The sequence below is a fragment of the Trematomus bernacchii genome, unplaced genomic scaffold (assembly GCF_902827165.1).
Source record: "Trematomus bernacchii unplaced genomic scaffold, fTreBer1.1, whole genome shotgun sequence".
Classification (NCBI taxonomy): Eukaryota; Metazoa; Chordata; class Actinopteri; order Perciformes; family Nototheniidae; genus Trematomus; species Trematomus bernacchii.
Window position 1 is genome coordinate 4,555,938 of NW_022987851.1, and position 60,094 is coordinate 4,616,031.

The following is a 60,094-nucleotide window of genomic DNA, read 5'->3' on the forward strand; positions in this document are numbered from 1 at the left end:
TTTTTTAAGTTTTTTCTTTCCCGTTATGTGTTATAGACGTTTTCGTGCATGTTAATGGTCTGCAAAGGCTCAAATCTGCGTGAGATGCCTCCATTGGACTCCTTTGTTTACTTATGTAACATAGTGGCATCACTACGTCACACTGCTTCTTTTGGCGAGCTCTACAACACAATATACGCGATAGGCTAAGTGACGGGACGTGTTTAAGTGGTTGAGCAATGGCAACAGAGCCAGCCAGCTAACCAATCAGAGCAGACTGGGCTCTAGTTTCAGACGTTGAAAAGAGGTGATGCAGTACAGGCAGTATGAATAAAGAGCTTTTTGAACATTAAAGCATGGAAGCATGTCACAGTAGGGGCACAAAATACAAATATGAACCTCAAAATGAGCATAACATGGTCCCTTTAAACTGTGGCTGTGTCCTTGTCTGTTCTTTGTTTGGTTCTAACATGAATAATTAAACGTAAAGTCCTCCCAGGTCCTTTGTGTGAATAAGGATGAGAGATAGAAGCTAGGATTGATAAAGGAAGACATGGTTAAAGAGAAGAAAGTGAAATGTGAGGAAAGGAAGATAGCGGAGGATAGAAAAGATGAGGAGAGGAAAGGAGGAAAAACTAGCATCAAACCTAATTACACATATTAATGTAGCTTGAAAAGGGCAGTTACCCAAATGCACTAAAAAAGAGAGTAGAGAGCATGATACTCAAAACTCTAAATGTTATAGAGGACTCTCTCTCTATCAGCCTCTCTCACTCATTATTCGATAGGATGTGTCAGCACAATATGTTTTCAATGTATTCAAGCCAATGATTTTTATTCAAATAAAGTATAGATCGGAAAAAATAACAACTCACAGGAAAATACTTTTAAACTCTTAAACAGCTCTGAGTAGGAAGGATAAGGGCAAATTAGTGGATGAAAAAATACCAATATACAAAACTACAAGGGCATTTAGAAGGTGCCCAATTCTGCCAAGCCTGTTTACCATGGGCATGATATATTGCTTGTATTATGTATTGTGCAATTCCCCCAACTTCAGTTTTATATGAATGAAATTCCCAAGTCTGGCATTACTTAAAAAAATAAATGTTCCTTGAAAATTGTGAATATAACTTTTGCCATTGTAAGTACAGTTGTATTAGCCCACTCTGCCACTGTTGTCTCTTTCAGCCATGTTGTGATTTACCTTTATGAGAAATATAAACAAGGATTGACAGTTCTGCTACGAGGGGTCTGATACTTTATTTTCTAATTTATAGTGTTAATAAATAGATTTACAAGGAGTGCATACAAAAACACCATATTAAACTAATAGAACTCAATTATAATTTATGTTTTTAAAGTGCCAGGGGAGTATCTTGCTCCTGGCAAAGCAAGTTCAGTATCCCCAGTGTATGATTTGCTGTAGCCGATGTGCGCTTCCTCTTGTCACGCTACAGTGGCTACATACTGTAGATACAACGTTAAAACTTCAACATTCATCAGGATGAATGTGACTTTGATGACAGTACCGATTGTTGAGAGAGTAGGCAACATTGAGAAGAATTAAGCAATATTACGTAGTCTACAGCTTTAAATTATCACATCTTCTCCGCAAAGCTTGTGCTCTATCACTGCTCCCTTTCCGTTTGCATACACTGTTTGTACTTATAGAGCTAAAAGTAAGGTTTCTAAATAACCAGCTCTATCGATTATATTACTAACAAAGCACTTATATATATACTTATATACTGTACCTGTTGACAGATGACGTATAAAAAGCAAAAGTCTGTGTAGGTAAGAAGTTGGCGTAAATAGGTGTCGCTGCTTGTGAAACATACCTTGTTAGTTGTGTAACTTCTATACTTACATATGAGTAACGCAACTTTCGTAGTTATTTAACCAAAACCACAACATTTATCTAAACATTACCATACATAGCCAAGTAGTTTTGTTGCCTGAACAAGTTCTGCACTACATGGACGTGAATTGTGGCACTGTTTGCTCGTATCGCTGGATATTCATCGGAAAACGCATAAAAAGAACAACAAAAGACTTTAAGTTAAATATAATATGAACCGTTTTTTTTATCTTTATCCAAGCAAATAGGACAATTGATAACCAATTCAAGTTCATGAGGACCTGGCCAGGAGGCAGCCACAGTGGACAATCGGTACAAAACAATTAAACTAAATACAACTAGTGCATCACATTATACACAAATAGAGATTGTTGTACTGTGTTCCTGAGTACCAACATCAAAAGCAGGTGCAGTGATCAGAAACAACGGCTTCTTTAGGGTAATTAAAGAATGGCAAAGGGATAGATATGTGGAATTTTTGTATATTTTGCAATTTGTTTTCACATCTCTAGAAGCGGAAACATTGAATGTTGGTGTATGTCTTTAGGAATGACCATATCGAGGGGTGAGAACCAGAGGGGCGTAAGTGACATTTGACCAACTTTACAGGAGAGCCAAAAAATGACCATACTTTGTCCTAACTTTATTTATCAAATTCAATCTTTAATATGCAAACTTTAACATGTGGATGACAATATACTTAATGAACGATATTTTGACATTCATTGAAAAAAATATACTTCTATCTTTTTTTTATTCTGAAGAAAGTCACATGCGCCTTTTTGGAACTAAGATTTTATCTCATATACACTAAGAAAAAGGGCGTATCTGATAAAAATAGGAAAAAGGCTTTACATTTATGAGTTGAAAAGTAACAGTAATCAATTGTTATATTAAAAATATCATATAAAAATATCCTTATATCATATTAGTTAATTGAATGTAATTATAAAAAAAAACATTAATAACCATTTTGCCAAATAGTTAATTGTTTAGCCATTTCCCCAAATAACCAATTGAAAATAGGCTACAGAGTCCATTGCGATAATATAAAATATCGATATCACATTAGTTTGCTGAATAACAATACATTACATTAAACCTGGCCTAATAACTGTTTGGCAAATCAAAAAAGACTTTAGAACATTGGGAATGTCAAATATAGCAATATAATTATATACGACAACAGCATATTTCATACAGATCATGTACGTTTCAGATTGATTTGAAACGACATACTAGCCTACTCTGCCTGAATGACTTGCAAAGACTGGTAGAAGTCCACATAGGAGTGAGGGATACTCCCATTTGTGTGAGTACGTCTTTCTTTTTCACAGCAGTGATTCCAGGTGGACCTGTGTGCATCTTCTTTGGTTCAATTGCATGAGCACCTCTGGTCTCCTGCTTTCCAACTTGCAGCTTGGTCGGACAGCTCATATTTGAACTGAATCCCTTTTGCATCCTCTTTTGTGTGGCGCAGCCATTTCATTTTCAAACAAACTGTTTGTCCCTCTGTGTCTTTGGTTCTGTTTCGGACCGTGTGAGAAGGACTTGAAATCCAGAAAGTCACTGTGCCCAAGCTCAATTACCTTGTATGGACTGTTCCTCCTTGCCATCCTCACTAGAGTGTAGTACCCCTCCGGACTGTACACAGGCACTTTTTTTCTGGCGGTGTCAATGGCTGCATGGACACTGTCATATTCCATCTGGCTGTGACCAGACTCCATGAATGTATGGTCAATCATGGAGATGGGCAAGGTTTTAACTGCATGGAGACACATGGCACTAAAACCAGCATTCCTGTTCTGCCCACCACATGTGTCAGAGTACAGCACCACATGCTCAGTACCTGAAAGAGTTGACAGATACTGGAACATGCATGTGCTGATCTCTGATGAGTTGAATTCTCTGTTGAAGAATCTCAATCTCTGTTGAAAATGGATCTGTAGAAACTAAGTTTCCTTTGTCATTGAATTTGAATCCTGGATTATTTAATTCTCTTCATCAAGCTCTTCTGCATCTTGAATAGAATAGATAGAATCGGAGGGATGAAACCCTCTTTAAATGGTCACACATGCAGAGCACACAGCACATACAGTGAGATGTGTTCTCTGCATTTAACCCATCCTAGTACAAGGAGCAGTGGGCAGCTATTGCACACCGGGGAGTAATGGGAGTGAGGGGGGAAGGGGGATGTCCGGTGCCTTGCTCAAGGGCACCACGGCAGGGCCCAGGAGGTGAACTGGGACCTCTCCAAGTAGCAGTCCAAACTCCTTATTTAGGTCTGTTCGCGGACTTGAACCATCGACCCTACGGCTCCCAGTCCAAGCCCCTACTGACTGAGCCACTGCCGGACAGTCTCTGCATTTGACCCACCCTAGTGTTAGGAGCAGTGGGCTACCATTATGTACGGCGCCCGGGGAGCAGTGTAGGGAACGGTACCTTGCTCAGGGACACCTCGGTAGCACTCTTTCCGGGACTTGAACTGGTGACCTTCCAGTTGCCAAGCCAAGTCCATAAGCATAGTAACACTTCTTCTGCAGTGAAATGCTTTCTTCTCATGGTTGACCTAACTCAAGTGCTATCCAAAGGCTTTACCATAATACATTTCTCAGGGCCAAATAGTTCAGTGTGTTCTCTGTTAGGTCTTTTGGTTTTTGATTAATAACTCTGGATTGGTTTAGAATTCACATGCAATGTTTTGGCAGTAGAAAACAGCTCATCGAGAGCTTTCATTTGCTATATATAACTCATTTTTGACCAAAATGTCACTTGCGCCCCTCTGGTTCTCACCCCTCGATATGTTGTAAGAAATGTCGCTTTATCACGGTAAACTTCTCTAAATCTCTTTAATGAAGGTGAAAAATAATGTTATTCCAGTTCTGTGAGTATTTGTGTGGCCCATTACTTCATATCACAAAGTCAGAAATGCAAACTCATAATCAAGGCGCGATAAAGAACAATAAAATATCTGGTGTTGCTGTGAGGCTATCAACATGTCAAATCCAACACTGAGAACCAAACGTATGCAGCTCGAATATTTGCAAGGCAAAGTATGAAAACCAGTATACATGTTTCAACTTTGTCACGAACATATAGAGTTACAATTTTCAAAATAAGTTTAATTAATGTAGTAACCAGAAAAGGCCAAAAGCTCTCAGTGTTCTGTTGCTGCCCAAGCTTCTAACTTATATAACTCTTCATTTATTTCCCTGTGTGTGTGTGTGTGTGTGTGTGTGTGTGTGTGTGTGTGTGTGTGTGTGTGTGTGTGTGTGTGTGTGTGTGTGTGTGTGTGTGTGTGTGTGTGTGAGTGAGAGCGTGTGTGCTTTTGTGTGTGTGTGTGTGTGTGTGTGTGTGTGTGTGAGTGAGAGCGTGTGTGTGTGTGTGTGTGTGTGTGTGTGTGTGTGTGTGTGTGTGTGTGTGTGGTGTGTGTGTGTGTGTGGTGTGTGTGTGTGTGTGTGTGTGTGTGTGTGTGTGTGTGTGTGTGTGTGTGTGTGTGTGTGTGTGTGCGTGTGTGTGAGTGAGAGCGTGTGTGCTTTTGTGTGTGTGGTTCAGTGTGTGGTTCAGTGTGTGGTTCAGTGTGTGGTTCAGTGTGTGTGTGTGTCATTACAATTATAATGTGACTATAACTAGCTCACAATCTAAAGTCCAAATGCAAAAATGTTCCCTGAAACCATTTGTGTGTGTGTGTTTGTGCGTGTGTGGGTGTGTCCTTTTGTGTGATTGTGTGCGTGTATGCGTCATTGTCAGCAGTCCATTCGCTGGAAGTAAAGAATGCCACAAAACAAAAGTATGACTCATCACACACACTCACACACACACACACACACACACACACACACACACACACACACACACAGCCTTTAATTCATGTGAATGATGGGGGGTTGGGGGTTGAATGGGGGGGTGGAGGACGCTGACATGCATGAGAGCACAGTCACTGAAAGACCTGCCCCTCCTCTTCACCCCCTTCCTCCCCCTTATCCCTCTTCTTTCCTTCCTCCACCTCCCGCTATTCCTTGATCTCATCCCTTCCTGTTTCTCCCCTCCACCTCTCCATACTCTTTTTTTACTTCCATTTTATTTTATTCTACACCTGCCCTTCTTTTTTATAATTCACTCTTTCTCTATTCTTACCTACGCTTACTCTTCAACCCCTTCATCTTCATTTTTATCACACAGTTCCTTTCCTGTCTTCTTTTCCTTGTTCTTTCTATGCTTTCTTCCTCCTCTCATCTCACTTCCTCTTTTCCCCTTTGCCTTCACTTTATAGTCTAGTTGCCAGCTCATGGGGTCCTATTGTGAGCCCGGAAATGTTGAGTACACCAACGTTTTATGATAGGAATGTATAGTACGGTTCCCCAGCACATAGAAACTTCCGGAAGCTGACTTGCATATGTTGGCAATTTGCACAATTAGCATAAGATGCGTTAATAAGCATGAATTACCATTATATATGTGGACAGTAAAAAAATGGCTCGATTTTGAAAATGTTAGAGTGATTATGGGGGTTATTTCGGATGCTGAGTCCAATTAAGGATCAAAATGGCAGATTTAACCAGAAAATGTCCATATTTGTACTCCCGGTGGGCGGATTTTGATACATTTTGGGTCGACATTTAGGGGACTCTGGATCATTTGGATTGAACAGATTGCCTATATATTTGAAGAAAAGTTGTCCAGAGTAAAGGATTATATTCATTTTAATCTTGTGCTCTATATATCCAATTGTCGCAACACTAATAATTGTAGGCAAAATCAGCCTGAATGGCCACTTTCTTAAAGCTGCCATTTTTGACCCTGTAAATGTCAAAAATGTATTCAGCATCCTCAATAACCCCAATAATCACTCCAACATTTTCCAAATCGGCCAAGTCATCTTTTAACTATTGTTCACATACAAATTGCCCAACATAAGTTAGCATCCAGCAGTTTCTATGTGCTGGGGACTCGCACTTTACATTTCTAACATTTTAACTTTGGGGTACTCACCATTTCCGGGTTCACAAAGCTGGCAACTGGACTACTATCTGCTCTCCTGCCATATGTCCAGCACTTGTCTTCCTCCTCTTCCCTTCCTCCTGTGCTTCCTCCTCCTCCTAAAACTTTGCTCCTTCTTTTCCTGTCTTTTCTCACTTCCTTCTCTTTTCATTTCGCTTCTTGTTCTGATTTACCTCCTGTTCCTGCTGTATCCTTCTCCTGCTAAGTCACATCACACCCCTCCACTTTGAACATAGTATGTATTTTTCATATTTTGTTGTATTGTACTGTACTTATTTATGCAGCCCAATATCACACATTTTCCTCGGGGGGGGGGGTCTCCAATCTGTACAGAAAACACCGCCCTTCTTTCTTTCAGTCCTCTTCCTTGCCACACACACATTTGTCCCACTCTTACACAATTTTACCTCCCTTACATCATTTTATTCCTTCTCTCTTCCCCATTACTCACTTCTTTGTTGCCTTTTCTTACCCTCAGCCCCCCTCTGTTATTCCACCAGTCAACATTGATTATAAAGCAAAGTTAATCCCAGCTAAACTCCTCCGTGTATAGTCCGCTCGCCTCAGCCAATCACAGAGAGGCTTGCTGCCAACAGGGGCTCTGAACCGCACGCTCATTGGCTGACGATCTCTGCATGGGCACCACATACGTCCAAAAATAAGCGTGGGGGATGGGTGAGCGGGAAATTAATTTGACAGGTAGCGCTGAGAGCTTGATAGACACAGACACACACACACACACACACTTACTCACCCATGCAGATTAGCATGAAAAGGCACATCAAGGGTATATTTTATGAATGTACACTCACACACACATATATGGATTCAAGGAAAATTGTGCATTCAGACATACAATTTTAACCAGTTATAGCCACATCATAATACTAGCCATAAACGATAAAAAAAATCAAGAGTTTACAAATGAAATCACGTGTGTGTGTGTGTGTGTGTGTGTGTGTGTGTGTGTGTGTGTGTGTGTGTGTGTGTGTGTGTGTGTGTGTGTGTGTGTGCGCGTGTGTGTGTACATGAATCCACGTCCTGCCAATCACATTACACCATTCACTCTCCATCTCCTTGACTCTTCCTCAGTGTCCTCATGTCGATTCTCCTCCTCTTTTGGTCTTAAATTCTTAGTATTTTATCTTTTATTTAAGAGAGAGTTTTTCCTTTTGCATTTGAACATATCCCTGAATTGGGTATTCAATCACTGTAAAAAGTAGTACGGTAGTAAAATGTTCAAAGGGTGCTAAATCTGGTCCATTTTCACAAACTACTCCAAAGGTTTGGTTACTTTTTCCCTTAACACCATTTACAGTACCAAACCAACTTGACAAACCTTACTACAACCATATACTGTACCAAGACATTGTAAATTGTAAATGTTTTGTCAGTATATTTGAAAAGACAAGGTTAGCTACGTTAGCTAGCTTACAGCAGATTTGCATTAACATTGTAAGGAATCATGCGATCACATTGTTATATAAATGCAATAAAACTTGCATTTTGGGTAAGTTTCCCTCCAACAACAGTGACCGTTGGCCAACTTTATAATCCCGAAACGTCAACAAACGCTCCGGTCCCAGCATAACTTTTTAGTGTCCCCGTTTTCCGTTTATGCTTCTTGCAGCGGTTTTTTATTTTGAGCTTTTTGCATTTGCAATGCTATGCTTATGAAGTGCTTTAAGTAATATGCTGAATATGTTTCTTCATTTGCATGTGATTTGGCACGTGTTATGTGTCATTGTAGCGTGTTTTCACCTGTCAGCCATCCTACTTTTACCGCTAACATCCATCTGTTTATCACTCTATCTGTGTGTATCTCCATCACTATTCCTCTGTCTGACATCCCAGTGAAGGTTATTTATTACCCAGACACACCAAGGCTGGTCGCTGTGTCCTCAGGCGAACTCTCTCTCTCCCGTTCATTACCCCCTCTCTCTCAGTCTATCCCTGCCTCACTTCCACTCTGGCTCTCTTTTAATGCCTCTGTCCCGCTGCTGTCTGACACTTTCTCACTTCCTCCTCTGTCTTGCCTTCCTGCCTGTAGTTATTTCTCCCTCATTCACCACCCTCTGTTTCATGCTCTGTCCGTGTTGCCGTTTACACACACACACACACACACACACACACACACACACACACACACACACACACACACACACACACACACACACACACACACACACACACACACACACACACACACACACACACACACACACACACACACACACACACACAGTTGTCACCAGAGGCGGAGGACTTTCTCTAGTCATCTCTCTGTCTGGTGACATCCAGACGACTTTGGACTGTGTGTGTTTCGATTTCTATTGTGTGCATGTCTCAGTTTGTGCATGTGTGTATACGAGGGTGTTTGTCCTTCTGTCTTCATTTGCTTGTATGTACGTGCGATGGATTGCTAGATAGATGGCTGTAGTATATGTTCACCTCGTTAGAGAGTAAAGAGATGGATTGATGGAGAGATAAAAAATGGAGGAGGTGGTCGAATAACGTAGAGATCGGATCAGAATGGGAATGAGATGAGAGATTTTATATAAGGGAGATGGAAGAAATAAATGTGGAGTTGTAGACAGAGGAAGGCAGGAGGAGTGAAGAATGAAGCTATGAGGTGAAAAGAGACTTGAGAGGGAATTCTAGATGAAACCATGTTGTCATGTTCGTCAACTTTGCCCTGAAGCTTTATCTTTGTGTGTGTGTCTGTGTATGTCTGCAAAAATAACAGCCGAATACCGTTGTGCATCCTTCATTAGATCACTCATTAATCTGTTTTGAACTACAAGCCTAGAGAGGAATATTCTGTCTTCCACTGCAGGGCCAAAACGGGATGACCCAGTTTATATTTAAAGGTCAAAGTGGGATAGACCATTCCCCAATGAGTGGTGTAGTCTACAGGAAGAAAGCTTGGATTATGGCTTTCACAATATTAGATTTTCACTACACTTGTTATTTTGGCCAACAATAAATACATGAAAATGACAATTACCCCTTTTCCACCAATGTAGTTTCCAGGTTGGTTTGAATCCGGTGCCCAATTGCACTAAAAGATTACAAATGTAATGTGATCGATTGATTGTTGTCATTTACGCTGTCATTGCTGAAAGACGTAAAAGGTGACGTCATGTCCTGACTTACAGGGCTCTGTTATTTATTTGACTGCTGTGCCTATTGTGCCTGTGTGTGTGTGTGTGTGTGTGTGTGTGTGTGTGTGTGTGTGTGTGTGTGTGTGTGTGTGTGTGTGTGTGTGTGTGTGTGTGTGTGTGTGGTGTGTGTGTGTGTGTGTGTGTGTGTGTGTGGTGTGTGTGTGTGTGTGTGTGTGTTGGAGGTCAGGGGGAGCATGTACAAAGGGTGAATGGAAAGAAACAGACATGATTTCAGAGGTGCTGGATTTCTTACATGTTATCATATGTGTTTTATTAACATGATGTCAATATTTCACTTCTTAAATATCACAGTTATTGTTGAACTCCTGGTTGTTAAGCCTCATTAGGTGAGCACATGGAGTGATCTGCAGACACTCCAATGGTGATGTAGAGCAGAAGGAGTCTGACTCAGCACTCCTCGATTACAGCTGGAGGTTTTTCTTTTCAGTACTTCTTAATAGGATGGAGTCAATGTAGAATGCTATAAAACTCGCCTGACTTACCCTCACATATCTGAGATTTTTTTAATAGCCAGCTCAGTATTTTATGTTCTCTTCATTTTTTTAACCGTTTTCTGCAAAGGAAGTGTCCTCTGAGCAGGAACAGCTGGGTCTATGGGTCACTTTGCAGCTCTGATGGAGCCGTTGAAGGTTTGATACTTTTCTCAAAGAAGCATCAACAGCGGTTAAATGACTGCAAGGGATTACAAAAATGCCTCTCACTACTATTGTGCTGTTTTAACAAATATGTTACACTTAATGGGACGATCATTTAAATGAACATCAAGCATATTGAATACAAATTGAAACTTACAATTTAGATTAAAATCATTTGGGAAAATGTTCAATGTGGTATTAAATAGGTTAAGAACTGTAATTTTCTCTCAGGGTTTTATGCAATTGGACTTCCTTTTGCCACCAGTCAATCGCCCCTTGTTGGTCAGTAAGAAAGCAGGATTAAGGAACCTAGCATTCGCTTGACTTTTAAGAATTGGAGGTTCCACTTCCTGTTTCCACACTTTCGTTTTCAGGTGTCTTTAGGGAAAGACCTCTGTCCACACTAAAACAGCTCAAAAGGAAAACAACTTCTTCTTTGCCCACTTTTGGTCTGCAGTCGACAACATGTGTGAGACAGAGAGTCTGGTCTGCAGAGCCTCAGCTGGTTGAATATCTTTTTTGTCCACTCTTGCTATCGCTGTGATCACTGAAAGTGTTGTTTAAAGTGCTTTACGTCAAACATCAAAAGCACTGAGACAAAATACAATAAAAAACTGTTGTAGAGAGCCAAGAGAACCGGAAATGGAAACAGGCTAAACAAAATTGACATTTATACAATAGGAGAATAAAATGACAGGGCAGTGTAAGAAATGTATAGTTATTTGATTTAGTAAAGGGCAGCCGCAAGCAAACAATGTTTCGTCCTTAATTTAAAACAAGTGAGTTGCAAAATGCAAACTAATTCAGCTGTAAAACCAGCAAGAACCTCACAGTGTGGTTATCAGATCAGTTTTAGATATATAAAGTTGGTAGATTTAACACATTTAGTTGCTAGCTATGTATACACGACTAGTTCAACCTACAGTCCCCTAACAGCAGGAAATTAAGAAGAGGGACTTCAGGGTGATGACCGCTCTCCTACCAACAAATGTGTCTCATTGCGAAGGAGAGTGAATCTTGGGGAGTGCTATCTATCTAATTAATGTCTCATTTGTTGTCTCATTGACAGTATAAATATCAGAAAGAGTGGAAGCAAACATGCAATCAGATACTATTTCAAAAAAAGGGAAGGTAAAACCGTTTTGAAAAAAATGTAGTTACTAGGGCTGTCAGTCGATTAAAATATTTAATCGCGATTAATCGCATGATTGTCCATAGTTAATCGCGATTAATCGCAAATTAATCGCACATTTTTTATCTGTTCTAAATGTACCTTAGAGGGATATTTTTCAAGTTTTTAATACTCTTATCAACATATGAGTGGACAACTATGCTTTATATGTTTGTTTATTATCATTTGAACAATGACAAATATTCTCATGAATATTAAACACAACAACCTCTGAACATTACAAATATTCGCCTCAATTCAACCTAGAACCTCTCTCATACAATAGTGTGTGTGTGTGTATGTGTGTGTGTGTGTGTGTGTGTGTGTGTGTGTGTGTGTGTGTGTGTGTGTGTGTGTGTGTGTGTGTGGTGTGTGTGTGTGGTGTGTGTGTGTGTGTGTGTGTGTGTGTGTGTGTGTGTGTGTGATCGTTGGAGCTATGTGCAGCTCAAGGCATATATGCCTGTGTGTATGAGCTGTGTTGCGGCACTATCCGTGCTGAGTGTGCTGTCTGGCTACCTACATAAAGTCAAGTGCTCGGCGCAGTTGTCGGCGAAATGTCGCTCCTCTGTTTTCATTGAAACAGCTCCTTATATCCGTTAGCTCAGCTAGCTAGCACCAGATGCTAACAACAACACGTAAGGTGTGCTTCGCTCGCGCCACACATACACACACCCTCCCGGTCCCCCCGATGGCCAGTCCGGGCCTGCCGGTGAGCGTGGAAGTGTGGTCTGCCACAAGCGGGCAGCAGGAGCGGGGCTGTCAGCATCAGCTTGTAGATGGTATTTTAAACTCGATGCGCTCTGAAACTACGGCGGCCGAGGACAAAAAATACACATGCGTTAATCGCGTTAAAATAATTAGTGGCGTTAATTTTTTTTTAACTTGACAGCCCTAGTAGTTACACATAAATGGAACATTTTCTTTGATTGGTTTGACTGGTTTTCACACCCAAAATTATCTGCTCAAGAGTTCACTTGACAAAACGATTCCTTTGTGGCGGCGAACCAGAGTGAGTAGTTTGATCTGCGCTACAGTTTGTCCGGTGTTAACATTCAATCAATCAATCAAAGTTTATTTATATAGCCGAATATCCCAAATTTCACATTTGTCTCAGGGGGCTTTACAGTTTGTACATAATACGACACCCTCTGACCTTAGACCTTCACAAGGACAAACTCCCAAATAAACCCCACAGTTAATGTGACAAAAGGGAGGAAACGCTCCAGGGTTCAATTCAACTACCCTTACCAGGACTGGTGTGAACGCGCCCTCGGTCTCAGTTGAAAATAAACTGTGGATTTTTCTATACGGGTCCACGCCATACTGCTTGGATGTCACTGAACTACCTGTGTAATGTGTGCTTTATATGTTCTCATCCTTACTGTTTGGATGCGAAGCGTCCTTCGGCAAAGGCAACCAATAACTTGACTTATTTCTAATTTGACATTTTTCACAGCCTTAACAGTTGTCTCCCCTCCCCGTCCCCATTCACACCAAGCTATGGTTTGTATGTTCTTCCTTTCATCGCAAGTGTGTATACAGTTTTTTACTGGTTTAGACCCCATTTACACGGGAACGTTTGCGTTTACGCACCAAATTCGTTTTCAAAAGGATTTAGCAACATGTAGTTCATGTAATTCTCCATGTCCACTTGTTGCTGATGGTTGTGGTAGAGGAGCTGTAGATTTTGCACTAACATCTGATCTGTAGCATGGTCGAGCTGTAGATTGTGCACTAACATCTGTAGCTACTGACAGTAGCTACTGACCATGCTACAGCAGTGAGCAGCAGAGGTGGGGAGAAGTGGGGCTATGGCTCATCGTTATCAGGAAATTATCGTATAGGGCGTACACACGGAGCCGTTTGGCCCCCCAGAGCGTTCCGGTTGCAGATCTATCCACCTTGGGACCCGTTATCGTTTGCGGGGTCCGTTTTCCGTGTTTAGGTTACGGCCTCGTGTGAACGAACGGGCTAAATGAAAGAGAAAAGTAACGGATACAACCGTTTGCGTTATTGTGTAAACAGCACATTAGTGTCAGTTCTGGTGTCCTTGAGTACAGCACCCATGTCACTATTGGACAATTCTGCCACACCATAGTTCAATGATATTTCTTTCAAAATGATAACTAAAGAGGATAGGTCAGGAATACAATTTTGGTCATAGCAAATAAGCCATAGTTCACAACTAGTTAAGTTTGGTGAAGGAGAATGTGGCTGATCTGTGACAGGAATCTCTGGTCTCCTGCATGAAAGTCAGACCCATCAACCTGAGTGTTGGTTCTGCATAGAAGATACTGGGCTGTGAAAAAAGCGACCAAAAAATGACATCATAGCAGCTCATAACAACCGCATGCATGAAGACGCTCTGCTGCTGAATCGCTTTCAGTGGGCGCTCGAAAGCAGATGGAACAATGCTGTAGTGCAAAGTGAGCGCAGCGCAGCGACGTGCAGGCAACATGTGCACTTTCAAATGTAGCCTGCTCAGTGTGAACGCAGTCCTTCTGTCTCCATCTTCTTCCAGTTCACTCTGAATGGTTGATTTTAAAAGAAGGGGGGGGGGCTCCTTACCCCTCCCCTCCCCATTGCCCCCCTCTTCTTGCTGCTTTGCCCCCATTGTTCTCCTCACACACACACACACACACACACACACACACACACACACACACACACACACACACACACACGCACACACACACACACACACACACACACACACACACACACACACACACTGGTACAATACAATGCCTGAAACGTGAATGGACCAGCCACCATGGGGAGAGTTGTAAGCTGTTGGCGCCCAGACTCTCTCTCTTTCTCCCTCTTTCTGTCTCTCGCAATCTATGAAAAGCTTGCGCGCATCATGTTCTAGCGGCTGGCGACCAAATTAACCCGCGACTAGATAATTTTTCCCTAAACCGTCCTTAACTGGGGGATGAAATGTAGGTTGGTGGGGGGTACAGCAAGGCAAGGGGCGGGGTCGCTCTTATAGTTGCTAGGGGCAACCATAGGGGGGTGATAGAAGGGGTCCTTGTGCGTCCGTGCATGTGATTACACGCGTGTGTGTGTGCGGCGCGCGCGTTCGGAACCTGCCAACGTCCTGCTACAAGACCTCTCGCGCCAATTCCATCCCTCACACTATTGGCTGAGAAGGAGAGAGAGAGAAAGAGAGTGAGACATTGAGAATGAAAGAAGGGGGGGAGAGAGACTGAGACGCGCTAGGGAGCGAGAGAGACAGACAGGGAGAGAGACATAGGCACAGACGGAGAGAGAGAGAGAGGCTGGTAGGATTGAGCCCGTGCAACACAACAAGCTTATTACCCTTTTCTCCACGCGCTTGGAAACGGATTTACGCGCACGGAAGGAGGTTTGTTTGGCTCATTTATTTACCTTTTCCCGGCTTTTATCATGTCCCTGCTGCTGTTTGCAATCATATCTGCCTCTGATTTATTTATTGTGCTTCTCACATCTTTCAATGAACAGCTGTGGGTGCAGTTTGAGGCTACAAGTCGCGGGAATGCGTCTAATGGCGATTAGCCGGCGGGTAATTAGCCTTTAACGGACACATTAACTCGGTAGTATTAGTAGTAGTAGTAGTAGGAGCGGTGTGGTTACACTGACCGGGGACGCACGAGGGGCTTATTTTGGCGTGGTCGGCGGGTCGAGGAGACGGAAAGTGGCGGAGGGGGACAATGAAGCTGCGCGCGGTGGCAAAAACTGTTCTCCAAAAATAAATTAGAAATATGTTCATTTTGTGATAAAGTCATTCACATGAAATCAAGCCCAGCAGATTAATCACACAGTCTGGCACCAATCTGGGTGTCTTGTTGGTGTGTTTTTGTGCGCCGGATTTTCCTTTTTATTGAGCAAAACACGCACAAATCTTCCTTATATTTTATAGTGTCCATGTGCGGCTCAACAGGGAGCGTTGGGGATGTAAAGCCGGTCTATATTTCTACCATATTTCAATTTATGGGGCGTTTGTTGTAGGCAGGCATATACAGTCCAATGTGAAATCTGTGCATCTGACATGCGAGCGTGTCATCTGTTCACGTGTGTGGGTGTCTACATGTGCATGTATGTGTTTCCAGCGTCTGGAGAAAAAAACTGCACAAAAATCCAAAGATGCATGTAACTGTGATTGAGTCTTTATGGTTTTGGTCATAAAAAATTACATAAACAGTGCAATAAAAACCTGAGAATATTACACAATGCGCGCGCAGAGAGAGACGGTGGTTGGGGGTGCGAGGGTCTCTACCATTTTGCGCGTATAAAGGCGCTCGCACATGGCGACAGACAGAATCACATCATAATCACTGCCTGGCGTCCATGTGTGTAAACGAGGTCAACGTGGAGAAAGCAGGGAAACGTGATTATTTTTAGACCCTTCGATACAATTAATGTTGTTTTTATTAACGGATATAGTTTATTCTCTCTGAGATTGTTTGAAGGCAGGAGTAGAGAAGCCTTTTTCTCTCCCCTTCTTCCCCCACAATAGACAAGGGGGCTGCTTGTTGGGAATTTGGCGCTTCACTTGTTTTGCTCAATGAGGAATTCGGTGTGAGCCCCTCTCCCTGTTGTTGTTGTTGTTGATGTCGAAGCCCTCCATGAACCCTTTCTGGCTACTCTTTTATCACCATTGATTATGAACATCCCTGTCGATTGGCTTATGAATTGACCATTTGGTGCTCTTTGCAATGCCCATATTGCATTCTTTCTCCCCATGGCGTCACACTCACTCTCTATTGTTCCCTGTGTAAATCTGTTGGGAAACACTTTACATCGGCCCATTAACCCGAATGTACCTCCTCACAAACATTTCCATATGAAAAGTCACTATTTTACTTAGTAACACATTGCTACAGTATCTAAAGTGTGGGTCCATCCTGTGAAGTCTGGTGACCTTCTTAATCTTTCATGTTTTTTATATTTGATTTTTTTTTAATGCTGTATTCTTAAAATACATTTTACCCAGGAATATATTTTTTCATGGCTTGTAGGAAGGGGGGAATAAAAACATGTCGCCATATTAGAAGCTTTTTTGTCCCCAAAATGGAGGGGGAGGAGGCTCCGAGGAGCCTATTAGCAATGCAAATTAGTTTTTTTTCCTTTTCTCTAACGGGGGCTCGGCACATCATTGGGGCTCGGGCACCTGCTGTCTCGAGCATGCGCGCGGCTGGATGGCTGACTAGCTTCCTCCCCTCCTCCCCCTCAGCCTCGTGAACGCGCCTCCCTCCCTCCTTCTCATCAGAATAGGTTTCTTGTCCACGTGAACACGCGCTATTGGGGCTTTTAACGGATAAACACACAGAAGAAGAAGAGCTCGTGGCTGTGATTGGTCTTGCGCTCTCTAGCAGCCTTCTTTTAGCATAACAAAAGAAGGAAATAAATGGGAAGAAATTACAGTAGAGGAAGAATGACGGGGGAGTTTTAAAGGGAGAACTGAAATAAATGGGAGGCGGTGAATTAAAAGTGAGACAAGTAAAAAAAAGTATACATCCAAGATGGATTGGAGGATGGTGAGCAAAGAAGACAAAAATGAAGGAAACTGGGTTTTTTTTAGCATTCAAAATCGCCCAATCAGAAATGTACTTGTAAACAGATATAAAGTCACTTAAATTGTCTTTTAATGGGAAACACCACAGAGGAAATTGGTATGAATCTTTCCTGCCCTAATTCAGTAGCATACTCTTAATTTTGTTGCCAATTAGTTGGATATTTTGGACATCCCTTCATCTACCAGTAAATGAAAAAACATGTTTTGGCTTTTAGTGTCTTGCCATCATCTATTATTTGTCAGGAAAATATTACTTTACTATCTGTTTATACAGCAGCCTTCACCTTTCGGTGTGCACAGGAGGAGTTATATACATTATTAAATCCTTATATATCTGTGCACAACTGTGTATGTAGTGCTAGAATAGGGGCGGCTAAAGTAGTGTTATTAAAAAGGGACCAGCAAACAGACCGAGAGGAGACAGGACAAATATATCCCTGTACACACATACACAACAAAATATAAATCAATTCAATCATTACATTAAAGATTTTGCAGTTCAAATAATTGTATAAAACAATGAGGACAAGCCAATTTAAAAAAAAATGGTTAAAGGGTGATAATTGAAGATGGACAGATTAAGGAGAGAAGAGTGTGATGTAAAAAGCAGAGGAGAAGAAGATAATATAAAGATGAACATGACCGTAGAGCAGAAAAGATGAGCAAAGGATGGATGGTACGACAAAGAAAGAAAGATTGAGAATGGGAGGAATGTAGGACAAACTAAAGGATAAAAGAAATGGAAAATGCCAATAGACAGTAATAAGGAGATATAATCAGGATATAAACAAAGAGGTTAAGGGTAGGAAAGGAGACAAATTAAAGGAAATGAGCAGGAGGATAATAGTGTAGTTGACAGGAAATAAAAACAGTAAAGGGGGAGGAAGGTTGATAAGTGAACGGAGGAAAGGGAGAAATTATTAGTTAAAACAAGAAGAGACATTGATGGAGAGTAAAATAAGGACTGATATAGAGGAGTAAGAATAGGACAGCAAGGGGAACATCTTGAGAAGGGGACATAAAACAAGAGTTTAAGAAGACAGGAAATAACACGAGCAGGAAGAAGAAAAATAATCAATAGGGGGTGGGTGGAGGAGAATACATTCAAACGGCAGATAAAAGAAGATAAGAACACGAGTGAAGAAAAGTATATAGGGACAGAGAAATGGGTTAAGACAGAGAAGGGACAGGAGAGATAAGGAAAGAGGAGAAGGGGGCTTAGGCCCCGGCTCCACGAGGACGAAAACGGGTTGAATCCGCATATTTCTCATGCGTATAGCCCTCTAAGCTCGACGACGCCGTAAGGGAAACGTAGAAACAGACCCGCAAACGACAACGGGTCCAAAGGTGGATAGATCTGGGAACGGAGCGCTCTGGGGGGTCCAACGGGGCCGTGGAGTCGCCTATACGGTCATTCGTTTTCATAGCCCCGCCTCTCCCCCGCAGGGTTGCTATCGTGCTCCAGTCGCTACTGACCATGCTACAGTTCTTTGTGCAACATCTACAGGAGCTCCTCCTTGAATTCAGATTATTTATCTTTATCTCGATATGGACATAAACGCGAGTGAAGTCTAATCTGACAGGACGGAGACACGCAGCTCCTGCCGCTGTGATGCAGCGGGAGCAAAACACACACTTCAAGTCAGATCATCACCCTTAGCTATTTTAATTACCTCTCAAACTACCTAAACTAGTTATAAATATGTTCATTTTTACTGTCGGGTCACTCATTACAGGATCAGCTGCTGCATGAGACAGACACTGACGCTGTCAGAAGAGAGGAAAAAGAGACAGGCTCCGTGTATTTGATGATTATATATCATTATATCGTCGTTATTCATTTGTTTTAAAGCTCAATGAAGACCTTTGACCGGCACTTTTATAATTTTGTCCGGAAGATTTAAACTTTAACACACGCTGACCGGAGAATACACAGAAGTGCAGCCATGACAACCATTCTTCTTCGCTGCTTTTGTGGAGGAAGTTGCTGCTTTTGTGGAGGAAGTTACAGCGCCACGTACAGGTTCGGCATATGTACTGCAGCTTTTCCAGCGTTTGGATGTAAACGGAGCCGTCTCGTGGAGCTTGACACAATCCGGTGTATATTGCGTGGGGACGGAAGGTTTTTTGCGGTTGCATTTGCGTTACTCCGATGCGTTTTGCCGTATTTGTCCTCGTGGAGCCGGGGCCTTAAAGAGAGTAAAGGGACATAGATGGAGCACTGAAAAAACTGAAATGTATTATGTCAAGAGATTCCCCATAACTCTATTATGTTAGTTGAAAGAAATAACATTAATATCAGTTATTTAAACTTAATATTATTGCTTTCAATTAACTTGATGCAATTATGTGAATTTTGTTGACATAGTCAATGTAATTAAAGTCATCGTCCAGTTTTTCAGTGGGGATTGGAGGCAGATTGGAAAAAGAGGAGAAACTGGAGGGAAAATATAGGAGACATGTTAGAGGTTAGTTGACAAACTAAAGGATCTGATAAGGTGGGTGAAATAGGGGGTGGGGGGCATTCACGGTCCGCCACGTGAACGCCAGCAAACAGCAAAAATCTGCCGAGCAGATGGAGGAAAAAACGGTTATTTAGAAAGCCAACATGGCAACCGCAGTGGCAAGACAAGGAGAAAATTGTTCAGTAATGTACAGCTGCATTTTCCCCTGGTCACATGCACATCATGAGGGTTTTTCAATTCGGTGCAGTATATAAAGGCAGCCTGCAGCAGACGATTCACTTCATTACCCGTGCAGGGTTTTACTGGAATGTAAAGGTTTCCTTCGCATGGCCTCTTTTGCCTTTTCCCCCGATCAATGAAGTTGCTAGAGGAGCCAAGTCACACTGATTTAAAGCTCCTTACACACCAAACTGACACCAAAGAACACGTCCCGAACGCCGGCTCACGTCGCCTCCTGCTTCTTGGCCATGTTTCGCACTGGAACACACCGCAAAGACTTCAGCCGACGGCCAAGTTGCACGTACGAACTGCGCATGCGTGAGTGGCAATAACTCTCCTTACCAGCAGGCGGCGGTAGTGTGTATTCGTCATTCAAAAGAGGCAACAACCGGAAGACAGACTGCGTGATACACCGAGAAAAGAAGAACAGACTGCGTGATATAAACAAACAACAAATAGCGTGTGCGTTCCATTTTCACTCTACAGCGAGAAGCTCATGGGGCTTTCCCGAACCTTTGTCGAGAGCTGGAGTTAAATGAAATCTCAGATTTGCCTTCTTAATAGTTTGTTTGGGTCCCTCACTTCCGTTTCGCTTCTCATGCACTGATTCGCTAAGCTGAACAGCCAATCAGAGTGATTTCTTTGGCCCGACATCTATCGACGCCGAAAATCGGCTCGGTGTGTAAGGACCTTAACACGCTGTTGCAGAGAGAAGTCGCACCTCTGGGTTTACCCCCAAGGTTAATGTTTTTCTTTCATTAAATGTAATAACAGTTTATAGTGTTAGCTGATGTGATCTTTGTTTGGCCTATTAACTCCGAATCACCCATGTTTGGATGGCTGACGATCATTCTGCACAGCATCTGTTACCCCTAGATTCCACCGGGTCCGCGGTGTTCACAGCGATCGCGGCCACTCTAGTCAATGGGTGCTATTCCACCAGACACGCCGCGTTACGGCTAGAAGCGCCCCAGAAGCGTCTTGGCGCTGGGCTCCGCTAAAAATAGGATGCAAGTCTATTTTTGACACGACGCGAGGCGTTGCATAGCGCCGGGCAGGAAGTGGACCGGTCAGAGCATCCAGTCAATCCCCAAAATAAACTAATTTTGCAGACCCTATCCCTCCGTAGTCTTTCAAGTAGGAGGAGAAATGCCAGCGTTCTCCTCCGGTTTACAGGCACTGTGTAAATTATATATATAGAATAATTATGATGATGAATGCATTTTTTTACCACTAAAATACAGCAACACATCTTTGATTCATGTCGTTTATAACTGGAATATTACAATTATTATTAACTTTGTCTGCACAAAGTATCCTGTCCAGGAAATATGCCCAAATCAACAAAAACTACGAGACGGCACGCAAGACGCTCCGCTTCTGAAACGCGCCCGGTGGGTTATGACGCTGGAGGAGGTTGGACCAAAACCGCGGCGCAGACGGACCCGGTGGAATCTAGGGGTTAGAGTTTTTTCATTAAGGGGGGAAATCAGCTTGAGTTATGTAAGCCATTGTCAAATGCATATGCCATGGTTGAGCGGTGAAGGCAGATACTGTGGTGTGAAGTCTTCAATACACTGTCACTGTTCATGCAGCTCCAGGAGCTCTTTTTGCAGGTTGGTTTTCATTCTGTAAGAAAATGGTAAGGGAAACCCATCAGATGCCTGAAAGGTGTAGAACATGTTTTAGAATGTTTGTAATTTTATAGGATTTGTAATGAATGGGCTGGAACAAAACACCTATAAATGTTAAGATTGTTCTATTACTCAATGAAGTCCTTTCCCGTGGCATTGAACTGATATGTCCAAAACGATTTTGGTACACATTTTTCTGTAATTCAGATTGACTTATTATTTCAATAACTGGCCTGCTGAAGCTTTTTTACAGGGTTGGAGAGATCATATTTTGGAAAAGCCTTAGGATTTTGGAACATCATGGAACAGCTGTTGTGGAGGGCGAACACCACTTTTTCTTTGGTTTTTGGAAAACTCTTTCCTTTCCATTGGCTTTTTCTGAGCTTGAGTTATACTGTCCTATGGAGATGCACTTGATTACTGTAGACACCATGAGTTCACCAATTGACTGATTTGTGTTTGAACTCTAACATCAATTGGTAGTCCAAACTTCAATTGAGCAGATTAGCCAACACCCATTGGTTGTAGTTTTTAGAATTGGAGAGTTTTCTGATTCTTTCTGTTTTACATGATTCTAAACTGAGTTTCTGGGTGTTTGTCGCACAAAACAAGTTATTTAATTATGTCCATTGGGACTTGGGAATATGGGATGGAGGTTTTCGGATGTTTTTTTTAGACCAGATGGTGAATGTCTTAACAAGTATAATAATGAACAGATTATTTGATATTGACAATAGTAGCTTGGTGCAGCTTCATTGTTGATTCAACTTCATAATGGTGGTTGTTTGCTTCGTTGGCTGATGTACAGTCCAACATCTAAACAGGGGATAAAAAAGACAGCAAGATGACATGGTGCACTGTTTAGATATTTCCCAGCAGATATGAAGAGATTATTTGATCAGAAAATAGAAAACCTCTGCTGGAAGGACTTAGGAGATAACATCAAATCGGTATTAAGCTACACAGACAGATAGCGTGGCCATGGATAAAATATTTAGCTGGCTTTCCAAATCAGCCTTTTCCCTCCCACTCTGCATGTGTGTGAGTCCCAGCCCCCCCCCCATCCCCAAATCCTAACCGGCATGCCTGTTCGCTGTGGAAAACAGGGTCAGGCTGGAGAAAAAAGAGAAAGAGAGAGCGAGCACATGATGGGCAGATAAAGGCTTGTCTGTGTCTGAGGGAGAAGAGAGTGAGGAGGATGAGAGGAGGAGGGGGAGGAGGGGGCAGCGTAATGAAGGGGCCTCTCTGTTGAAGGAGGGAGTTGCGGCTCTATAGAAGGCTCCCATGGTGGACAGAAACAAGGCATTTAGTCTGTGAGTTGGCCTCTGTACCGCCATAATAGGCTCTTATAATGATGCCACTATGGACAGGGAGGGGAAAACAGAAAACAGAGAATGTCCCTTTAAACTGCGGGCTTGTTGTGAGGAATGCCTATAGTGTGATGAAGGTGGATGAGCTGTTGGGTCATTGGTAGGAACAAGAGAACGCCTCATCTGGGTGAGAGTTTAGGGCTCTGGACATGAAAAGTTGAGCACTGAGGCATCTGATGGCCCCAAATTATCTGAATTCATATTGTAATGCTGATTTGCTGTTAACATGTCATTTTGGAGTTTTATAACCAGGGTTGTCATTGGTAATGTATCCAATTTAGTTCTCCCTAATCTAAGATGTGGATTAGGTTTTGATAATGGTGAATTAGAGGTGAGAGTCAACTCTAGAATAGAAATATCCTATTAATAAAAGTATTTATTTCCAGATTACGGTTGGTGAAAGCTGAAAATGTTGTAAATTGACACAAAACACAATAAACATATTTTTTTGGCCTAAGATAGGTAAATTCTTCTGGACGTAACTTCCAATAATAAATCTTGGTCTTCAATGTCTCTTAAAGTCATTTTTACTTGACCAATCTGTTATGACTGGATGAAAGCTTCCGGTTGATTTTTGGTTGGTTGTTGAAGTTTAAAAATGTATAAACTTCCGGTGGAAAAAAAAGTCAATTTATCCAAAAGCCCATCCCTGCAAAAAACTGAAGCACATGGCTAATTATTATGCAGAATAATGGCAACGGCTTGACCCACCCCACATTGCTTCTGATTGGTTTACTATGATATTCCTACCTGGACCCTCACCAATCTCACTCCTCATGCCATTACTTAACACATCCAACAAACAGGGCAATGAGTTTTAACCAATCAGATTAAAAATACCATAATAGCAGAGTTTGTCTTTTTAAAAACAAAGGGCCTTCAGGGGAAATTGGTGTTTGAAATGGGAGTCTCAGACAAATAGTATTTTTGAACAATGGGCCTTTCAGTCCCTTACTGATCTGACAATTAATTGTATCTATTTCATTTTCTATTGTTTTAGACATCGACAGCATAAGTAATTGTGTTGCCTTAGTGTTAGGTCATGCCTGATTTGAGCTAATTTGTACAAAGTGATGTCCAACCAAGTAAGGAGAAGCGATATTGTTATACTGTAAATGTACTTAAAGGTGGGGTAGGTGATTTTGGAGAAACCAGCTCGAGTGCGCTGGAATTTGAAAATACACAACCGGAAAAAATCTGCCACTTCCTTACAGAGCTCCTCCTCCAACATACACGGGCGCGCACATGACCAATGAGGGCACGAGATAAGTTTGTGCACAGATGGAAGGCTGACAGGCAGGTAGGCCATCCAGTTATTTTAGCCGGGCCGGCTAAAATGAGTGGTCGTGCTTTTTACAGTACTACGGCTTCCACAGATGACATTTTTTTATGGATTTTTTGTCAAAGCACTTAAGATATTCATTGCTATCGGGATGTTAAGAGCATTCCATGGAATATAACAAAAAGTGTATCTCGAGCCGGTTTCTCAAACTTACCTACCCCACCTTTAAGTAAAGAATCTGAGTATTTCTTCCACCTCTGGTTGTTATCGTGAAAAGTGACAGATGAAAACAGGGTTCATGTCTGTTTGATTTTTGTTGGAATACATTAGAAATAAGTAGCATTTAAGTGACAGGCCTTACACTATTTGTTAAAATTCCCTTATTCTACTGTATCCATTTTGAATAATGAATTATAGCGAACTGGGTTGTTACAGAAAGAAACAGTGCACAGTTGGAATGAAGGTGTATTTTTGGAAGCAGTAAATGGTGGAGATTTGGCTCCATGGTGCATTTCTCCTCCTAGTTGCCCACAATTTCAGCCTTCCAGCCAATTTTGAAATGTGAGTGCTTTGTTTTTGATATTTCCTACAACGGCAGTAAGTCAGAACTGGGCTGGAATATGGACGAAATATCGGAATCAATTTGATTTTTCTTTAGGATAATGGTGACATTTTGTTCTGCCTCCTCTGCAGAAAACAGTTAACAGTTGGTAAACCAAAGACAGTAGTAATACAGATCAATATTTAAATTACAGCTGTATACATCAAACCATTTGTTTGTTTAAATGATGCAGATAGTTGCAGTAGGCATTTTTTTTAAATCATGTGACAGCCTTGGATGCTAAACACAAAGACATAGTATCTTATTGGCTAACTATCTGAAGTCCATTTTAGTCTGTTCCTCTGTCTTTATTGTCTACCTGCTACTACAGGCGGCTATCGACTACTCTTTTATGACTTGTTCACTTATTAAGTGGTGAAAATACACTTAAATTAGGTGGAATCACATACTCTGTTCAATAATTGAGTGGTGTTTTGGTCAGGTAAGTGTGTTAGTGAGCTCACTGGGAGTTAAAGATTTAGAAAATGACATCAAACCTGTTGAGTTAAGCAGCCGAGCGCTACAGCCGGGATGACGGGGTTAAATCCTGATTACGCTCTTGTTTTCATGCTCTGAGGGTGTGTGGTGGATGTGTTTTCCCGCTCTGAGCTGCTCTCTGTATCTCTTCCTTCACATGTGAACCTGTGTGAGAGCTTGCGTGCAGCCTCTTCTGATCCCTCTGATGGATTTAACAGGCTTAAATCAAGTGTCATGTAATTTGAAACTTTATTGCTTCCTGCAGGGAAAGCCTCTTTTCCCTGCAGACCCTGAACTTTCAGAGGTCAGAGGTTGAGGTCAGCTGCAGTGTGAGAGGGACTACGGCCTGCATGCAGGTTGTAGGGTTCTCCTCGAGGACACATCAGCAGGGAGGGTGGTGGAGGTATGTGGTAGCTAAAGGGCAGTCTCTGTAACGTTACATCATCCAGGAGTCCTGCTGCATAATCTTAAAATGGGAAGTTGTTTTTCCTACTTCATTGCGTTCAAGAGCAAAGAATATCATGAATTGAATTGCTCAGAGCGTTTAACAAACTTTCGTACTTATTTTTCAAACTATTCCTTTGTTACTTGAATGCAGCAAGAAGGCCTGATCTTGCAATGTTAACTACATTGAAACGTCATATGTTTATTTACCCCAAGATTTGGTCCAAATCCAGAAAATGTATTGGTTATTCCTTAGACCTTGCAACCTTTTTCCAATACGTTTCACAAAAATGGCTACAAATAGTTTTACAAACAGAAAAACAGACAAAAAACAACCTCCTTCGCAGAGGTATCAAAAGGCAACTTCTAATGGATAAATAGGAGAGCACAGATTCCAACGATTATTTTAAATATCTAATCATATACCGATTATTTTATAGATCCATCCCAGTTTCTAAAAGCCCAAATAGACTTTTTTAAATATTATGTTTTGTCATTACAAACCCTAAAGATATTTACTTGATATATCTGTTGACCGACTAATCATGCGCTTATCGTTGTGGCTCTAGTTCGTTATTGTTAATACATTTTTGGAAAATTCTTCCAAAATTCAAAACGTCATCCTCTTTCTTTCTTTCTTTTTCTATTTGCAGAGTACTCCTGAGCAAACACACTGCTGGGAACTAGCACAAAGATACCTTGCTCAACGTTTTTTTTATTTTGAGGACCAACTGGGTTGAAAATAAGTGGACCCTGATAGCAGTGCACATGAAAGCCTTTCAGATCACTCCCAACCCTGCTTCCCATGCCAAAGTACAACAGCAGGGATAATAAGGGAGTTGTATTTTGAAAATAGGTCTGCAATAAGGCCATGAAAAAAATCAATTCAGCTCGAACTTTTCAAGCAGCTGCTTCAGGCAGATAAAACAGATTTCACACTAACACAGACACACACATTGTCTTTAAAGGGATATGCAATCTGCAGGAATTGAGCAACACATTACTACTGAAAAAAGATCACAATGTAGATTTAAAAGGCTGCAACTTAAAATTGCCAGTACTGATCCAAAATATTTGATCAACTAATTAATCAACAGTCTATCATCTTCCCTGTAAGCCCATATCTTTATCAACCCTAGAAATACAAAGTTAATTTAATACAGCATAGAGAAAAACTGCTGTTTTTACATAGAAGAAGCTGGACTCTTTATATGTTTTGCTTAAAAGATACTTTTGCAGAAAATTGATATCCTATTTTTAACATATCCCATGCCTAAACCCAGCCAACTTGTTTATCCGTCTACTCTCTGACAGCTCAATGCACATTAGATCCTACTGAGGACGTACATTATTAAAATATACAACCAAAATATTCATATTTAAAAAAAGGCTAAATTCCTAAAACATCTCATTGTTGTCGCTTTTATACATCAGGAGGAATAAGCTTGTTTGTTTGGGACTATTTTCAGCGATGAAGTGATCCACATTTAGTGCTCTTGTGAGTATCTGGGATTTAGTCAAAATGGATCTCTATACATTTACGGGACAGGTTTTCCGTCGGAAGTGTTCTGTATTCCGTTTGTGGTCGGAGAAGTGTGGAATAATCATGCAAAAGAGGTGGAACACTTTGTTTCTGGACAAAAATGGAGGCCTGTGGCACAGAGGATGAAGATATATCAGGCTTTGGATGCATTCTTGACGATAAGAGAAATACCAGACTGTGTCACTGTGACACAAAAGAATGACAAAGACTTATTGGAGGGAGGATCTCGGATAGAATCAAAGAGACAAAATAGGCCCTAGGGACGAGAGAGGGATAGACTGAGTGGTGTGTCATCCCATGGGCTGAATCCAGTTTAAATTGGCTGCTCTCCTTGCTCTGGATTAGACCTTGGCCTAATACCTTTACACTAAAAGGCCAGTATGTCCCCTCAGTGGGCAATCTGTCGCAGGAACACACAGGGCCATAATCCATAGCAACAACAACAGTTTATCTGGCTGAAGCTTGCCGTGCCAGCCTCGCTCATACATGCTCCATGTTAGCTTTTGGATGCCAATGAAATCATCGCTGAACATTTAAAAAAAATCTGTGCAAAGAGAAGATGAGAAAGGAGCTTCTATTGCTGGCAGCCTCCTTTGTTTGGCCAAAAGCAGATTAGCAGGAGTGCCATTAAAATGAGTTAATAGACCGAGACTGAATGAACAACCTTTTTGATAAGCGATTCATTATTTACCAAGAAAAATGTCAATAATTCTATGCTTCTAGCTTCTCTGATGTGAGGAGTTGCTGCTTTTGTCTTTTATCAAACCATTGGCAATAGAATACTTTGGGATTTTGACAACGTTGGTTGGACAAATGTATGTCTACCATTGAAGAAAATGAAAAGGCCAAATTACTTAAACGTCAACACATTAGGAACTAAGGCTGGAGCCACACAAGGACGATAACGCAAACGGACCGAAATCGATATCAAAAAAGTCTTCCGTCCACACGCAATAGGCACCAGAAACGTGTCCGTTCACACGAGACCGCTCGAAAGCGCTGGAGACGCTGTAGTACATATGCCGGGCCTGTAAGTGGCGCTGTACTCCTGCCAAAAAAGCAGCGAAGAAGACTTCCCGTGCATGGTTGCCATGGTTGCCCTTCTGTTTATTCTCCGCAGTGGACACTCTGGCTCTTTTTCTCCCTCCTCGAGGCAAGCGTTTGCTCCTGCTGTAAATCTCTCCGGTTAGTCCACCAGCAGATGAAAAACACCCACCTCTCCGCCTCTTCCAAGGGACGAGGGGACCGTGCGGCAGAGTTTCAGTTAGATTTTTTTTCGCCAGTCAAGATGTCCGTTAAAGTTTTAATCTTCCGAACAAAATTAGAGAAGTGCCGGTCAAAGGTCTTCTTTGTTAGTTATTGAGCTTTTAAAAAATGTATAACGACTCTATATAATAATACAAGAATAAAAAACGGAGCCTCTCTTTTCCTCCCCCTCTTCTGACAGCCCAGCAGCTGATCTCTGAGCAGGAGAGGTGGGGAGAGGCGGGGCTATTGCTTCATCGTTATCAGGAAATAATCGTATAGGCGTAAACACAGAGCCGTTTGCCCCCCCAGAGCATTTCGTTCGCAGATCTACCCACCTTGGGACCCGTTATCGTTTTATGCGTTTCCATGTCGGCCTTGTGTGGCCGAACCGTCTATATGATAGAGAACTGCGGATATGACCGTTATCGTCCTTGTGTGGCTAGGGCCTAAGAGGACGATATATTAACTAGAGATGTCCCGATCCGATCACGTGATCGGGGATCGGAGCCGATCACGTGATTTTCAAAAGATCGGAATCGGGAGAAAAAAATCGGGGATCGGGAATTTTTTCTTTTTTTTTTTTTTATATAAAATATTTTAATTATTTTATTTAATGTTACAAAACAAAAATGACCATGTTCAAGTCTTAAAGTCATCCTGAGGCCTTAGTTTTGGTTTAAAATTACACAACATCATGTATGTGTTGCTTCTTTTGGGCTTGTTTTCATAGACCTGGTTGCTTATTTCTCTCAAATCTGGCAACAGAGTGGGCAGGGCGCAGTGTCTAATAGTAGCAGTAAGCTAACAAGAGGCTACGTTCAGCTGGTGACTCGGGAGACGGGACAGAGAAAATGTCAGGAGTTTGGAAGTATTATAAAATTGAAAGCGAAGGCAGTGTAACAGCCAGATGCAATGTTTGCAAGGCGGAGGTTCCGTGTGGTGGAAAGAACAGAGCTACGTTCAACACGACCAATCTAATACGCCACCTGAGAAACAAACACCAACAACAACACAACGAGTACACAGCGGCCACTCAGGTAAAGGCACTGAAACAACCGACACTTTCAGAGACTTTTAAAAAGAAAGAGAAACTGCCCCAGAACAGTGAAAAGGCCAAAAAAATAACAGCCAAGATAGCTGAATTCATCGCGTTGGATGACCAGCCGTTATCTGTTACCTTTTTTTTCTCTTAATGCATTGCATAAAGATCGGATCGGGAAAATCGGTATCGGCAGATTGTCAAAATCAAATGATCGGAATCGGATCGGGAGCAAAAAAAGGTGATCGGGACATCCCTAATATTAACCATCAGCTCCAACAATAATGTTTCAACTAGCAGCTTGTAATAGCTTGTTTTCATTTATCTTACTGAGATGAAACCATTTAACTAACAGCGCTAAAACGGATTTAACTGATTTACATGTACGGGTACAGAAATAAAGTCAAGAACAGGAAATGTGTGCTTATTGCTCATTGTCTTCAATCAGAAGCATTTGTTTTTGCTTGCATCCAACTGGCTCATAGGGAAACTGTGTGCAGTGTCCAACAGGGACACATTTAGCAACAAGCAAAGAACAAAGATGTAATCAGACCTGACCAGGTAATCAAAGTGATTTAAGTGATACAGCTCTGTTTTTGATTGATTTTACAAACCAATGTTACCTTCATCTGGCATGTGTTGGTAGGGTTGATGCCAGATTACAGTCTATAGTTTTGCCCTGCTGCATAATTAACCTCTAAAAGTAATGATTCCAGAACTGCAAAGTGATCATTTTTGTGTGAATTTGGAGGGGGGGAAATGTGTCCAGATCAGTTTAAAACGGTTCATAAAATAATCCTAGAGATATCATTTAACAAACCTGCTGCATCAAACCCTCAAAGTCTGCAGAAGGTATAGAATTCCAGCAGGAGTTGTTGCAAGATCAATTTGTTTGTCTGAGAGCAGGATTTTTCAGTAAAAAACCTTGGGAACAGTGACCGTTTGGCCTCGGGCCGAGGAACAATTGATTCGATGTTATAGCGGTTTGGCTCAAGGATTCTGTTGTGTGGCTATGAAAGTTCAGCGGGCTTTGGATTCAAGCTCTTCAGGAATCTTTCCATTAGACTCAACTATCTTCAATGGAAGAAAATGAGGCTAAAGTGTTTGGGTGCAACAGCTAAATCTTAGATCAGAAAAGCAGAAGTTACACTACGGGTTGATCGCTGTGCATCATCAGAATTTCTCCTCTGTGACCAATCAGAAATGGGGATTAAATCCAAACCAAGCAGCTGGAGATAGTTTTTAAAGAAACCTAATGGCTAATAGTGAAGCCATTAGCCACCCGAATGCAAAACGGATCTATGGTTATGACCAGTGGTTCAAGTCTGTTGTACAAAGCGTTCTGAATGGCCACACTGAGAGATAAGCTTGCAGTCATTTCCGCCTTCTGGATGCATCCCAAGTCTCTCTGCGTGAGTTCCGCTTTTGTGAGACAGTTTAGTCTTGAAACAATGGATTAGACAAAGGTAGATAATGGCGTACACGTTCGGGCCGTCTCCTCGAAGTTGTGAAAGACAGATTGAGATTGATTCTGCACCTCCCTCACTTGGTTCATGGCCAATTCTTGGATTGTCTACTACATGTTCAGATTCAGGCCATTGACATAATACATTTAATTACAGTCAATGTTTCAGTTTTTCAGTGTATGTCATATTTAGTATGTGCCGATTAGACGCTGTAGTCTTGGGAAACATGTTTCTACGCCTCCCCTCAGATCTTTCGTCCGGTCACAGGATCACTGTCAGGCTCCTGTGAACGACCTGATTAAGGCTGCTCGTTGTATGAACTGCACAAATGAATACGATTTGCTCTCGTCTCGGTGCGGACACAGTTTCCGCTCCGCTTAGCCTCAGTCTGAGAGGTCACATGTTCAATTCCCAAAGCAGCTACTGTGTCCCTCTGCCCTGGAGGGAGAGGTGACGTCACTGTAACTCCGACAGCTCCGTGGAGTGTGAACGCTTTGACTGGACCGGGTTCCCTGAAAGCCTGATTTCATTTCATTTGACTGATGGTTTTTATTACAAAATGCTGCGGTCTCTCGGTGTTCCCAGCTGCATATTTTACAAGTACGGCTCCATACATCACCTGGAATGTCACCTTCATACATTTTCAGAGTCATTGTTGCTTCAAAAAGGCTCAAGTCCTCCAGTGCCCTTTAGTTTGAGCTTTAATTTTAACAGTCTTATTTTGAAATATTATGGAGCCTAGCAGGTAATACTGAAAAGAAAAGAAAATCATAACAATTTGTAGCACCAAATTTGAAATTACTGTGCTCATTATGCTTTTTATTACAAATGTTTTTCCTTAAATTCATAGAATTTTCAAGATAGTGATATTTTCAAGTGCTTTGTTGTGAAATTATGACATTTCTGTGCAATAGAGAAAGGGTGGGCCAAATCCAAGAAGTCATTGTCTCAATTTCGTATTTAGATGTACAAATGATTAACTGAAGGAAATAAATTAAGTTATAGTGGTAAGTTCTTTGAACGATGGGACTACAAATAAGTCAAATGTAACTTCCTCTCTCATGGAGCAGCTCTTTAAATACCAACTTAACAGGTCTGTTTGTGGTGATCGCATGTATGGAGTGAAAAATCGATTCTGGTTAACTGCTCATTGGTATTTGTGCTGCTTCTTTCCTACTTTGTACTGAAACTGCTTCAAGACAAGATCCTATCTTATCACACACATTCTGCTTTTGAGCTTCCTCTTAACAGCCCACTATTCTCTCAGCTCAGGAACCATGCTGTTTGCATTCAGGCACTGAATGATGCCACATCTGCACCACAAAGGGTTTAGCTGGAGGGCTGAAGCTATGTGTTTGTGTGTGAATGCAGGGGGTTTGAGGACATGTTGATAGCAGTAAGGTGTGAAGAGGGAGGGCTATTATCACAGTGTGAAGAGGGAAACAGTGATTGGCCACTCTGCCACCTCACCGTTGACCCCCATTAAAGCTGCATTAACCGGGGGATTAGATTGTCATCAGAGAGTAAAAAACACATGCAGCTGGGAATGCACCCAGGAAGCTCAGAATGACTGCATTAAAGTTATCTGCAGCAGGAGCTGTTTGCTTCCAGAAGCCTTTTCATATCAACAGAGTGAAGACATGAAGACATGCGCAAAATTATTATTACATGTTCATTGTAGTGGAATATTTACATTGTAGAGGGAAGATTGGTCCTGATTCAGAGGTTTAGATGTACAGGTGGCCTTACCAGGCTTTACATTCTCCCCTAGAGACAGCTGTTCAGTCTCAACATCTGCTAATCTGCGCAAACTACAGGAAGTCAGTGTCACCACCTACAGCCAAAGCTGGGAACTGCTTTAATTTTGAGTCTTTCGCCACCTTCAGACAATTTCCAAATGTTTATATGCAACCTGTAAGCAAAAGTTAAATATTGCTAACTCTTCAATAGCAAATATGCAAACTAAGACAACAGAAAATAAATGTAAATAGAATGTTTTATTGTATCAGAACTCAAGCACAGATGTTTAGCTAATGCTTAGGTTGTGGTGATTTTTTAAGCAGTATTCCTTTTACACCCATGTCTTTTAACAGATGGAAGGCATAATGTTGAATTTTCCAAAAATAATGTATATTTTAGAAAAAATGAAATCTAGGCTAATAATTTGAATTTTTGATGAATGTGATATTCTTTTTTTCTGTAACTCTAATGGAATTCAGGCAAATACTAAAATACATAATAATGAATAATAATAATACATTGGATTTTCCAAAATCTTCAATAAAACATTTGCAATGGAAAACAGTTTTCTTTTTTATATTAACTACGTGTGTGTTATGGGTTCCTGGTCAGGGTGTGTGGGCCCATAGAGCTCAGGAGTTTGACACCTGTGGTCCTTCCTTAACCTTGGTCAAAATTTGAGTTCCCTAAACATGGCTACCATCATGATTAACAAATCATTAGTCACTTCAGGCGGAAAATAAATGAAGCCTATTGTATAGTGGGCATTCGGTGGCTCTGTATTATCAAAAATGTTTCCTCATTATGTAAAACATTTGAATCCATTTTACTCAAGACATAATTGCTGTTCAAATTAGTAGATACACTTAGTTTCCAGGCGACAGAGTTGATAATTGTGTCTCAGTCCAGAAATGGAAATATAAATCAGCTTGTGGCTTTATTAGTCACACAAGAGAGACAGTAACTCAATCTGTATTGTACACGTAATGACCACAAAACTCATAAAGTGACTGGCATCCCGCTGCTTCCTGTCCCATTGTAATTTAATATATGAACAACAGGTTAACCTAAATCTGGCTACTTTACTGTAACAAAGAATTACAGGATTTAACATGTACAATCTTATTTCTCAGACACAGTTCAATGTCTGCAGGTGGCTTTTAAGTGTTAAAACTGCAGAACCCAAGTTGTTTGACATCAATGTCAAAAATTGTCCTTGGTTCTCTTAGTTACATTTGACTTTGTAATGAGGTTACGGGAACCTTAGCATTGTCTTTGCTTTGTGCTATAATCATATAAAAAGTTGAATTGTCAGAAATGCCTGAACAAGAGATAAAGCCTGACTGGGGAAAATGTACAAGAGTGATACGGATAGACAGATGGAGGTAAATGAGAGAACAAATGCAAAACAGAAGAGACGGATAAAGACTACGATAAGGGAGACCGAAAGAAGCCAGTAAGGCGAAGAATGAAGAGGGACTGAAGCATTAACAGAAAGTAAAAAAAGGCAAAGAGACAGATGGAAGGAGAGACAGTGATTGTCGGTAAAAACAAAACAGAGAGATATAGTTATCCGAAAGGGACACAACTAAAAAGAGACAGAGAAAAGACAAACAGAGAAAGACGAAGGTGATGAATGAAAGGCACAGACAAACTGAAACAGAGACGATTTGTAATCAGCTCATGTCGGCACCACTCCTCTTCTTCCTCCCACCCTGCACCCCCTCCTCCTCTTCTTCCTCCCATCCCTCCCTCCATTTTGTCGTCCTCCTCTGTCTGATGCTGTTCCAACACCTCAGGCTTCAGCCTCTCATCCACCATCCTACACTCCGCCAATGCTCCTCTGCTGCAGCAGCGCAGTCACCAACAACCAAGAAAAGAAAAAAAAAATAACCGGAAAAAAAGGGAAACCGAAACAAAGACGCCCATGGTGGGGCTGGGTCTCGTGTGGCTGAACGTGACTCAAACAGCTGGGGAGAATCCAGCAGAAACTCTCATTAATAAGACTTGTTATTCCTCAGTGTATCGCCGTTTGAGTCATCCTTAAATCAAAAACGTATGAATCTAGTGAATCCACAGTTAAGATGATCAGCGGGCTATAAGAGAGGGGCGAAACACATTCAACGTTTATTTGGCACCCACTATTGGACAATGTTACTGGCAAGGCATTCTGTTGGTTCTTTGAAGATCTACTGGGAGCTGTATTGACTCAAAAAACATGATTTGACCTTCAATACAGTCGTTTATCAAGATGAATGTGATCCTCATCGCAAATAGATTCTTAAAAAAAAAAAGAAATAGAGCAAAATCCGCTGCTGCATCTGCAACATTTTGACAATAATAGCCAGCAAAGGCTGAATAATTGATAGGCAGAATAGAAGATGAAGGGCTTCATAATCTCTGTCCAAATTCAGCTGCTAATGAAACTCCCACAACTGCCTGAGCAAACATGTCGCCGATAGAGGGAAATATGTTTATCGTATGCAAACAAAAACTAAAGAGCCAGCGTGAGCAGCACTACTGTGGCCGTTAGGATATGATGGATTGAGGATAAATGACTCCCTGCTGAATTCCAATTAACTCTGAAAGATAAACCAATCAGTTCCAGCTAAACATTTAAAAAAAAAAGCTGTTTATCGTGTTATTGTTGTTGGCTAGCAAGCCTTAGCGACAATGCCAGTGAGGCGTTTGATGCAGCTGTTGAATTATACTTGGATTCTAATACTGTCTGTTGGCAGGGTAGAAGTGTTCTTTTCTATCTTTAGGCTACTAGAAAGCAGAGTTAATGACTTGTGTACATTAGAGCTAACAGGCTAACAACTCAGAATAGTAAACAAGAGAGGAGGAGGCCGCTCATGTAACAGGATACTGTAGTTTGAGAGCCCGTCAGGTCAGGTCACGTATCCTTGCAAGACCGCTGTGTTGGCTATCTTTGGAGGGATTTGGCAAAACTGACCCGTTTTAACCTGGTAATGGACTTGGATCTAAACAACACCAACAAGTTGAACAATGAGCCTCACAGTTGAGTCTTTAAAGAGTGTTATAAACAACCTTCCAGAAGACTATCAAGATAAATACCAGCAATGATGCATAATGGTGAACATTTGTAGTTTCAGGTACAAAGATGTGTTAACATTTTAAGGAAGTCTGGTTTAATAATAATAATAATAATAATGATAATACATGAGACTTGTATAGCGCTTTTCTAAAAACTCATAAGATGCTTTGACAGAGAATAAAAAACAACAAAAAAAGTTGATTATAACTTACGAGGTCCATCAGACACATCTTATTGGTTCATATTCAACTACAATATAGGGTTGTGCAACTCTGTACAGTGATTTTTGGTAATGCTCATTCTATCCCCTAGCTCGAAATCTGCAGAAAAACAACATTCTGTTGAGTGTGTGACTGTGTGTATTTTATTGGCCAATGCGGCTCTGGGTGACATTTTATTGCTTTGCGGCAAAAGTTGACCGAGGTTTAACAGTTTTGAGCGCTGCAGTGTAGCCAGCAGGCCAATATGGCAGCTAGTCAACCAGTAAGCCATCCAGTTGGTCGGACAGTCAGTTATGGCAACATCACAGTGAGATTATCTGGAGCATGTGATGTATGTGTTTACACCTCTCCCTCTCTGTCTGCCTGGCTGTGTTTAGCTCCCTCCTCCAACCCCCCCCCCCCCCCTGTGTGATTTTTTTTCTCCACCTGAGTGCCTTCCTGTCTGCATCTCTCTGCCTCTCTTCAGTCTGACTCACCTTCTCCTCTGAGAGAGTGTGACTGTGTTTCGCTTAACGTCTGGACTCTTCTCACAGCAGAACAGCCGGTTACTCCACATCAGCGTGTGACTCACAGATTCATTGATCTCGAGATTCATTCATTCAATTCTCTGTTACAACCAGGCGGGACTGTTTAAAGGGGAAGTTAGATTCAATATTTATTCAACTAATTAAACGACAAGACAAAAAAGACGCCAATGAATTTATCCTTCTTCACCATGAACACACACACTGAAGTTCACTTTCAATAACACGCACATCCACCGCTAACAACACAAAACATTTAATTTTGCTGACGCTTTTATCCAAAGCAACTTACATTAGGTGCATTTAATTACGAAGAAACAAACTCAAATCGGTGGCTTTTGGGGGTCTTTCTCAAATGTGGGAAATGTAGTAGATGTTAGTATGAAGAGTCAAAGGAAAGGTGCTAGTTTTTCTGGGAAACCTGGGATCAAATATGTTAGGAGCTGGACCCTATAGGGACTTAAAGCCAGGATATTGTATTTAAAATTTGTTTCAGAAAAAAGTCCACTGTATGACCATGCAATACTTATAAGTAAAACTGTTTCCTAAATAACGCGTCTGAGCTGAATGAGACAACAGAACATGATTTTGAATATTGGGACCGTCACCAGATCAGGGCTGTTTCTTTCTGTCTGGTGCAGGTTTTGCATCTCCAAAAACCCCTGCAGCCATTTAATTAATCAGAAAAAAAGGAGTGTGCGTCGCACATCCGAACACACAGGGTGTGCATTTTGGAAGTGTGACAGATTAGGAGACATCATAATTGCATTGCATTTCCCATGGAGATTCTCTATTTTGTTACACTTCATTTCGCATTCAATGCACAGTCTAGACCAGACTAATTGAGTGTCAGTGTTGATTCCAACTATTAACCATGTGCGATTTTCCTCTCTCTGCCCCTCTTCTCCTCCCTCTTCCTCACCCCACTTCCTCTTTCTCTCCCTGTTTCTGTTTCTCTCTGCAGGAGTTTAGAGGACTAGTAGGATGCTGAGTAGCCTTCCTCCTCACCACTGTTGTCCGACCTGCTCTTCATGACCTGAGAGCGCCATCACATCGGGAGGAACGAAACACCAGAGAGAGAGGAAGAGGAGGGCAGAAGGCCAGGAAAGGAAGGAAGGAACACACTTTTAGTTTTGTTATCATTTGTTGTCCCTTTCCGAAATGGCGGCGACGGAGGCCAGCGCTGCGCCGGTGGTCCAGGAAGACGGGAAAACCCCAGAGAGCAAGCCCACAGAAGCGGAGCAACCGGCAAACAATGCCAACGCAAACTCAGAGACTGTCAACAGTGAAGTTGTCGATAAAGATGGCACCGCAGTCAACAGCGAGGTTGTCGACAACAAAGAAACAGTGAATAACGACACAGCGGCAGTGACAGGAGCCGAGGAGGGAGAAGCAGCAGCCAGCGAGGATGCGGCACCCACCCAGAGTTCGGAAGGTGCCTCAACTGCCGAGCCCAAGACCTCTTTCCTGGACTCCTTCCTAAACAAGAGCGGCTTGGGGAAGGTGATGGCAGGAAGGAAGAAGAAAGAGCCAAGCACAGCCGCTGGAGGAGAGGAGAACGCAGCTGAAGGAGGGGAGAAAGAGGGCGAGAAAGGAGGCGAGGAGGCCGCAGCGGCTGAGGGAGGAGCAGAGGGAGTTGCAGAAGGAGATGCAGCAACAGAGAAGGCTCCGGAAAACGGAGAAAAAGAGGAGGAGAAGAAAGCGGAGAAGAAACCGGCGGAGTCTAAATCCACGGTCCGGGATCTGATCAGGAAGCCAGTGGCCAGGATCTTCTCCCATCGCAGCACCGACAAGAAGGAGGGCGCGGAACCCAAGAAGACGGTTCGATCCAAGTCCCTGGACCGTATGGAAGATCCCGAAGCACTTAACGCCACTACAGATTCCACCATAGAGGAGGGAGGAGCGGCGGGAGGAGCAGAGGGAGGCGCAGAGGGAGGCGCAGAGGGAGGCGCAGAGGGAGGTGCAGAGGGAGAGCAGAAAGCACCGACCTCCTCGGCAACCACCAAGCACATGAAACGCTGGCACTCCTTCAAGAAACTCATGGCCCAGAAGGCGCACAAGAAGAGCGGAGGAGGGGAGGATGCGAAGGAGGAAGGAGGCGGAGACTCCTCCACGCTGGACTCCAAGGAGTCGGGGCAGAAGAGGTGGACGCTGAAACGCTCCTGGACCTTCCAGGGCCTGAAGAGGGACCCGTCTATCGTCGGCATCAGCGGCAAGGCCAAAGGCTCCGACAAAGACTCTGCTGACAAGACAGACGAGGAGGCGGCGACCGAAGGAGCTGAGGGAGGAGAGGAGGCCAAGGTGGAGGAAGGAGCAGAGGAGGCCAAGACCGAGGAAGGGGAGGAGAAGGCTGAGGGAGGCGAGGAGGAGAAGGCAGCGACGTCAGGAGGAGGGACGGTGACGCAACACGCCAACGAGATCTGGACCTCCTTCAAGAAGCGCGTCATCCCCAAGTCCAAACGTGCAAACACGGAGTGCGTCCCCAGTGGGGAGGAGGAGGCAGCTGCAGCCCCCGCCTCAGGTGAGAGGAAGCAGATAATGTGAACCCTTCGAAAAATGTGCATCTGGTTAGGGCCACTTGTAACGTTTGAGATGTCTTAGAGTTTGTTCAACTAAGAGGTATCCCCTCCATTGTCCCTTCCCACAACCAGTCTATACCTGAAGTGTCCGGGAGTATTTCCTGCATGGGTTATGTTTAATACATTGATATTTAAGGACATCTGTAACCTCAATTTCCAGCTTCAAGCAAGAATGTCTGCATACGTGAATAGAAGCAATCACAAGTGGTGCCTGAAGGTTATCCCATCAATTTACAGGGAACCATGTGTGAAAGAGATTCCATTGGAACATCATTTTGAAGCTCAAAAAGGTTAAGGCGTCCAATATTTCTCAAAACATGCACAGATCAGAGGAGTGTTGCAGTGCTTTAATTGTTCTTCTTTCCTACACCGTTCATCTACTATCACACTAGAAAGCGCCCGAGCCTAGGCTGGAAACCACTGCTGCATAGGTATTTTGGCATCCAACAATCCAAGTACCCATCCTTACGTGGTCAAAAGTCCAAAACTGTAAGCTGTTTGTTCTGGTCAACACCATTAAAAAACACTGAAGCTGACAGCGTGTTCACATATCTGTCCCTGTACGGGCAAGACTGAGTGGCTCGCTAACTCTGGGGGAGGTAATGTAATTGAACATTCTCCCAAATTAAATATTCAACATCTGGTGTGAAATTCAAGTCACTATGTAGCTCCAGTCAACGGAAAAGACTACATTTAGCTTACTCTTTGCTTTCTTGCTGAATGGAGAAAATGGTACAACAATATAGAACACTGAGCTGTATTTTGGTTTTAGATGATTCACATTTTGGAAGATATTGGTTTAAACGGACTTCCCTTAAAAACATGTGAAGCAAATACATTGCTTTAAATTAGATGTTGCATTGGAAAAAAAGTGGAGCCTCTAGCAGCTATAGAGCAAGATCATTTACTAAAGGGTTGCTACATAGGGACTTAAATTGGGCTGAGTAGAGTAAAAATTGGACCCACATTTATCATATGCAAACCATCTTCATTACTGCCAACATAACTAAATAGCTGCCTAAATATAGTTGGAACTATAAAACTCACCTAATAAAATTGGAGGAGGAAGTGCAGTTCCTCTTAAAAGGTTTATTGTTCAGAGGAAGTCGATAAATATCGTAGAAACAAGCTTTAACCTTGATTGTCTTCCTCCCTGCAGGTGAGGACGGAGCAGCAGAGGAGGGCAAAGACGCCAAGACAGCCAAGGCCAAGCGCTCGCATTACGGCCGAGCAGTCTCCCTGAAGAACTTCATCTTGCGAAAGGGCAAGTCCACGAGTGTGGACATGGGTGAAGGCACTAAGGAGGAGGAGGAGGAGGCCGCGGAGGGAGGAGAGGGAGGAGAAGCGGCGCCGGAAGGAGCTGCTGATGGTGAAGTTGCTGCAGGGGAGACCAATGAAAAAAATGCAGTGGAGTCTGAGAAGACACCTGCAGAGGAGAAGACGCCCGTTACCGAGAATGGAGAGGAAGAAGCAAAGGTGGAGGAGAAGACGCCAACTCCAGCTCCGGTTACCAACGGGGAGAACGGCTGCTCCAACGGCAACGGGGAGGATGATGCCACACACAATCACCAGGAAGAGGAGAAAACAACGGCAAGCAGCCCTGTGAAGAAGAGCAAGGATGCAGGAGGAGTGAAAGAGGAGGCCAACGCCAAGATCATCAACACCACGGCGGCTGTGAACAGCGGTGAGTTAGAGCACGCCGACCGGGAATCTGATGAGCCACAAAACAGCAGCAGCAGCAAAGAAGGAGATACTAACAACAGACAACAACAAGTACCAGTACTAACAAACGATAGCAGTAAACAAACAAAAGCCAGCAGCTGTCAAGAGCCTGAGCTAGCACTAGCCGTTAGCATAGAGGAGGAGGAGGAGGAGCTGAGGGAGGGAGGGGAGGAAGAGTCTCCACACAACGGAGATGGGGCAAAGTCATGTGAGCAGGGAGAGAGGGAAGGGCAGGATGAGGAGGAAGAGGAGGAAATGACGAAGAGGGATCTTCGAGATGCAGCGGTGGCCATTGTTCAGAACGTGATGTCAGCAGCAACTGACCAATTAGAAAGGGAGCTGTGCGTTGACAACGGTCTGAATGGGTGTTATGAGGCTGACATTCGATACTAAGAAAGCACAGGGTGACACAAACGCACATTTATGTATAGGTAAACACATGTATGTGAAAGTGCACTGTTGATGTGAGTTAATACTTGCATGAAATACACTTAAATGTGCCAAATGTAAAGTTACACATATTAGCATAGGATATCACACATTCCTGTATGCAAATTAATGTTTCAAAAAAGTAGTTTGCCTAATTGCTGTTTGATATCAATCTCAGTTCAATGTGTTAAGCAAAGAGCTGGACTCAGTAGTAGTTAGCCTAGCTTAGCATGAGAACAGGAACAGGTGGAATCAGCTGTCTTGCTCTGTCCAGACTCCCAACTCTAAGTGAGCATGTGGCAGAGGTTCTCAATTGTTTTAAGCCAAGAACCACTTACATGATAAATAATACTTGGGGGGCACTCATGTATGTTGAAGTAAGCTAGCTTTTACTCCTATATTGTCTTAGTTACAGCATGTAAAAGAATAACAGCATAGACATAGACAATCACCATCACAAAACAGAATGCCAATATTACAATGCAATTTACTGCAAGTAACACTGTACCTATACACAAAACAAATAAACAGACCACCTGACAGATTGCTAGTGCTTAGGCCTAGATCAGACAAAAGTAATTTGCCGACTTAAAGTATGTGATGCACTCCATTGCCTTTTTTAATTGTTGAAGACACCCGGATCAGACAGAGCCGTTTTAGAATGATTGCAAACCATGAACTCTACACTGATTAAAAGTTGTTGGCTGTTTAGTACCTACTGGTGATGAAGTCATATAGCATATATCAAGCAACATACACCACAGAAGCCCCTCCTCTTAATTCCTCCGATTGGACAGTGGCATAAACAAAGGGGATGGGCGTTTTCCAAGGTCCCCAGGAAGTGCACTGGGCCTTGAAGCTAATTCTTATAGTGGCCAAACAGTGGTTCTAGAACTTCCTTGTGAGTCATTGGGCCCAAAAATACTTATTAACATTGATTTACCATGGCAAAGAAATGTCTGCAAATCACTGGAAAATTATTTTTTTGCCAAATCAACTACCCAGTATGAACATTAGAATAGCCCTTATGGCTGCTGAAATGCATTTGATCAGCCCTAGAGATGTTGGTAAGTGTATTTTCTTTAAAGCTTAAGACAGAGCCAGGCTAGCTGAATCTCTCTTCTTCCAGTCATTGTACTAAGCTAGGCTAAACACATCCTGACTCCAGCTACGTTGCATATACACAAATAAAGCCACTGCCAAACCTCATGTACATAGGCATGTCAACGTTTCCTCTGTGAATGCATGCTGAAAAACTAGCTCTTCCTTAAATCCCTTTAAAATACTCGTAGTATGGCTTTTAAATACGTGTTTGGTAACCTGTGAATATCCAGCGAGTTTGCAACAGAAGAAAGAGAGATGGAGAGAGAGAATCTAGTCTTTCGTTTAGTCCTGCTAATTTCATTATAACATCAAGTCCATGAACAGCCAAACAACTAAACTATAACAGGACTCAGGTGGTGAGCGTAGATTCCCAAGGCAGCTACATGGTTGGAAGCTGACTGTTTATGAACTTAAATAAGAATATAAATATCACATTAACTGCTACATGGTAGAGCTATACAGCTCCCATAAAACAATCCTCTAAGAGCAGATTTAGCCTTCATTATATGATTCTTAGCTTTTATTTGCTGCAATTCATCATGACCTGCAGACATAAATTGATTTAGCAGGAATGAGAGGAAATACAATGATGAAGATGAAATATTACATCTCCGGTACTTTCCAGCTTTTTTTATTTATCTAGAGGCGTTTTTTTTCTCTCTGAGCTATTTCCAGCAAAGCTTCACTTCTTGTTTGTACCGTTTTACAAGTTCCCACCTGGGAGCCAAAGCTCAAAGCTGCTGGACGCTGAGCATGAGGAGGGGAAGGGTCTGTGAACCAGAAGGCGATTTGTTCCCTCCTCTATTATTTAGCAAATCCAGCCTTCCTCTCCATTCAAGTGCAGCGTGAGGCTCGATGTCCGGCAACCGCCTCGCTTTGATCCCATGCAGGCCAACAGATGTTTGCAGCGAGAGCCGCGGCTCCTGCTGTTGCCGTGCGATTAACCAGGAGCCTCTTTGAAGCTCTTTGAAACTCTTTTTCTTAAATTAAACTCTGTTTAACACCTATTGGCTTACTGAGACCTGAAACTGTGCCAAGCCCTCCACAGACCGGTAACAGCTTTTTTACTGAAGTAACTTCAATACAGTTTTGATTCTCTTCTCTACGCAATCAAAGTCTTCCAGCCAACACTAAAAGTCAGCCCACAGCAAACTGTTGCTGTTTTACAATAAGAGACTTCACGTTTCTGGGCAGGTGTCCTGTCTTTCTTTCTTCTGTCCTCTTTTTTGGGAATGCTAAATGAGCCAAGTGATACCAAAATTATTATTATCTCAGGAATATTTTATCTTGAAAATATTGACGATTTGACTACAAATGTTCAAACTGAGCATGTGATTATGTTTCAAAAGAAAGTGTAGTACACAGTATGCTCAGTATATTTGTCAGTAAGACGAGACACTGGGACAAGAGAAAACATTGTTCTTCATGAACTATTCCATTTTGAGTGTCGGGGCTTCCATAACATGTCTTCCTTTAGACTTGTGAAAAAACAAAACCTAAATACACATATACCTACTGTCCATTTACCTCTATCGATTTCTTCTAAATTTGCTAAAAGTTAGGATTAGATAATACATTTACATACTTTAACATTCCAGAAAACTTGTAAAATAATTATTTGTGAATAATTGGGGAAGTTTAACAATTATATCCAAAGATTTTGCAAAATATTTAGAATCTTACATCTTTAAAGGCAGATTTCACTTTTTATATTATTAGAGTCAGAAATCTCCATTTCACTAGCACTAACACATGCCAGTCGTTCAGTTATTCAGCTGATTGCTCGCTCTAACTAGCCGTAGCTTAGATAGTTAGCTTACTGTTTGCTTTGGAAGAGAAAAGCTGGTTTAGCAGACATCAATAGAGTTTAGTCCATCAAAGGATTAGTGGGCAAAATCAAAGTGTCACGGAGCCTCTTCAATGAGCCAGATTAGCTAGCCTTCTCTCTCTCTCTCTCTCTCGGGGGAAGTAAACAGAAAGACAGATGACTATTCAGTGGATTGTCAGGGTATTTCATTTTAGATATATAAAACCCTTCTTAAAGTCAAGTGTCTGTGAGCTCTGAGCACAAAGTACAGTCCAAGAATACAAGACAAAAACGAGGGCATAACAAAATAAGGCACAAATACAGACAGCAGGACAAACGAGGGCAGTGAGAGACAGGCAGACAGACTCTACATCTTCCTCACCATGTGATTATGCTGATCATCCTTTATAATGTACAATATTTTTTCTTAAAAACCTGTTCTGTTGTTGTTTGCTTTGTGTATGTCCTTAACACGAAATAACTTAAACTAACCCAACACTAGAGAGACATCTGTACTAAAACACTAAACACACATATAACCCTTTTTTAATGACTGTTTATTATTATTACTATTACTATTATTATTATCCCTTTTCCAAGACCTATTTTTTAATACATTTTTTCAATCTCTTCTGTTATCATTTACCAGACAAAAAGGCGGGAAACGTGTGAGGCCACACAAAGAGGATTAGAACTGCCCGGGATTCGCTGAGCGAGGAGCTCTGAGCCCCGCCCCCCACTTTACCCCTCCCCCGTCCTCTCCCCCTCCCCCTCCTCTCTCCCTTCATCCCTCTCCGCCTTCCTCCCGAATAAAAAGAGTAATCATGTGTTAACAAAACAGAAAACACCATTGTGAGAAAGAGAGAGAGAGAGATTGAGAGAATGAGAAAGATGCAATCCATGTAGATGAGCAGTGAAAAAGAATAACTACTCAGAAAGCAATAATTCAAGTCCCCCCCCATCCACCCATCCCTCCATCCTTCCAACCCCTCCGTCCGATACATGCATACATACATACAAATATGTACATCCAGTGTTTTATTTTTTCTTTGCTTGTCTGTGAGATTTTATATTGTCTACGAGAGAAAAGAAAAACACAGAAATGTAAAAAATGAAAAATCTAGACATTCCACCCCCTACTTCCCCCGCCACCCTATTTGTCTCCTTGTCGAGCTACTTAACTCTGCTCTCTGTCTCTAACGACTCCTGATTGGTGGATTTAAAGAAAAAAAAAAAGAAAAAAAAGACTGGTAGTTTTATATTGACGGCCATTTTGGTTTATAGTCCCTCTCAACCCCCCTTCGCCCTCCTCCCCCCCTCCGCCCCCAGTAGTTTGACAGTACAGCAGGACCATGTTGCTACAGTATATAAACTGCCCTGAGGACTGCCACATCCCAGCCATCACTGCAATGTCTTCAGCTCTGTGTGTTTAATGTTTTTAGACTGTTTTATTGTGTACATGAATTTAAAAAAGAAAAGAAACGCCATCAAATATTAAAGTCAAAATGTTTTCTTTTTTCCTGTTCGGTTTGGATTCTCTTGTTTTTTTTCTTGTTTTCTTTTTTAAAAACACATCTTCTCACTGTTACCGCATTCTGGCGATATGCTGTAATTATGAAAAAAATGATAATAATAATAATAATGATGATGTTTTGTTGGTCCAAGTTTTCACATGTCCGCTAGCAAATTGTCAAGAAAAAAAATAGTACAATAAAGACTAAAATCTAACAACTAAACTGCAAGTCATTGTGGGGTTTTCTATTTGTATCTGGAGGATTGGAGTGTTGCATGCAGACAGACGGGGTGGAGGGTTCAGGGAGGGGCGGCGCGGCGCTAAAGGCTGGAACACCATTGGATGATCATTAATCTGTGTATCGATAATCTCATCCTTTTACGTAATGGGTGGAATAATACAAGATTTATTTGTATTAAAGTCGATCTGCAGTGTTTCATTTACACAGGCGGGGGCGTGCATATGCAAGCCGATGCCCAGTAGTGTGAAGGGACTAAGTAGATTTACTCGAGTACTTTACTTAAGTACAATTTTGAGGTACTTGTACTTTACTTGGGCATTTCAATGTTGTGCTACTTTGTACTTTTACTTCACTACATTCAGAGGTAAATCGTGTACTTTAACTCCACTACATTAATTTCGTACCTTTAGTTACTTTGCAGATTTGGATTAATTATGTGAAATATAATCAACACTTAAATAAGACGTTAGTTACACCCGGAGTAAATTCTGTCAAGCCCCCTTTGATCCAATGAATGACTGATTTTAAACAAATTTGGGGGTAAACATAAAATAGGATAATGGACATTTCCTAGCAGGATTTTTCTTCTCTGTTTTACATTAGAGGAATTGGGAATCTTTGCATTTTAAATTAAAGTCTCAAGTTCATCAAAAAGTAAGGTTCAATATAAGTTGGGAAAACGTTCTCTGCACCAACATGAAGAAAGCAAAATCAGTAGTTGTAATAAGTGTTATTTTCTATTGATATAGTGGGAAAAAAACTGTTTGTTTCCAGAAAACGCCTCAGAAAATGCTTAGCTCTATCTGATTCCATTTGCCATTTAAAAAAAGACAGTTTTCTCCTCACCCTCTCTGCTTCTAGATTTGATTATTTGTCAGAAAGAGGCTTAATGTCCTGCGTGGGTTTGTTCTATCTCTTCTGGAAGGTGTTGAAGAGCCAGAACAATGTGTAGCCAATTCTGTCCGGAGCTCTAACGCACTGCATCATTTCTGTATCTTGGGCTTCATCTCTACACTGCTCCAAACACGGAAGCAGCCGTCTCAGTGTAAGTAGATCTGAATGTGAGCTGCTGACACAACTTTAAAATGAACAAAGGAAGCTGAGAGACATGTGATCACGTCGGGACGGGGAGTAATTAGTGGTCAAGTTTTAGGATAATGTGTAATTTTATTCATCTTAATGACTCATGTCAGTTAACCTTGTTGTACAACAGTAATTTTCGAATGGGAATTTATTTAAAGTTTAGTTTGGCATTTGCAGCTAACGATGAAATACTCATGTACAACTAAAAGTTCCACATTTACATTTAGAAATTATATATATTGCTATATTGGATCATAATTACATTACATACATTAATGTTACTTAAACGTTGCAAATGATAAAGGAGGTGCTGTAACTCTTGTTGATAACATACTTTTTTATATATATTATTTGGTAGTTATTAGAATATTTCACGTGCAAAACAGTAACACATGTGGAGGGGAAAAGAGATGGCACTCATGTTCTTGTAATAATCTTATTTCAATAAAATAACACTGAACCAAGCCACTCTGATAAATATTTAAGATTGTGTCATTTTGATAGTGTTTATTGGTGTACATATAAGTACACTATATCATTTACTGTCATTCTTTCGATGTAATATTCAGTATTAAAAGCAAATTCATTATTTAAAAACATAAATCCATGGTTAGATTACTAACGGGCCTGCTGGGCCTCTGCGTGAATTCACTGTTATTCATTTTCTCGCAGAAAAGTTTAGGATTAATGAAATAAAATACAAATTAACTTAAAGGTCTCCTAATATACTATTTTTTCAACACTATATTATTGGTCTCAGATATATACAAATCATGTCTCTGAAGTGGTTGGCTGGAAATACCACACATATCATGCATCGTAGCATGCCTCATACCCCTATGTTACAGCCCAGTTCCAAAAGTGCTGATTCTGTGTCTCTAACTTTAAATGCAAATGAGTGGACACAACCCCTCTGCAAGATGATTGGTTTAAAATAACACAATGGTGCAGTTGGAGGAGATTCAGGTGATAAGGTGGGCGGTTATTGGTTAATGGTTGCACAACCACAAAAAAGCATTGTGACATCACAAAGTGGCCAAAATCTGACCAGCTCATTTTCAGACAGGTTTTTATATATACAAGGATCTGGAGAAAAGAGAAAGAATCTTATGTCCTGAAACTTTCCGAATTTCTTAACACAGAAGGGACACATATTTATGTATAAAAGCCTTGGAAAAGTGGATTTTGCATAATAGGTGACCTTTAACTAATATGTATATAATAAAAGGTTAAATGGACATTAACAATAAATGCCTCCTTGTCCTAACTTCCTAAACACTCTTCACTTCACTCTTCTTTAACCTGCCACTAAACGGGCCGCAGGTTCAGACTAGAGGCAGAAATACTAGCACATGTCTAACCGTCTGTAAAGTGGTGGTGACGATAATTCCCAACGGTCAGTTGAAATCGGCAGCATACTGTCTTGCTGTCAAGCCAAATCTCTGGGATTATGTTATTACAGCCATAATGCCAGAGTACAGTTAGCCCCACACACACACACACACACACACACACACACACACACACACACACACACACACACACACACACACACACACACACACACACACACACACACACACAATGTGAATACTGATGCTATGTGGTTTTACATTTGACATTTTAATGGACAAATTGGGGTAATAATCATGTCAGTTTTTACAATGACACTAAGTATAAATGAAAAGTGATGAAATCCAAACTAACGCGGTGCTTCCTCAGCTAAATGGAAGCAGCTTTGAGTAGCAGATGGAGAATATGTCGGGATAATGATAATGTCTGAGTGGTTACAGTCGTCTTTAGATTTGTCTTCCTTTGGTTGGGTTACAGCTGAGGTTAAGCACACTGAAAGATGGATTACATGTCAGGATTATAACCTAAAGACACCAGCTGCTCAATACACAGCAAACACCTACATGCATGCCTGCTGCGTGGACCAGCCAGGCTTTTGTCTGTATACTTAGATTAAATTACATTAGACTTAAATATGTGAAAAGTTTGTTTAAGGGCTGACTACGGCTAAGTGGCTGATATTGAGACTACAGCTACTATCATTAGATCATACAAGAGTCTGCAGATGGACGATTTGGGGTGAAGTTTAAAAACATTTTGAGCACAAAGATGACGTTGAGATCCACGAGAATATATAAAAAAAAACACTGAGAAGAGGTCACATTTCTGATAGAGAACTCTTCTTTTCTAATGGTACATTGTTGTGTTGTCTTCTCATTTTTGTTATCAGAATACAATTAGTAGAAGCAATCTGATATATATTCTCTATTGTCTTTATTTTCATATTTGACATTGAGGTAATCCATAAGTAACAGGAGGTAATCAGGATACATTACTTTAATATTGAGGTAATTCGATTACATTACTGATTACCTTTTTTAGACAGGTAATTATCAATTAAAGTAACTTTCCCAATCCTGGGTATTACCCAAAGAGTCCAGTAGAGCACTCCGTCTGTGTAGAACTAGGGTTACAATACGTAACCATCGGTTGGGGCTGGGTATCTGTCTTTGGTGTCAGTAAGGTATTATGAAGGTAGATATGGTGCAAAATGCGAGAGCGTGTAAAACCTGATGTGAGCACTTGCAGAAAAAAAATCTGAGCTTGTGTGCATACATTTACACTTGTATAAAATATCCACGAATCTGTGAACCAAATTTGAAGTCACAGAAGAAAAAAAAAGTTTTGTAGCTTGTAGAAAAAAAATGAATTTAGTGATGAAATGTTCACAATGTTTCACCTCTCAAATCAGTCATTACAACTTCATTAATCTGCTCTGTGGCAGTATAAATCGACGAATCTGCGGCCTTGACTTTTGCTACACTTGTTGCGATGAATGTGTCGCTAAAGTAATTTTCACCTGTAGATGTGGGGGGAGGGAGGGGGGTTGGAGCGAAGGGGCGGAGCTATCAGAACGAGGAGGCGCAAGCTCGGGTCAGTCACACAGCCATTTCAGGTCGAACCGGATGACTGCGGGGCCCTGCATGTTGCCCCTTTCAACGCGGTTCGGAGCTTGTGCCTGATAAGCACCGTTTTTTCCTGTTCACGCCGCAGCGGAGACGGCTCTTTTCCCCGAAAACCGGTTCTTACCAAGCTCGAAAAAAGTGCTTCGTGTGATTCTGTTTATTTGACCATCCGTTCGCTGTTATTGATCATTGTGGAGGGGGCAGACGTTTTGTTTTGTATTATAGCAGCGACGTGCAGTCAGGGGAGGCAGGGGAGGCAGAGCCTCACCTGTCATTCTCCAATGTAACGGAAAAAAAGAATAATAATACAAATAATAATAATAAAATGTGTCCACTGATCTGTGTTGTAAATGTGATTTCTGTATGATTCCAATCGCTTTTTATAGTAAAAATCGGCTAATTTGCCGAGCTCCACTACATCTACGCGGAGCGATGAGATTGAGAAGTGAGGCAGGGACGAGCTCTGCCTCTCGTCACCCCACATCAACTTGCTGGAACGCGGGCACTAATTTAGCACGAGCACTTATTTTGTGAGCGCGCTCAAGCCAGTTACTGTGTAGCAAGCACGCTCAGAATGCGTCACTCCACAGAAACTGTCTGGAAAGCGGGCCCTAAGCGCATGCCTGTTACCATCTCACTGTAGGTCACCAATGTAATGTTTGTAGATCCCTTTATTACATTTATCCTCGCCATCCATAGTCTCTAAATATTAACTTATTTTACGTATATATGATATTTAGGCTCGCTGGTCTCATCATACAACGGCACTGAGAAAGCGCCTCTGAAAACCTCTGCCGCACTGAAGGGGGCGATCTTGAGAGCTAGCTCTATCAAAAAAATTAAAACATTGAAAAATGCACTTACGGTTACAGCTCCACTTAAAAAAATGTAACTGTTGTTTCATTCACGGATTTACTCCCACCAAATGGACTTCAAAAATGGAAAACCTTATATCTACCCTTAAACATTTCTCAAAGTTGGACTTTCAATCAAAACAAGCAGTGATAAACAATGGAAGACCGATGCCTGAGCTTAAGGACCTTCTTCAAACTAACGGACAGAAAATAACACGTTTGTTTCAAACTGAGTGGTACCAAAGAAAAGACTGGCTGTGTGGCTGTGCTACGAAGAATCGACTTTACTGCTTTCCCTGCCTTTTGTTCTCCACTAGCGGCAACGTTTGGACTAACATTGGATTTGGTGACTTGAAAAATCTACCAAAGAGCCTCAACAAACATGAGAGATCGATCACTCACATTCAAAGCCAAATCGCATTAAAAACTTTCGGCACTTCTCGGATAGATCTGGCCCTCAATGACCAGCAGAGATTAAATGTCAGCATCCACAATGCCAAGGTAAAGGAGAATCGTGAGATCTTAAAAGACCTTATTAATGCTGTCTGCTTCCTAGCTAAACAGGAGTTGGCATTTCGGGGGAATGATGAGAGTGCAAAATCTTCGAATCGCGGCAACTATGTCGAGCTGTTACATGCCTTCGCTGAAAAAGATGAGAAATTAGCAAGGCATTTGGAAACATCCACAGTATTTTCTGGCCTTTCAAATAGGATACAGAATGATCTCATAGAAGCAGTCAGTGATGTCATTAAAAATGATATCAGGCATGAGATTAATGCAGCCCCATTTGTTGGAGTGGAAGTAGATGAGACAACGGATGTCACAAACAAAGCCCAGGTCTCTGTCATTCTGCGTTATGTGGACACAAGTGATGTGAAGGAGGCGTTCTTGGGATTTGATGATGTGAGTGATGACAGGCGAGCACCGGCTATTGCTGATTATGTTTTGGGGGTGCTGGGGAAATACAATTGCGTTGAAAAGCTGGTAGCTCAAACGTATGACGGAGCTGCTGTGATGGCATCAGCTCTTAACGGGGTGCAGGCCAAGATCAGAGAAAAGGTGCCTGAGGCCATGTTCACCCATTGTTATGCACACAAATTGAACCTCGTCCTCTCGCATTCAGCAAAATGTATGCCTGAGTGCAGGACGTTTTTTAAAACAGTTGAGGGACTTGCGGCGTTTTTCAACAAATCGACCAAGCGGATGAAGTTGTGAAGCGACGTTTGCCAAGAGCAGCGCCGACGAGATGGAGCTCAAATTCCAGACTAGTGCACACTATCAGCATGTACCAATCGGATCTGCGTGCTGTGTTCCGGATCATGAGCGAAAATCCCGATGTTTGGGACAATGACACCCTGATGATGGCTGCTGGATATGATCTCTGGCTGTCAAAAGCATCAACCTGCTTCTTCATAATGGCATATGAGGGCATTTTCTGTGAAACCGATGCACTCTTTCGTGTGCTGCAGAATAAAGTAATGGACATTGGATTCTGCTGTGCGCAAATCCGCGACACAATGGGAGTTGTGGAACGTCAGAGAAAAGAGTTTGACAGTTTCTATGATGGGTTCGATCAGAAATGCATCACCCTCCCTTCGGCAAATCAGACCACATCTCACTGTTGCTGCTGCCTGCTTACAAGCAGAAACTTAAAAGGGACAGACCGGTAACAAGGACAGTACAGCGATGGAGCGAGGATTCAGATGCAGCACTGCAGGATTGCTTTGCATCTACGGATTGGAGTGTGTTTGAGGACAATAACATCAACACACACACGGACACTGTCATCAGCTACATTGGGAAATGCATCGATGACGTGGTACCGAAGGTTTGTGTACGGACATTCCCAAATCAAAAGCCCTGGATAAACTGCGATGTGCGCGGCAAACTGAAAGCGCGCACTATCGCGCACAGAGCTGGAGATTTGGAGGAGTACAGGAAATCTAGGTATGATCTCCGGAGAGCAATCAGCAATGCAAAGAGACAGTACAAAGAGAAGGTGGAATCTGACTTCAAAGGCTGTAACACAAGGAACATGTGGGCGGGACTAAGGACAATGACTTACTACAAAGGAGCAGCGGGGGGTGCTGCGGGAGTGTCTGCGTGCGCATCTCTCCCAGATGAGCTGAACAGTTTTTGTTGCACGCTTTGAGAGCAGTCAGGCTGTGGAGGTACAGAGGGACCAGGAGCTAGAGCCCTGCCCTTTTGTTTTAAACAGGGCAGATGTGTGTAAATCCTTTAAAAGGGTTAACCCACACAAGGCTCCTGGACCTGATGGCATCCCTGGCCGTGTTCTCAGGGTGTGTGCAGTTCAGCTGGCAGAGGTGTTCACAGACATCTTCAACAGGTCCCTGTTGCAGTCTGTAGTCCCCACATGCTTCAAACACTCCACGATCGTTTCTGTCCCGAAAAAGACAATAATCACCTGCCCCAACGACTACCACCCAGTAGCACTCACCTCCATCATAATGAAGTGCTTTGAGCGGTTAGTCAAATCATTCATCACCTCCTCCCTCCCTGAATCTCTGGACCCCCTGCAGTTTGCCTACAGAGCAAACAGGTCCACAGACGACGCCATAGCCCTCACCCTCCACACTGCCCTCTCACACCTGGACCCGAAGAACAGGAACACATATGTGAGAATGCTGTTCATTGACTACAGTTCAGCATTCAATACCATTGTGCCCTCCAAGCTGGCCATCAAGCTCAGAGACCTCGGCCTCAACAGCGCCCTCTGTGACTGGATCCTGAACTTCTTGACGGGCAGACCCCAGGCAGTGCGGGTGGGAAACATCACATCCTCCACCCTGATTCTCAACACCGGTGCCCCTCAAGGCTGCGTGCTCAGCCCTCTCCTCTACTCCCTGTTCACTCACGACTGCGTGGCCACACACAGCTCCAACACCATCGTGAAGTTTGCTGATGACACGACCGTCATCGGCCAGATCACAGACGATGACGAGACGGCGTACAGAGAGGAGGTCGAAAACCTGACATCTTGGTGCCAGGATAACAACCTCCATCTCAACATCAGCAAAACAAAAGAGCTGATTGTGGATTACAGGAAGCAGCAGGGAGAGGGACACGCCCCCATCACCATCAATGGGACTACGGTGGAGAGAGTCAGCAGCTTCAGGTTCCTTGGGGTCCACATCACCGAGGACCTGACATGGACTCTTCACACCACCACCATCACCAAGAAAGCTCGACAGCGGCTCTTCTTCCTCCGCAGGTTGAGGAGGTTCAAAATGGATTCCAGGATACTCTGCAACTTCTACAGGTGCACGATAGAGAGTATCCTCACTGGCAGCATGACGGCCTGGTACGGCAGCTGCACCGACCTCGATCGTAAGGCTTTACAGAGGGTGGTGAAAACTGCACAGCACATCACCAGGACGGAGCTGCCATCCATGGAGGACCTTTACTCCCAGCGGCTCAGGAAGAAATCACTATGGATTATCAAAGACCCCCATCACCCCAGCCACAAACTGTTCTTTCTGTTGCCGTCTGGCAGACGTTACCGCAGCATCCTGGCAAGGACAAGAAGATTCGGAGACAGTTGCTTCCCGCGGGCAGTGAGACTGTTAAAAAATTGAACTGTTGAAACAACTTCAAAATATTCTTCAGCTACTCAATAATATGTATCTAATACCTAATATATATATATCATTCCAATAACTTGTATATAGACTCGTACTGCACTATTCCACATCATCACTTTATTTTATAACTATTTTTTCTTTTTGTATTGCTCTTGCTCTTATTGTTATTATGTTATTATGTTGCAATGTTGGAGAAGCCTGTGACATAAGATTTTCAACTACATAATTACTCTGTAGCTATGTCAGATTGACAATAAAGAACCTTGAACCTTGAACTTGGCCTGACAGACAATGTTCGAAGTAAACATCCGATCAGAGATGAGAGGAAAATAATGTTTCATTGCATTCTGGAAAATATCAGTGTTCAACTGAAAGCTAGGTTTGATCATTTCGGTGAGCTAGCTTTCCTTGGTTTGGTCGATTGCACAAAATTCAATGAAATGTCACAACATTTTGATGACACCAAACTGCAGAGCCTATCAAAATATGCAAGGCACTTTGACTTTGTTAGACTGAAGACTGATCTTACCGGACTGTATAGCTCACAAACGGTGAGGAATGAATGCAAATCACCCGGACAACTCCTCAGCTTTTTGGACCAGAATGATCTGATACAGACGGTTCCTGAGGCGACAAAGTTACTCCAGCTGGTACTCACAATACCTGCTACAACAGCGTCTGTCGAAAGGTCGTTCTCCGCTTTGAAACGACTCAAAACATACAGTCGGAATCGGACTGACCAAAGACGACTTTCATCCCTGGCGATCATCTCTATAGAAACAGAGAGACTTTTAAAACTGAAACACAATAAAAAGGACTTCTACAACAAAGTCACGGACATCTTTGTCCAGAAGGATAGGCGAATGGACTTCATTTACAAGTAAAGGTAAGGGCCTGGCCATTTAATATTTTCATTTGTGTTGAATGTATGAATAGCGGTAGTTAGTACAAAAAAAAGTGTAATATACTGTCCGTGCCTCCCCAGGCATTGACCTCACCGCACGTCACTGTATTATAGCAGCTATCAGATGGAATCAATACATGGGCTGCACTAGTTGTCATGTCTGACTATCACAAGTAGAATCATAATTAAAAATACGCCGGTAAAATGTGCCGGCTTAGCCTATGACACAAGTTATAGCAACAAGCTACAAGTAGCCTAGTCAATATAGTCAGTTTAGCTTCGGTTGCTATGCTAACATCACCCATTTTATACCAGAGAACTTTCAAAACAGCGTTGTGATGCCAAACAGCGTCAATTCATACTGAAACACATTCACTTATGGGGAATTGGGGATATTTATCAGCTGCTTGTGTGACAGTCAGACAGTGAATAGGCCTACTTTACAGCGGCCACTGCTGTGAGTTAACGGGAGAATAAACTCCAGTGGACGAGCAGCACTGCAGCGGTCGGTAAATGCCACTGTAACACATTAATAAACAATGAACCACAGCACTCTGGAGAAAAGTACAAGGTTGGAGAAGTAGTTATCTAATTTAATCTGGCTTCGTATGATTAAAAGTAACACGATCATCGACCCGACGCAGTCCCCCATTGTTGTTGTTGTTGTTGTGAGCGAAGCACGGAGCTAGAACGGGAGCTGCGTTGGTGTGAAAGGGGCAACTTGTCACTTGTGTGGGACTGACCCGAGCTTGCGCCTCGTCGTTCTGATAGCTCCGCCCCTTCGCTCCAACCCCCCTCCCTTCCCCCACATCTACAGGTGAAAATTACTTTAGCGACACATTCATTGCAAGAAGTGTAGCAAAAGTCAAGGCCGCAGATTCGTCGATTTATACTGCCACAGAGCAGATTCGTGAAGTTGTAATGGCTGATTTGAGAGGTTGTAATAACCAAGTTGCAGTTGTAATGGAAAATATATTTAAAAAATATTTTTTTTTCTGCAAGTGAACATTTCATCACTAAGTTCATTTTTGTTCTACAAGCTACAAAACTTTTTTTTTTCTTCTGTGACTTCAAATTTGGTTCACAGATTCGTGGATATTTTATACAAGTGTAAATGTATGCACACAAGCTCAGATTTTCTTTCTGCAAGTGCTCACATCAGGTTTTACACGCTCTCGCATTTTGCACCATATCTACCTTCATAGGTATTGACCAAAATAATTCAGTACCAAGCTTCTCCACTAAACATATTGGTCCCTTTTTATACCCAGATCTAGAACTTGATGTATCTGTATCTGGGTTATTTTTTCTTATGCAAAATGTATCATTGTAAAACACCCACACACAATACGATTTTAAGGCTTATTTCTTCACAAATCATCAAAAGACAACAAACAATGGAGCGAATTATTTACTTTCCAGGTTTTTTTAATTAACTTTTGATGTTTTTAGAAACCAAATATTACAGTCACTTCACACAATCAAGTTCAACAACAAACAGATGTTGCATTGCGAAATGAACCGCAGAAACATAAAGCTGACGAGTTTATCTCCAAAATGATACATCACCCTTTGATACAAAATCTGTCCTATTTGGGTTGCCGTATGGAGTTGTCCAATATGGCGGACCATCTCGCACATGCGCAATGCGGATCTGGTAGGGATGCGGATCGGGTAGTCACACTATCTAGTAAATCGCGTTCACACCGGAATAAGTCCCTGAGGGAGCCGCTGACGTCACTTCTTCTTCTTCTGCTTTGGGTTTACTGGCAGGCCGCAAACAACTTCACGGCGTATACTGCCACCCGAAGTCCACGGCCGGAAGTCCCCAGAGTTGGGGACTGGCTTCAGTAGAAGCTGCTGGGAGTCTTCCCAGCAGCCTTCCGAGTAAATCGCCAGAAGCGTCGACACCTCCTCATCACTCCACCGCTCCCATGTTTTCTTTTGTGTTGCCATAAGTTAGTCTCTCTCCGTTGGTGTGCTGGGCTAATGCTAATGCTAATAATGCTAATGCGAGCAAATAAAATGGCGGCTTCACAAAAACATTTCAGAGTTTTACGGGGCGTGGTTTGCAATTCGCCCAGCCAATCAGAAATTGGAACCTTTTTCTCCCCAGGAAAGTCCCTGCTCTCTAGCAGGGACTAAAAAGGGGTGAAAAGGTTCGCAAAAAAAAGTTCTAGTTCCAGATCTTTTTGGTGTGAATGCAAAATCCCAGGAACTATCGGAACTATTCCTGGGAAAAGTACTCCGGTGTGAAAGCACCTAATGGGACTACGGTAGAGAGAGTCAGCAGCTTCAGGTTCCTCGGTGTCCACATCACTGAGGACCTAACATGGACTCATCACACTAACACCATCACCAAAACAGTGGCTCTTCTTCCTCCGCAGGCTGACGAGGTTCAACATGGACTCCAGGATACTCTGCAACTTCTACAGGTGCACCATAGAGAGTATCCTGACTGGCTGCATCACGGCCTGATACGGCAGTTGCACCGCCCTCAACGGTAAGATTCTACAGAGGGTGGTGAAAACCGCACAGCACATCGCCAGGAGGGAGCTGCCATCCATGGAGGATCTTTACTCCCAGCGGCTCAGGGTTAGGCTTATAGAAGACCCCCATCACCACAGCCACAAACTGTTCTGTCTGCTGATGTCTGGCAGGCGGTACAGCAGCATCCGGACTAAAACCACCAGACTCTGGGACAGTTTCATCCCACCGGCCATAAGACTGTTAAACACCTGAACTTTTGAAAGAACATCCATAACATTCATCTGGCTGCAACTTACACATTATTTATCCAATATATCATATTCCAATCACTTGTATATAGACTCTTATTGCACTATTTCCCTATTTATTTTGTTGTATTACTTGCACTACCTTTTCTGTTTTTTCTGTTTTATTGTGTTGCACTGTTGGTACAGCCTGTGACCTAAGATTTTCATCGACCTAACTACACTGTAGCTATGTACGTATGAAAAATAAAAGCCTTGAACCCTATCTCTTTTGTCAGGAGAAATAATGTTTTGGCTGCTTTGACTGCCGTCTTGTAGTCGGAAAGGCAAGCACGAAGGATTTCTAGGGAGACATGGAGTTTATCCTTTTTCCATTTTCACTCTGCACGCCTGCAGGTGCGTCTGAGAGCACGAGTACAGTCATTGAGCCACGGCTCTGAGAGAACTTTGGTGCGTCTAAGTGTAAAAGGAGCAACAGAATCCAGTATTAGGGTACATGTCGAGTCAAACATGGAGATAAGCTCATCAGCACTAAAAGCACAGTTCACCTCTAATTTACAGATCAGGGAAGCATTAAAAACATCAGAAAACTGTGAGGCAGTCAAGGGGTTAATCGAACGCAGACGACGCGCAGCGGCACGTGATTCGACTCCTGCTGAAGGGATCGAAGTTGTAAACAGAACCGGTAAATGGTCTGAGATACGCGTTGCTGCACGGATTTCATCCACAGAGACAGACAGTCCAAACGATAATACTAAATCTAAAGTGTGCCCTTTTTCGTGTGTTGGGCCAGCCACGGACTGAACGAGACCAAAAGAATCAAGGAGATTTAAAAAGTCCCTAACCAGAGGTTTGGACTCGCAACACACATGGACATTGAAGTCTCCGGAGATCAAAACACGATCATATTTCACCATGATCCCAGACAGAAAGTCAGAAAAGTCAGAAAAGTCATTTATGAAATCCTTATTGCACTTTGGCGGACGATACACGACTGCGCAGAGCACAGACGAGGCCGGGTTCAGTTCAAAAAGCTGCAACTCAAAGCTAGCGTAGCTAGTTACAGGGTGAAGCAATCGGCATTGGAGGCTAGCTCTAAACACTGATGCACCATGGCCGGTGGTACGGGGGGAGCTGAAGAATGTACAGTCGGGAGGAAGAAGTTCAGAGAACGATGTATACTCGCCAGCGTGGACCCAGGTCTCCGTCAGAAACATAAAATCCAGTTCACGAGAGGTGAAGAAGTCATTTAGCAGGAACGTTTTGTTTGCTATCGACCTAGCAAAGCCATGCAAAGTTTTTGCTCCGGGCTGGCCGAAGGTGTAGTGCTGACGAAGATGTGCGTGTTGAACGCCGCGCGGGCCGGGAGCAGTCAGTCGGGCAGGAGGAGCTGCCAGCGGGCCCAGCAGAGGCCGCAACTCCGGAAAGACAGGGCGAATCCATCGATCCCTCACATGGCGTGCAGCGGGTGGGCCATGACATCTGATGCGTAGATAAGTCATAAGTGGGGGGGGGGGGGGGGGGGGGGGCGATTTATGGTTGCCAGATGTAGGTTTGGGCAGCAGTATAAACTCCAATGAGGGTCTGAGGTGGAGGAGACAAGACAAAAGCAGGATAGCTAAAGGCAGAGAGCTGAGGGAGCGGCGAGCCGACACAGGCGCCATCTTCCCACACACTGGTCACAGCTGTTATGACCGAGGACTGACCCTGCTGCCAAGGTCACCGGTGTGTGTGTGTGTGTGTGTGTGTGGCCTTGAAAGCACTTCAATTGCGTTAAATCAGGACGGAGATTATTTTCTTAAACTGTTCTTGTGTGGAAGAGA

General features: G+C 42.4%; 1 protein-coding gene across 1 annotated transcript; it reads left to right on the plus strand.

Annotated features, from left to right (window-relative positions):
* Nucleotides 1-14,973: 14,973 nt before the first annotated feature.
* si:ch211-137a8.4 (neurofilament medium polypeptide) lies at nt 14,974-46,103 on the plus strand. Its single transcript, XM_034113344.1, has 4 exons — nt 14,974-15,199; nt 37,685-39,241; nt 40,459-40,983; nt 45,011-46,103. Exons 2-4 carry the CDS (start codon nt 37,882-37,884, stop codon nt 45,031-45,033), a joined length of 1,908 nt encoding a protein of 635 aa, XP_033969235.1. The 5' UTR covers nt 14,974-15,199; nt 37,685-37,881; the 3' UTR covers nt 45,034-46,103.
* The last annotated feature ends 13,991 nt before the right edge of the window (nt 46,104-60,094 follow it).

What these genes read in the sequence shown, in the direction of transcription:
- si:ch211-137a8.4 (XM_034113344.1), top strand. Translation starts at nt 37,882, where the DNA reads ATGGCGGCGACGGAGGCCAGCGCTGCGCCGGTGGTCCAGGAAGACGGG. An exon ending in AGCTGCAGCCCCCGCCTCAG is followed by an intron (nt 39,242 to 40,458) that starts GTGAGAGGAAGC and finishes TCCTCCCTGCAG; the next exon opens with GTGAGGACGGAGCAGCAGAG. An exon ending in CACGGCGGCTGTGAACAGCG is followed by an intron (nt 40,984 to 45,010) that starts GTGAGTTAGAGC and finishes ATCATTTACCAG; the next exon opens with ACAAAAAGGCGGGAAACGTG.